The 72,089-nt window shown below is 38.4% G+C and overlaps 1 protein-coding gene across 2 annotated transcripts; it reads left to right on the plus strand.

Annotated features, from left to right (window-relative positions):
- Positions 1–11,246: 11,246 nt before the first annotated feature.
- Cxxc4 (CXXC finger protein 4) lies at positions 11,247–36,576 on the plus strand. 2 transcript variants are annotated; one of them, XM_057793438.1, is made up of 4 exons: positions 11,247–11,521; positions 11,646–11,721; positions 14,208–15,517; positions 32,708–36,576. In XM_057793438.1, exons 3-4 carry the CDS (start codon positions 14,465–14,467, stop codon positions 32,750–32,752), a joined length of 1,098 nt encoding a protein of 365 aa, XP_057649421.1. In that variant the 5' UTR covers positions 11,247–11,521; positions 11,646–11,721; positions 14,208–14,464; the 3' UTR covers positions 32,753–36,576. The 2 variants fall into 2 exon arrangements, with proteins under 2 accessions (XP_057649421.1, XP_057649420.1); XM_057793437.1 differs by lacking the exon at positions 11,646–11,721.
- Positions 36,577–72,089: the final 35,513 nt, after the last annotated feature.

Genomic DNA, 72,089 nt, shown 5'->3' on the forward strand with positions numbered 1-72,089 from the left:
AAAATTGTTGCAAATTATTTCTTATAATGAAGATGCAAGGAAGCAAGGGTGTGGAGAAAGTGTGAGAATGGTAAGTAAGAGGTGTGAAATGAATTGTACATTCTGAGGTGAGGTTTAGGGAATATCTGCAAATCAAATAGTTAAGGGAATTGATATGAAATTTCCCTCTGTATGCTGTGATTACCATTAATGAATAAAGAATCTGCTTTGGACCTATAGCAGGACAGAACTTAACTAGGTGGGGAAAACTAAACTGAATGCTGGGAGAAAGAAGGGCAGGGTCAGAGAGAAGCCATGGAGTAGCTGCAGGAGACAGATGCTGGGAACTTTGACTGGTAAACTACTGCCACATGGCGATACACAGATTAATGGAAACGGGTTAAATTAAAATGTAAGAGTTAGCCAATAGGAAGCTAGAGCTAATGCACCAAGCATTGATTTAATTAATACAGTTTCTGTGTGATTATTTTGGGGCTAAGCAGCCAAGACAAACAAGCGGCCCCCTCCTACAGGGAATGACCTAGAAAGATAGATGGTTGATCTAGAGTGTGACCATAAAATTTTGAAAGAATAATAAAAGATCATTGTATTGGAAACATTATATACCAAGGGCTTGCAAACCATCAGAATCTAAAATGGAATTGTGGCAGAGTAAGCCATGAGCTGAAGGGACATGTCACAATGACTTAAAAGGAGCTCCGAATTGTTTAGATGGCTTAAACGAAGTGGAGGTCAAGGTATGGCATGATGTTCATAATACTAAAGCAAGGGAGTGAAAACACACACAGCAAATAAGATACTCTGGAGTGTTGATGAGGACAAAGGCACAGATTTTCAGTTGACTCTTCAAGAGGAATATGCAACCTCCATAAATGAAATGCATTGTAGCCAATACAAGAAGATAAAGGGACTTCCACAGATCCTGAGGATCTCGGTGATAATGGATAGACAATCTCTGGAGCTAAGGGCACATGAATGGTTAGATATATAGAGCCATATGAAAACTACAATGTGGAAAATAAACAAGGTTCTGGGAATTGAGAGTTTCTGGTTGTCACAAAAACAATGAAAAGGTGCAGAAACATCGCTGATCACCGGTCAATAGCATAGGAGGAGAGTGTGGCAACGAATGTGCAAGAATTTTCAGCCTGTTCTTGACATCTTGACTTCTGGAGACCAGAAGAGAGATATTGTTGACTATGTAGCTATGCATGGAACCACAATGCCTTTGAAACCCTTTCTATGGGAGCAAAAGTCTACATTAACTGTACAATTATTGGCTTCTAATAATTTTTGGCAAGTTGAAATGGGCAGCAAGATCCTCTACATTATAATTTTCACATAAAATAGATAATAATTTTCTATAAATTATGAAACAATGATAGTTTGGGTATTTAATGAGAAAAAATGGATTATGGAGTCATAGCATAGGAAGACTAACATGAACTTAACAAAGTTGGACCTGCTAATACAACACAAGGTCTGAACCTCGGCTTCTTTGAGGACCGTGAAGCATCACTGTCTGTGGACCATTTATCCATGCAGGGATACCTTTCTTTGGGGGATTTCCTGTCACTTCAATAACTTTTCTGAATCACTTTCCTTGTGCCAGGAAGCTTCTGTGTACCATAGATCAACTCTAAGCACTCACTGCATTGCCTGTAGAGTCTCCTTCCTGTTTCTGCGGAATCTAAAACGTCCTTCAGGGACAGAACGCCTTTTCCATCCCAGCCTTTTCCATCCCAGCCATCGTCTCCAGATTAAGTCAGCAAGGTCCTTTTAGAGCAAACAAAGCAATCAAAAACTGCAACTGACTGCAGAGATCCTGAACACTTTAAACTCCCCTTTGTCGTGTGGCTTTAAAACTTATATATAGTGTAATGCTGTTCTGGTGCTTCAATCACCATCACTGTTTTGCTATTTGAAAGTCCTTATCACTGTAGTTATATTCAACAGCATGACCTTTGTGTGCTTGTGTTTGCTTAGCTTTCAATGACAGTTTCCTTTTTACCGTACTTCTTTTCCCTTCCTCTCTCGTCAGTCCTTCTACTTGAAGAAGACTTTATGAAGTCATCCTTGGAAAGTTACAATATGAAAGTTTCCTGAGTGTTCTCTTGTATATTTGACTTATTGTCATGTGAATACTTCCAACACTTCCCTTTACAAAGGAAGAGAGGTGATTGTTGCTAGATGTCTGTGTGTTTGTGTGAGTGTGTTTTAATGTTGTCTGAGTACTGTTTATTAAGCTAAGAGCAATTTCTCAGCACTTGACAGCATATCATGTATGTAGTAAATGTTCACGAAATATTTATTTGATGAAAATGTGCTAAAGAACAATCTTGTCTGGAAAGGAAAAGCAAGTGGCTATTAGCTGAGTGAAGAGACAACAGTAAATTAAAAATTCCATTGGAATAAGACTTTTAATTCATTGTATTTTTTTCAGAACATGGTAAAATTTTATTGAATGAAAAAGATTAAAGGTGAATAATTACACTTTTATTTAACACTTAATCTCAAGAGACCTTCAGGTGCTATATGTGTGTGGGGATACCTTACTATTCCAATTCAAATGCACTTTTGGTAAAACTACAACAGCAAAAACAGTGACTATTTTCTCAGAGTAAACCTTTAAAAAATCTGAATAGACAAATGTTTTCTGAAGTACAATATTATCCAAAAGCCATTTTTCTTTCCTCTTACCAAGCTGCTTAATTTTAAAAATGCTCATGTTACTGAAATCTATTCAATTTTTAAAAATCAATCACTCTCATGCTGACTATTTTAAGTGAGCATGACACTTTGCAGGATCCCATAAATAAATAAAACGTGCACAGCTTTGTTTATGTCGGGAACCTTCTGTTAAGCGCTGCTTCTATTTATTTACTTTTAAATTATGCCAGATTTTTGCAAATTTGAGTCAGTTTGGGGATCAACTTGAAAATTTAAAGACTGGCTATTTACTTTGCTTATGATACTTTGCAATTACGTTAGCGCAGTAGATTTGAGGGCCGGTAGAAGGCATTATGGGAAAATGTTCAAAATGGACCAAAGTGTTAAATTAGATATGATACGTTGCTAAAATTTTATGATTTCTCTTAACTTAATTTCCTTTAACTTTTTCTTTCTTTTTTTCTTTCTCTATACATTCAGAGAATTTTAGCTCCTATCCCTTATACTTCAGACTGTAGTCTAGTCAGTCTATGATTTGTATAGTCCAGTACAATAGGCCTTGTGATCAGGAACACAGATAGGACTCCATAAAGATGAGTAGAGAAGTCAAAAAGACCCAGAAAGCCATGCTATTCAAATTAAAGCCCACTGAATAGGAATTCATAAGTGATATTATGATTCACTAATTTGCTCACAATAAAAAACTAACTCCTATTACTTCAAGCTAACTGCCTCTTATACATAATTTGGCAAGATTCACGAAGCTTACTTAAATCTGAGTAGCCTTTCTAAGGTAGTAAAAGTCAAGTGATAGTCAGGGCAGGAAACAATGGTATTTCTAACCAACAGTAATGAATCTCTTAGAATCTCCTTGGACCTTAACAGTAACATGGTTTCTATCCTCAACACTGTCATGTTCTTCAAGGGAATGCCACCTTTAGTCCCATAAATGACACGTTGAGAAGTCTCATTGTCTTTGACAGTGGATGGTTTAATATGTGTACTTGTGGTCTAATTTTACCTCGGAAGAGTTAACAGTAGTGCTTCTAGGCAATATTTTCATGCTAAATATTTAGATACATAACAAATCCTTTCTCTTTCTTTGAATATCCTTTATGTCTGGATATGAGGCATGGATCTGATGCAGTGGTAACTTTGAGGAAAATATTCTGAAGGAGGTGCCAAGGTGAAGGGATGACTCCGTAAGACACAAGACACAATGTCACCCGTAACATTGATAAGCCACGGCTATTCCTTGCCTGGAGCCACTCTACTCATCCAGTCAGTGTAAGTGTCTCATCATGGGTTCAGTTTCATTCTGACAGATTTACTAAAATCTTTCACATCTGGGCTTCTCCATGAAGGGTACTGGACAGCAAAGCATATAGATACAGTTATTGTTGGCACTATTCAAATTTCAGGCTCTCGAAACTTGGTAAAGAAAGGTGGGTAAGTCAATCAGTGCTTCCCCCGGAAAGTAGAATTGCTTGCTCTTTGTTAACATAGTGTGGCACTGAGTTTGCAGGTATAAACATTTTGAAATATAGAAACATTCCAAAGGGAAAGCTATCTTGTCATCATGTAACTCAACTGAGGCACCTTACAAACAGGAAAAAAAAAACAGCTGTGTTTCAAACAAAGATACTGTTACAAAATTTTAGCAGTGGACACAGACTGGGCTGGGACCTTCCAATGGATTCTCTTTCAAAGAATGGTTATTTAAATAAAAAAATGCATTTATGTGACTATTCAATCTGTGTTCCAGTTTTAGGTATTATTTTTCACATTCCAAATTACAGATAGCCCCTATCCTAGCAGCAATAAATGAATACAACTGAGAATTTTATGCCGTTTAAATTCTATTTGAAGTTGGGATACACGATGGAACGTGTTTTAGGTGAAATGGGTAAAGATAAAGTAGCATATGATTTTAATCTTACCCTAGATATATTTCTATAGGATATTTAAAATATGAGATACTGTTTTTAACACTAGTAAGTGTGGGCATGATTACTTTCACACTACTAACTAACTTAGGTTACTAGCCAGACCATTTCTGGCCTCCATTAGTACCCTTGTGGAAAGAAGACCCACAAGAACATGGCATGACTAGTAGCACAAGGGAGTGGATCTCAGCCTCCACTGCTCCCTCTGGCCAGCACTGCTGTGCAGGGACCAGGCCGTGCAAATGTACACAGACCTTAAGTTGCAAATTCTAGGGCTTAGATGGATAGGTGTTAAAATAGTAAAGAGTACCAAAAATACTGATAAACTTGAGACTCCATTATTAGAAGTGGCCCCTGGCAGCATTTCCAGAAGGCAGCAAACAGATACCCCAGTCTTTCACTCCTTGGTTCCAAACAAAAGATGTTTTGAGAACAAAATTCAAATTGTTGGCGGGCAATGTATGATTCTGACTGAAGAGAGGAATGTGATGTCTCCTCGATAGAAAGAACTCTTATTGCCTAGCCTCCTGATTCAGGGATATTTTCATCCCAGGCAAATTCCAATAGGAAAAGACCACAATATGGAAGTGGACATTTTAAAAGGGGGCAAGTGCAATATCATGCTGAAGACACAAAGAAAAGGAGTGTAAAACTGAGAACTCTGAAAGGGGGGAGGCTGTATTTTCAGGTAGTTTGCTTCTATAGTGCTGTTCTACTAAATAGCTTTAACACTTTGCTAACATTAATTAAGCCTCACAAACCCTGTGAGATAGGTAATTACTATAATTAAAGCGATATTTCAGACTGGTAAAATGAGACTTAAAATACCCAAGGTCAGAGGAAAACCGTAAGGCCTAGTTTAGCAGCTCAGGTATACATTCTTTCATCAGATGACTATATCCTATAAGCCACCCTGTTTGTTTTATGTCTTTTCCTCTCTGTATGCTTAGATTAAGATACAATGATAGGATAAGAAAATTTGATTATTGAGACATTAGACTGCAAGTTGATTAAGGAAGCTTGAAGATGATATGAAACAATATCTAACAGAATGATCTATATTCCATATATATTATATATACCATGGCAAATCCATTTCAATTAATTGCATCTGTTTTTTTTTTTTTTTTTTAATCACTGAGTGCAGCAAAGAATCAAGAAATCAAACATGTAAACCTTTCTCCACATTACACCACAGCATATAAAGGCTGTCATTACTTTGGAAAGAGAACACAGCAGACAGACAGAAGGAAGTCTTCTGGTTGCTATAACTACAGAATAGCAAAGGTCATCGCTGGAGTGGAGTGGGGATCCTGCCTGGATTGAATTTTAACAATTCGGTGATAGTATCTAGAATTCTTCCTCTCAGTGGAGGGAAATGGAAATGTGCTGTTTATTTTTTTAAGGATAATTGGAAATAAACAATGGAAACATCCAGTTTTAGAAATAAAGTGTTAAGACGAAAATATTTACAGACTTGGATTTTTGCAAATGAGGCGATCTAGGTTATAATAGAAGTCTAAAACTTCAAATCTAGGAGAAAAAAATTAAATTCTATTACAAACATTTTTATTTAAAAAAATCTTCATTGGATTTAAAAATAGGGAAATCAAGATAAGGATGAAAAAGCCAGTCATAGTGGTACAGGCCATTCATCCCAGCACTGCGGGATGAGGCAGAGGCAGGAAGATCTCAGAACGCAAGGCCAGCCTGGGCTATAGAGCGAGTTCCAGATACAGAGACATTTGATGTCTGCACAGAAGTTACATAAAGCTCGCCCCTTTCTCCTCAGTCACACAGAGCACTAGGAGACACAGACTGCATTTGGAATTTGACTGAGAACCGCGCGGCATCTCAGAGGGGCTGTTTTCTTTCCAGTGTTCTGCCCACCCTGTCGGATAACAGCAAGACAGGATCTGAGGGCACAAACTGACTCTGCTCCAGTGTTCTGCACACCCTGTCGGACAACAGCAAGACAGGATCTGAGGGCACAAACTGACTCTGCTCCAGTGTTCTGCCCACCCTGTCGGACAACAGCAAGACAGGATCTGAGGGCACAAACTGACTCTGCTCCTGGGACCCAGGCTACTGTCACACTGTGTGCCTGCTGACAGAAGAGGGCAGGTGACAGATAAAATCAGTTAATCATTGCAAATCTCCCCACCGTATTTCCATACCTGATGCTGCTTTTTATTGTTGACCATTTGAAGAGATCACACAGCATCAAGTCTGAGGCCCATTTTCTGGGAAAAGGTTCGTGCCAGGGAGTCTTGATATCTTCAAGCAAAAAAAAAAAAAAAAAAAAAAAAAAGAGTGACCTCAATGGACTGCCAATTTCAAGGTTGTTCTCAGATCTGTCGTTTTAGAAGTTGCTCACCATCCTTGAGAGTTTTCACAACCAACTGGTTTTCTTCCTTTAAAACTAAATACATTGAAATAAACCTGAAAAGTTTTTCTATAACTCAGTGAGCAAAGCATCCCAAATATTCATGGCAAAGCACAAGGAAGAGCTCTTTTAATCCTCATCAAGCTAAGTGAGCCTGTGGTAAGATCAGCCTTCTGGAGACGTCCCCTTTTTAGGTTATTGTAGAAAGTATGCAGAGTTTTGTGCTTGGGGATAATTTCTCCTGTGTTGCTATAAGCATCTTATAATTTTGTAGAAACAGGTAATTATATGACAGGAAGAAATGCCATAATAACTAAGCATGGAGCAAGACCAAACTTGGTCCTGTGAAGAACAATTCAACAGATGTAAGTAAAGCCCAGGATAGCTCTTGCCATGTGTTTCTCTGGTGTACAAACTGTATATAAGAACAGGCAAGTGTGCTTAGCTTGCTAATGGCAAGGTGTCCTATGTGACCTGTGGAAAGTGGGTCTGAATAAGCAGCGTTCTCAGAGGGAGTAATGGAAGCTGACATCACCTAAAATGTATCTCTATGCCATTTTAATTCCGATTTATGACACTTCCATTAATTACAATTACTGCTTTCTTTGTTGTTTAGTTAACTTTCATTTGGGCAATCTAACTCTGCTTTATCTGTCCTTAGGTATTTAAGGAATCATAATTTGTTTTTTTTTTTTGTTAAAGATTTATTTATTTATATATTAAGCATACAATGTACTGCTGGCAAGGAAGGCATCAGGTCTCATTACAGATGGCTGTGAGCCACCATGTGGTTGCTGGGAATTGAATTCCGGACCTCTGGAAGAGCAGCCAGTGCTCTTACCCTCTGAGCCATCTCTCCAGCCCATAATTTGTTCTTAGTTGTCAAACTTTCCATAAAGCCACAGAGAAACTGTCTCTTACAGCGGTAACCTCAGAGGGCAGTAATTAGTAAAATAGCCCCCGGGTGGCAAAGGAATCTCACGGTGAGATTCAGAGCCGTATAATCCACAGCAACTTATTCTCCTCGCGATGCTGTGGGTTGGGGGCTGCCAGCTGTCCATCAAGATGTTTTTCCCTTCCCAGTATTAAAGTTGCATCCAGGAAGTAGCCATTCAGGGATCTTTGCAGTCACATGTGGCAAGTTCGCAGTGTTTGGCAAGTACATGGTAGCTTGCGTAGTGTATTAGACTTGAAGATCAGTCAATCTCGCCTCCTCTGTGCCCTTCTGCCAGCTCAGCACAGGAGAAACTGATGCCGGAGCCTCAGGACAGACAGAGATGGGGTTGTGAGTCCATCAGAGCTGAGCAGGCTTCTAACCTGGAATGACCCTCAGAAGGGCAAACAATGTGTGTCTATGGTTTCCCACGGATATATTTGCGGGTTTATTTGTTATTACAGTTGTAACCACCTTTTCATGGATTCCGCGATAATGACAGCGATATGGATCAAAGAAGCAAGCTAAAGGTATGACTTGCAACTAGTTGGAAGTTGGGGCAGACATCGTGTAGCACAGTCTTAAAGTTGTAGCATTTCACGTAATTATAGATCCTGATGAGAATCAACTGAAAATTAAAAGAGGCAAGTAGTTTTCCAAACTCTGGCTTTTTTTTTTTTCTTGGAAGCAACAATACAGGGCATAGACTAATGTTAAAGACTGTGGACATACAAGAACTAAGATCATATCAAAATAATGAGGTTAGAAACGAACAAGAAAGTTTCCTTGATTGCATCTGCTGAAACCTCCAGTCAGTCAGCTCCCTGGTAGAAAGGAGATGGACACCATATTGAGTGAGGAGTAGTGCTTATAATTTACCCTGTGTGTTCAGTTGATGTCATACTAGCCAAGGCCCTGCAATCATAATTAAATCTAAGATTCTAATATCTAGAGAGGGTCTACTGATCAATTAATTATTGATCATGAAGCTCAGGCAGATGTTATAATCAAAAGACTTGGGGAAGAGACAGGATTTGGGAGAAATTCTAGCTTCGTGAGTTAATGTAATTTCTTGACTTTCTCTAGGGCTCCATTTTCTTATTTTTAAAATGAAAATATGGGTATAAAATAAGACACTGCAAATTGCTTAACATGGTGCCTGGAACAGATAGGTCACCAATCTTAGATATCAATAGTAGCTTGAAACGTTAAACCGGTGCTTTAAGTATTTGAACCTTTGGAAGCTAGATGTGGTGGTACACACCTATATTATTAGTACTCATTAGGCAAAGGTACATTTAAGGCAACTCTGATATACATAGCAAGGCCTTGTCTCAACAGAAAGAAGCAAACCCTATCTATATATCCATATATTTGAAGAGATGCTTAGGAATCTTTGTAGATGTACTTACTCATTAAAGGTTGACTGTAGTTTGTTGACAGATTGCATATGATGCTCAGCTCAAAAACAAAAGAAACAAAAACAAACATTGAATGGAAAGTTCCCTCTCTTGACTATGTTAAGCATTTACACGAATGTGGTAATGTCTCATTAATTATCCAATTACTTTGTCTAAAGAGGATATAACTATTTATAAGCAAACTTAGCCTATGTCTTAAAACATGACAAACGTGCACAGAGTCACAAACATATCTGCCTCTACATCAGCCACTGCTGCCTTTTGAAAGGACCCCCTTGAGTGTGCACGTCAGCCTTCTCATTATCTTATCCGCTCTCCACAGCGTGCACACCACCAAATCTTGACAAGGTCAAGGTAAATCTTTTGAAAACTCAAATACAAAGTGGTCTGTGCTGTTCGCTAGCAATTTGTTCTCACAAATCAAGTAACTCGTCCTTTTCTTCTTTCCCTGAAGTCACACTACTACGTTATTCTACAATATAGTTTTGTGTTGTTGTTTCAGTGTGTAACTTTCTCTACCTTACAACAAGCTTAATCTGATTTTTTTTTCCTCTTTAAAAACTCATTAGGAGTCAGATGTTGTGGTGCACACCTTTAATCCTGGCACTCTGGAGACTTGAGCCAGGATGACTGCCAATGAGGGACCTAGGCGAGCCTGGGCAATATATAGTAAATATATATAGTAAATTCCAGAAACACCTGGTCAGTGTGAGGCCCTTTCTCAATGTCCCATCCAAGTGGGTATCGGGGAGGAGAAAGGAACATATTTTAAAGGACTCAAATTTTACATCCTTTTTTTTTTAATGCCTGTTTTTCCAGTGTGTATGTAGTTCAATAGACAGAGAGCGTGTGTCTAGGTTATGTCATTTTCTTTGAGGCAATAGTGAAGACGTTAATTCATAACTGTATTTCTATGAGTTTCGTTTATATGTGATGTGTGCTAAATATTTATCTTTCAGTTTGAAGTATTTTCCCCAGGTGATGAGAAGTAAAATGCTCATCTCATTAATATTAGTTAAAATAGATCATTTCGATATAAAATAAAGTTTGGAATTCAAATTAGGGAGGTGGGATAGACATTTGACTCCTTGGAACTACCAGATGAAATAGTAGTGGGGGAGGGGAAGCCTTATGGGGCAGGGAGACCCGACCCAGACGCAGTGGGAATGGAAGGCGGAGAGGGAGAAGAGAGAAAGGCAGCCTCAGACTGAGATCGGTCAAGCTTCACATCATTTCTTTTTTCTTTTTTCTTTATTTTTTAGCAATCTGGCAAAATAGCATTGCAAGGATTCGAACCACAAGAACATCCGTCCTTTTCTCCCTTCCTAAAAAAAAAAACCCAAAAAACGATAATGATTCTCTTTAAAGTCTCTCCCGGCCACTCCAGGAAGAGCATTTAAAAGCACGCGACCGGGGATGCGAAACTGAGCTTCCCTGCACCAGGCAGGACCTCCCCTCTGTGTCTGGCATGGCTCTACCCAGCTCAGCCAGGGAACCCAGACAAGTTTATTTACACACCCCCCCGCCCAGCGTGCACAAACACACCCGCAGAGAGCGAGGGCGCGAGGGGCGGGAACGCCCTCTTTTCCATCCCTTCCAAACAATTATCTGCCAGAGGAAAAAAAAAAAAAGCAAATCCTCCGCCGCGCCGGGTGCTGGCGGGCGGGCCGGGAAACGTGGCCGAGCCGGCGAGCTGGGGATTTGTGAAAAGGAGCGCTGGCCCGCGTGCGCCTCTTGTTCCCCGTGTAATTTGCAGCCAATCATCGGGAGGTGTCCGCGGCCTGCGTCCTGCTCACCTCGGCGCCGCGGCCCGCCCCCGCCCCCGGCTCCGCACCGCCTCCCTCGCCTTTCTCTGCGATCCCCTCCCCCAGCCACCGCACACACGCACACACACAAACACAGCGAGGGGGGGGGGAGGGTGAGAAAGAGAGAGAGAGGGAGAGAGACTCCCCGGCTCCCTCCCTCCCTCGCACACAGCGACTGGAGACGGACCCGGAGCAACGCGCTGGGAAGAGCAGAGACCACCGACAACAGCCCCGCGCTCTCCCACACACGCTCACACTCGGCGCTTTCCTCTCCACCCCCACCTCCTCCTCCTTCCACCCCCTCCACTAACACCATCTCCTCCTCCTCTCTGCAACAAGAAAAAAAAAGCCATTTACAGGTATTTTTTTTCATCCGCATATTTATTTACCCCACCCCCCCATTCCCAACAGTTTGTTTACAAGTATTAAAGTTGTAATTGGGAGCTGCCAAGACACATCTGGATTTGTGTTTCTTTGTGTTAGGGGGTGATGTGCAACTAATTAAAGGCAGACTGGCAGCGTCTGCAAATTCTAAGGCTCCCCAAATAAAAAGAGACTGGTAAGTGATCGTTCTTTCTCTTCCTCTGGTTTTTCCCCCCTCTCTCTTTCTCTCTTAAATGTTTGCTGTCCGGTGGGATTGTAAAAGTAGATTAATGCTGGACTTCAGCAATAAAAACCCGTGACTGTATTAATTAATTAATTAATTTGCACCCGCCCCTCCTCCTGAATGTTAAATATGACCTTTGATCTCCGTGTCTCTGGTAGACCAGACATACAATATTAGCCATGTACAGTCACATTGTTCAGAGGCAAAGCAGGATCATGAAGTATGGATGTTTAATTTAGCTTTAGTATTAGAACTATAGTTATTGGTGTGTGTTTTATTTTGTTGCTAAATAAAAGCCAAACAATAGCTGTGGCTTAGATACCCTTTTCATGCTCCAGGGATGCATTGATTAAACAATAATGACCTGGATACTAGGCACAATCATTTTCTACAGTTTCTGGTGGCATTGAACCTAGAGGTGGGCAGGGGGGAGGTGGTGGCAATCAGAGAAGCAAGGAGAGCTTGTTTGGAAACACCACACTAAGACTCTGAAAGGGGATATTAAATTCTTTCTTTATATGGAACAAGGTCAAAAGACTAAAATGTTAAATTTCCCCTCTGCTCAGTGTGAGGATGCCTATTGCATGGTTGGCATAACTAGTTTCTAGTGAGTGGCAGTTATTATGGTTTTGCATTTTCAATGTGATTCACAGAAACTGAAGTTGTATGCATATTCTTGCTGTGTCTTCCCCTGAACCCTTGCAAGTATCAAGAATATTTAGCCAGGAGGATTTGGAGGCACCTTTGTATTGTCATCAGACCTCTGAAGGAAGCAGTATTCCCTCTTGTGAAACCACAGAGGTGGTTCCTGAGTGATTAGGGACTTGCTGTGATTGAAGGATGCCTGCTAGCTTCTAATCCAGCCTGGGGGAGGTTCCTTATCTTGATTTACTTTGCCTAATAGGGATTTGTTTACAGGAACCCATTTTTTGGGGGTGCCTCATCCGTCGGTCTTGAAGTTTTCACACTTGAAGTTTGGACATACATGGTTCATTAATCTAATTATAAGCATAATTGCTATAATTGATATGCATTTGAAACTCTTAAAATTTCAGACAGACACTACTAGGCCTTCAGTTAAATTCCTGAACTCCACCTTCTAGCCCAATCTATAGGTTTCAGAAGATGCCAGAGAAAGGTACTCTGGCAAAAAAATAAAAAAAGGGGGGGGAACAAAGAAACTGGTGGTTTGTTTTCTTTTTTCAGGTGAATATACATTTTACATCTCTGCTTTAATTCTTAAATGGCTGTGGGATATCTCTCCTCCTTAATTAGCAACCAAAATACATCTTCCTAAAGCTTAATGATGGCCTGTAAGCAGAGAGAAATGCAAATACCCAGTTAACATTGAACTTTCCTCATAGAAAAAAAATAGCAAAAGGAGGGGAAAAAATCATCTTAATGGTTCTTTAGGTAAACACCACCTGAAGGGAATCTCCTTCCCTTTCACTCTATGCAAAAATCAGTGTTAGTGAAAGATATTTTTGTGTCCCTTGCCTTCCTCTTTTCTTGGGAAGAGACAGCAATCTCCGTTAGAAATGATTGGGGGTATTCTTACAGGGGCAGCAGACAGTTCTGAGCCTGTGACATTGCTTGCATTTGAGACCTCTCTCTATATATTCCATCTTTCTTTTTCTCCTTTCTTTTAAACAAGTAATACACCACCCTCTTGCCCCTGCCAAGCCCCACCACCAAATGGCTTGTACAATTGAGACCTGTCCTTGGTCCATTGAATTAAGACCCTAACAGAGCCAGCTGTGCTGGGATTCAAACTAATGACCACAGACACAGAAGGACACTGTGGCAGCTGGTAGTTCTTTTTCCCTCCCCTGCCTCTTTAGTTCAGATTGTATGTGGGCAGCCTTGTAGCTCTCAGTTGTATTGTGTTTGCTTACAGTTTATGCTGGGATGTATTGTAGAGTTTCTCAGTACTTCATTTGCTAATTTCCTGTGCGTTTTCCTCATAGGGCCATTGCTGTTTTCTACTTTACAGCATTTGCATGCCCAGGCAGCACTTGTTCACACATTTCATGTTTAAATGCCCTCTGCTTATAGGTAGTATCGCCCGCCCTCCCACCCCTGATTTGCATGTCTTTAGCACTCCAATTGCCCTTTTCCCTCGGCGTTTGTCACCCCCGTCTTTCCTCTTTCCTTGGGTACTCTAGCTATTAATACATTTTTTTCTCAGGAGGGTTACAAGAATAGGGGTTGGGGGGAGGAGCTGTATGGTGTGCTGTGGGGAGGGAGGGAACAGGGGTTGGGAGTGTTAGGGGGTGTGTGTGGGGGGGTCACGTCTTGGTGATTGTTATGCAAACGACCCGACTTGAGAACGTGGGAGCTTTCTGTGGTGTCTGCAGTGGGCTAGCGAGGGTGGCTGTTTATTTATATTTAATTTTTTCTCCTCGTGCAGCTCGTTGGAATGACTTTCTTTATTTTAGTTGTAACAGTTGGAGGATAATGCAAAGGAAGACGCTGCCTGGGAATTCACCGTCTGTGGACATGCGCCCCAGAGAGGACTAAAGCAGCCCTCACCTTGCTCTCCCCACCCGGATCCCCCTTTCCTGCCCGGCCCGGCCGGTACCCCGACCCCACCATCACCCGCTTCCCTCCCCCCCACCTCTCCCCCTTTCCCACCCAGGTGTCGGACCAGGCGGTCCCCACTTCCACCCTGCACCCCTTCTTCCCCCCCTGCACCATGAACACCAATGTCTGCGTGGAGCCCGGGCCGAGCCCGGAGGCCCCGGGCTTGCCCAAGGAAAGCCACCTGCCCGAGGGGGCCCTGAACAGCCTTGTGGATTACAACTCGGAGATGGAGCGTTACCGCTCCTTTGCCACCTCCTTCTACAAGACCAACGGGGGCGCCTTCCCGCAGGCTGCCAAGATCGCGCGCATCACCACCCCCATCTTCCCCAGCAGCGCCGCCGCCGCTGCGGCCGCCGCGCGCATCGGCATGTCCCCGTGGAACTGCGACAACGCGGCCACCGCCGCCGCCACCGCGATGCTCTGGGGCAGCGGAGGCAGCGGCGGGGGCGGCGGGGGCGGGGGTGGGGGCGGCGGGGCCGGCAGGAAATCCTCCTCGGCCGCCGCCTCCTCCTCCGCCTCCTCCTCGGCGATCCTCCCCACCGCCGGCGGTGGCGGCGGTGGTGGTGGTGGTGGTGGCGGCGGCGGTGGCGGCGGCGGCGGCGGCAGGACCAGCATGCACCACCGGAACGACTCCCAGCGGCTGGGGAAGGCTGGCTGTCCGCCAGAGCCGTCGTTGCAAATGGCAAATACTAATTTCCTCTCCACCTTATCCCCCGAACACTGCAGACCTTTGGCGGGGGAATGCATGAACAAGCTCAAATGCGGCGCTGCTGAAGCAGAGATAATGAATCTCCCCGAGCGGGTGGGGACTTTTTCCGCTATCCCGGCTTTAGGGGGCATCTCATTACCTCCAGGGGTCATCGTCATGACAGCCCTTCACTCCCCCGCAGCAGCCTCAGCAGCCGTCACAGACAGTGCGTTTCAAATTGCCAATCTGGCAGACTGCCCGCAGAATCATTCCTCCTCCTCCTCTACCTCCTCGGGGGGAGCTGGCGGAGCCAACCCGGCCAAGAAGAAGAGGAAAAGGTGTGGGGTCTGCGTGCCCTGCAAGAGGCTCATCAACTGTGGCGTCTGCAGCAGTTGCAGGAACCGCAAAACGGGACACCAGATCTGCAAATTTAGAAAATGTGAAGAGCTAAAGAAAAAACCTGGCACTTCGCTAGAGGTCAGAGGAGATGATTTCTTGTTTCCCAGTCTTGCCCCCTCCCTCCTCACCCCCTTCTCCTCTCCCCCACAGGGTTTCTTGTCTGGCTTCAAGACACAGCACGCCCTTTTCTGAAGCTTCTTGCAGGTTGTAACATACTGTCATAGGTGGTTTGCAGAGGGCATGGCCTCTACACCACCCTCCCAGCTGCACCTCACCCGGAACCACCTTTCTGCTAGAGGGTGCCCCTCCTTTCTTATCTCTGGAAAAAAAGCAATTGGTCTAGAAAACCGAAGTTTTACATTTGAGTATGGTTAATATTTTTCCCTTGCTGGTTTAAACTGTGCTCTCAGGAAAACCCACAACAAATAGCTCAGCCCCCAAAATTGAACATATCCATCATAAATATATATACGGCTAAAAAAAGACTCACCAGAGACCCAGTTCTAACACTACACATGTGGAACACAACCTACATTATACACATACATGTGTGCATATACCATCTATCATACATATGTGTGCGTGCTGCAATGTCTGGACTCAAAGGTTTTTTTTTTTAATTCTCTTCTAGAATAATTTTTCTCCTTAGCACGATAGAATGTTTTTGTTTATTTTTTGCCTTCTTGATATTTTTTTAAGCAAGCATAAATCTTATAGAGAGCTGATAGTCACCAGCCATTTCGAGATGTTACTTTGAGTAAAGCAGAAGTTATTTACTATTGTGTTTAATAGGTGTTTGATTTTTAAAATATTTTATGTAGTTCCAGAAAAACTCTGTTGTTTTTCCTTTTTTTTTTATCGTGGGTGTTATTGTTGTTTTGTTTTTTACATTTCCCTGGGGTTCTATATCTAACAAAGTAATCTATATTGTGGTTGCAAAATTTACTCTAAACATAGAGAGGTTTTGGTTGATACCATATATAGTAAAAAATAGTTTACTTTTCCTATAGGTTCTTAAAACAGACATCAATCGCTAAAGTAATGCTAAAGTTAGGCTTTTAATTACATTCCAAATTAGGATGGATGGATGTGATGAACATTTTGTTTGATGTCCTAATCAAAACACAAAACGAAGAAATACAGAGTTACAGGCATATTGTTTTGGTGCCATATTAAGGAGGAAATATGGACAGGCAGCCACAGTCTATGATGAAATAGAGTAAGGTTAGCTCCTTGTGCATGAGGGAGACTGGATGATCCATTTAGTGTTTGGGAAGGGACTGTGAACAGAGCACAGGTCGAGAGTCTCTGTCACATCTGTCCTGAGGAATACTTGCACATTCTTTTAAATATTAGGAACATGGTATAGGGATGTTTTCTTTGAATCATTGAGGATTGGAGTTCCAATGAATAAAGGAAAAAGTGAAAGATCTTGCTTCTGGTTTGACTACGAAGAAGATGGGTCATCTTGCTTTGCTGGGTACAAACCGAGGCCAAGGGACTGGAATTCCCAGAGTCAGAGAGAGCATCATGGCCTGCAGCTGCACCACAATACTGCGTGTATTTCCCTTTGGGAAGAAACCATGTTTTCTTGGGAACTTTAATTTCACCACAGCGTGTTTCATTGTTCTTCCTCTGGGTAACTCTGGTCAAGCAAAGATAACAGCAGCCACAGTGCAGGCTCATGCATTTTCTCAGATGGCAAAAATTAACTCTTTTCTGGGGGAGTTAATGTACGATGACTACCCTAGGTCTGTAAGACCATGGAAAATTACAATTGATCTTACATTGTGGTTTCCTGCAAATGCCAGTGAATAGGTCTGTATGGTTTCTGCTTTCTCTCTGAAAAGCAGTGTGCAGTGTTATAGTTCTGGCATTGGTAGGCCTCAGCCTTAGCTACAGTCACTGTACCATCCTGTACACCGCTGTAGGGAATGCAGTGGAGAGGACCACTGAATAAGTCTGACTTATTTAGTTAGTAACCACTCCAGAAGAGTTTGCTATGAGAACTAATAGGCTTTCAGACAAGTTTGTATGCTGGTTTGCTCATCTATTCATATATTCATATTCTCTCTCTCTCTCTCTCTCTCTCTCTCTCTCGTTTCCCACAAACTTCAATTTTTCCCCATGATTCCAAACATCATAGAATCATTTTTACCTTTGAAAATGAGCACGCACAGAAGTTGTATGGTCCCTCAGAAGGTGGGAAGAGCTCGAGAGAGAATGCCCACTTCCCTCTACAGATGTTTTCCTGACTGAGGGTTCCTTCCTACCAGAGCATGGGCTGTGGTTCAAGGCCATGTTCATTAATGGAATACTGGGCAGAACGAAAGAAAAAAGTTTTCAAAGTTACCCTGAGTGTTTACCCAGATCATAAGGCAATACAGTGTGATTGCCTCAAACCCACATGCAACCTCAAGCTACAGTTGTAGGAAGCTTCCAGGGCTGAGGCATAAAACAGCAGAACTTGAGTGGCTGAACCCAAAATGGAAAATCCCCTGCCGAACTGGTTTCCTGTCTCTAATCTGATCCATTATCATCTCAGGAGATGTTTTTGAGGAGGGATGGACTTCTGTTTGAAGTTCTGGACCTGGAACTTAGTCATAAACTTAGTAGCTAATGCTTGTGGCTTTAACTTATGGATACTTGCAGAGTTAAGATCTGCATACTGAACACATCTCAGCTTCTTACTCAGCACTCCAAGCCTGTGTGCTCTCCTTCTCTTTGAGCTGTTCTTGTCTCAGACACTGAAAGCATAGTCAGGTTGCTTTCAGGCTGTGTAAAACAAGTTGAAGAAAGATTCACATGGATGTGCTGGGATTTGAGCCCACATTTTCTTAAGCCTCCTTCCCTAGCTTTCCTTTAAACATGACCTATCCCTGCTTAGTCCCATTTTAAGAGCGACTTATGTTTATAAAACCACTGCTTGTTGACATTCAGGATGGTAGTACCCATTAAATAGTGAGTGCTGGATGTTTTGTGGCCTGCGTATTTGCATATGTCACTGTTCGTTCATCGATCATTATATTATCAAATAGCCACTAATTGTTGAAAGCAGTTGATACAAATGTGTTGTGCTCCTGTGGGACAAAATTTATTTTAAAAATGTATGTCCTTAATTAATATTAAGTCCTAGATGTATTTAAGATTTGACCATGTAGGCGATTACGATATTAAGTTAATTCTTTATCTTGCAAAGGTAATCCTTCAGACTGTACACAGACAACAGTTATTTTTCTGATACAAAGATTTAACTTTTTAAAAATATCCCAATCTAATGTAACTCAGGAGATAAAGTTGCCCCATGGGCAAACCAAGCCTCTTAGTCTCTGAACATTGTTCAGGTGACATGATTGATCTCTGTGGGACAGCATTAGAGACCACACAGATCTGGTTTCTCTCCCATTAGTTGATTTATGGAATTACATTAGTGAAGCTGTGCCTCTGGGGGTTGCCCTGCCCCCACTCCTGCTCCTCCTGCTTGCCACTTTATAGAGAAGAGGTTGAAACACTGGAAAATCAGGGGCAAGGGTGTTTGTTTATTTTCCTTTCTTTCTCTTTTCTCCCATTTAAAAAAAAAAAAGTGTGTTGGTGTACAGAACCACAAAAATGTTTCTAAAAGCTAGCTCAAGATTCTAAGGGATTTGATGACAAACACCCTGATATTATCAAGTAAAGCTAGATAACTTTATTTAGAACAGTGTTCCAGAAGGGGAGAGACATACTAGATACAATTTTAAGTTCCAAGGGCCTCAACCAATGGCAGTTGTGACATTCTGGATAAAACACGGCTGTAATTTGTGCAGAGTGATGGCACCTTCCTGCTAAGGAAATTCATTTGTAGCCCAAATCTAAAGTAGGTGTGTCACTCCAGTTGAAAGACGTAGAGCAGGGAAAATCAGCAAATCACATTTCATAAAGTTTTGAAGTTAAGTGGGTTTTTTAAATACATAGATATGCATAGATAAAACATTAACCCTTCATATTTTAAATTGAAACATATTTTAATTTGTGACCTCATGTAATAATTTCAAAATGAGGTTTCAGTTAAGAATTAAAACATGCTAGTAGGAAATATTTTTAATACAAAGATGCAATATACATTGGCTATAGGAGGGAAAATGAAAAAGTTTCAATGAAATCCAAATAAGATGTTTTTTGTCACATTAGAATGTAACAATCGGATATTCTATGGAGAAGATCCAGAATGGATGAATGATAGGACAATAGCTCAGAAAAGTTCGGTTTTGATCAAAGCCACAAGACACCTTTATCATGACGGCACTGGACTACCCAGTGGACTTCTCTGCCGATTACTAGATTCCGAAGAAGTTTCAGACTGTTTTTATGCTTTCGGTACAAAAGAGCTCTTTTTGTACATAGTAAATCCGTACAACTTTCTGTCGGTTAAAAATAGTTAGTTATGAAAATAGGATTTTATTGCTTCCTAAATGAAACTAATACTCTGATCCATCTAAACAGCATGGAGGAATCTAAGCAGTATTTTATGTGGTAATTAGAAGTAGTGACATAAGATGGGGAAAAAGCCATTTATAGACTGTGCTATACAGGGAATATATTTTGAAACTTAGACATCATCAAACAAAAAAATAAACATTCAGAAAAACAATGAGGAAAACCTTAAATAACATTGAACTTTAGGCTTCATCCTGACCACAGAAAGGTATTTGATGATGAAGGGGATGTTTATTAGTGAGGAAGGAGGCAAAGGTGACTTGACTTGGGAAGTTTCAATGACTTCGTTATTGAATCGCTCTTCTGTGCACCAGTCTGCCTTTATTTTGGATGATGTGGCGGGGATTCTCACAGTCCAGACTTACAGAGCAGGCTAGAACGATTTTGGGCAAGTGATCTGTGAGACTGAATGTTTAAAAATTCTGCAGAAAGTAGATGTCCGCCATGATTTCTCCGAGTGGAACATTGTTTACCTTTGGAAACCGGAGACAGGAGTTTTTGCTCTGAGCCCTGAAATCTTGTTGGGATGTTCATTTTGGATACAAAGTTAAAGATTTATGTATTTTAATATTTCCCAGGAATAGGTGCAAATGTGTTTTTTTCTTTTTCTTGATTTTTATTGAGCTCTACATATTTCTTTGCTCCCCTCCCTGCCTCTCCCATCCCCCTTAATCCTCTCCCAAGGTCCCCAAGCTTTTTAGTACTTGCAGGTTCTCTTAAAATCTATTACTCTGAATATATAGTTCACCTTTACCAGAAAATAATTCACTTTAATTTTGTATTGAAAAACTTTAATAGGATGGTGTCCTATTCAGGACATTTCACATAAGCAGGGTATGTTCCAATTTCTTATACTAAACAGAATACTAAATTTTTTTGATGTAGTCATACAGCAGTATCTAGATAAAGTAATAGGTTACAGTGAAGATTATTTAAATATATTTTCTTCAATGAATCGGTTAAATTATGAAAGCGGAAATGAGCTCAAAATACTTTGGTCGTGTGGTTTTCAGCCATGGGAGAGGATATTGCATGATTTGAAGGGAGGAAACAAATTTTTAAACATTCAGTCTGGAAATTAGTTTTTATAAAAACATCTTTTCAAGAGTATCTTTAGTGCTGTGGGTAAGTGTGTGCATAGTTTTGTTCCTTCAGTTCCGCTTCAGTGTTTATGACTATCTTAGGCTTATTATTTGACATGGCCCTGGTGTCCTTGGCAGTTTCAAGATACCTGTGGAGGGGAGCAGCGGTGATTTTATCCAGGTCATCTCTTGTTCCCTCACCTGCAGAGACACCTGTCTAGAAACTGAACTATCCTGCAGGGCAACTGAAAATCCTCCCTCCGTTCGGCATCGTGGTTTCTGTTTCCTCTTAAGTGATGCTGCATCATACTTCCGATGTGACCACCCTTTAATAATGCTGAGGACTCATCCTGCAGGTCTTGAGAGGATCCTAGCAGGCTTGTTAACTTCTTCTTTAAAGCATTATAAGGAATTTTTTTTTCCTCTGTGAAACTTATAGACTGTGTCTTAGTTTCTTTTAGGAACTTGAGAATACATAAATAGGTAGAAAATCAAGCCTGCTGGCTCTCCCCTCTCCATTTTTTTCCAGTATTCATCTCTACGGCTTCAGTGCAATTTTTTGCTAACAATAAAGTTTCTTTTTTCTAATCACTGTGTATTTTTATGTAAAATCAGATATAAATTATATTCAGGGAAATATAATACTAGTTTACTGGCTTTTCAATTTTTTTGTACTTAAAAAATATTGGGGCCACGTTGTCACATAGAGAAGCTGAAAAAAGTTCTTCTAGTCTCAAGCAACTTATGAAATGAACAATGATTAAGTACATTACACAGCTTCACTGAGGGAGTTATTCTAGATGTCTGTTAATGCAAGGGAATCAATGTAAGGAAAGGGTTAAATGCCGTCTATAAATGCCAGTTAGCTAAAGAACACATTTAGTGCTAAAAAATTGAGATGTATATATTAGTTACACTACTATAGGAACAAGGTACAGGCATGTATTTAGTATACATGTCAGAGAAGTAAATATACTTTGGAAATTAAGAAGTCAGGTGATCACATATACGTGGGGTTTTTGTTGTTGTTTGCTTTTTGGTAGTTGTCCCACACACCCCATAGAAGAGTTTCATGAGATGGTGAGATTGTGGCTTTTTTTAAGGACTGATATAGGAAAGCTAATGTTCTTACAAGGAAAAAGTGAGAGCCCCTAAAAGAAGTAGAATTCCAACCAATGATTTTTTTTTTGAAGAAATTTTAAAAAAATCAAAAGAGGATGCCAAGCAGTATGTAGAAGGACGTTTGTCAAGATGGAGTATTTATTCCTTCATTCTTCCAGAAGTTTGAAATTCTGCAGAGTGGAAAACAGGAGAAAAAGAAGGAACGAAGGCTTAAGATGTGACTAAGACATTTGACTTGAGAGTAAGGTTAAGTGGTGAATTCTCAAGATGGAGAGTTCTGTGTCACAGCTGATGTCATTTTGACTTACGCTTTTGAGTAAGTAGCTTCATCCCAGAGTAGAGCTAAAATTCTTCAGGTGTTAGCAGGATCGCATGTGACTCCCATCTTCACTTGTGTTTTAGCGGGCAGTCTAAAGTGTTGAGAAAAGTGTTGAACAGGGAGAAGACTCTGCTGAAATTGCTTTTCCTTGCTCAGCACACCAGACCTAACTGGATGATTGATAGAAGCATCCAAAGGGTAGAGATCAAATAGGAGAGAACATGATGCATGTCTGTAAAGCAGGAAGAGTGATGGGCATTTCTGTGGATTTCAGCAAATCTGCCAAGTTCCGAAAAAGACCTATTTTCTCTAAAACTTCATAAAGTAGAAACTGATGAAATAACTTTTTTTAAAAAAGAAAGAAAACCACTGAAGTGTAATTATCGGAAATGGGGGTAATTAGTGATGGTGGATCAGTGGTCAAAAAAATTATTGTTCTGGGAAATGACAGTTCTGCGGATATATTTCTGTAGGCGTCAATGAGGTACATAATGATTTTGGTGGAGTCAAGAATAAGAAAAGCTGCAGGACATAGATGGATGTAAAGTCAGTTGCAAAATCTTTTATTAAGTCTTAAATATCTCATATGCTACTTCTAATTCATCGAAAACAAAATAGAGAATACTGGCTCGTTCCCATACCCAAAGAAATATATTTGCTGCAGGGCTGCTTTGTGCAGCATTGGGGATCATTTTGAAGTGTGATCTTTCTCTGGGTTTGCCTCTTTCCATGAACGTGAATTTGTGTGATAATAGGAGTAAGTTGAGCTTGATGCCGACTCTTTCAGGCCACAGGTGACAGGATGTGAGACTAGTATGGGCGTAGTATATCAGGGGTCCAGGAGACCAAGGTGTTGGCTTCTCATTAGAAGTAGAATAAAGTAGAATGGGACAGAAAATATATGGATGTGCTGCAGCCAGTGAGAGTTGTTAAGTTGTACTTTCAGCTGCATTAGGCTGCCGTGTTGGCCACTTACAAATAAAAATGGGAAAACATAAGCAATGTCAATAATGCAACTGAACAAGTTTATAGCAAGGGAGGAAATTATCCTTTGAACATTTGTTAGCAAGATAAGGAGTAAAATATAAGTGTTTTAAAAAGTGGCATGCTTTGATTCTTCGAGGGAGGCCTCTGCTTGTGTTGTGCATTCATGATCCTGCTAAGAGTGTGGTTAAACCCTTGATAAACTACATTAGCTAAGCCTAGCTGTTGGCGGGGGCTGCTGCTTTCTAATGGCTCTCTGTAAGTTCTGTAGACGCACACACACGCATACATGTAGCTGCAGTGTGTGTCCCGGCTTAAAGAACCATTTCTTATTATTCCCAGCTGCCCCCTGTCTGTACCTTTATGATTCCCTAACTCTAGGGTGTAGCTTGTTTTTCCTTTTACTCTCACCCTACTCCCAAACAAACACACAGAGACTTATTCTTACTTATGAATGCCTGGCCTGGCCTTACCTTAGCCTGACTTCTTTTTTTCTTCTTTCTTTTTTCTCCTCCCTCCCTCCCTCCCTCCCTCCCTCCCTCCCTCCCTCCCTCCCTTCCTTCCTTTCTTTTTTTTTCAAGACAGGGTTTTTCTGTCCTGGTTTTCCTAGAACTTGCTCTATAGACCACACTGACCTCAAACTCATTGAGCTCTGCCTGCTTCTGCCTCTTGAGTGCTACGATTAAAGGCTTCTAAGCAGTTTTTCTTTACTTAAATTATATCATCTATTTCTATTCTATACTTTTCTTTCCTTCAGCTCCGTGGCTGGCTGAGTGGTTGTGTGGCTGGCCCTAGGCATCCTCTTCTCCTCTCTTTCTCCTTTTCTCCATTCTCCCTCTTCTTGTTCTTCTCCTATTTATTCTCTCTGCCTGGCAGCCGTGACTATTTCTCTCTCCTGCCTAGCTATTGGCCGTTGAGTTCTTTATTAGACCAATCAAAGTGTTTTAGGCAGGCAATGTAACATAGCTTCACAGTTTAACAAATGCAACACAAAAGAAAGCAATATATCTTTGCATCATTAAACAAATATTACACAGCATAAAAGAATATAGTGTATTGCAAATTAATAATTTTCTATAATGCTAAGTCTTAATCCAAGGTTCTTAGTTACTTATTCTTATGTTCAATTCCCATCTAGGAAATGAAGCAAGTGTAAATTGAACAGTTGAAATTTTAGATGACTCTAGCACACATGTGGGCGTGGCTCCCCTTGGCTGGATAAAGACACATGGGGATTCATGATGATAACAGTGCCACTCTGGATGGTACATATGTTATATTAAGATTTTTTGCTGTGTTTCAAGGTGTGTGGTTAGGTTCTGTATAAGAGCAAAGGAAATGTTGGAAGAAACAAAGAAAGGACAGGAAAAGCGAGGAATACACACAGGCTACAGGATTGCTGCAGACTGGGAAAGCATTGAGCTATTTTAGGTCACTCTTGAGTCTCCTTATATCAGACCAGAGAATGTTAATGTTTTACAGTCTATGAGAAGATGGATCCTGCATTTAGACCCACTAGAACCATTCAGAATTCTTTTTCTTCATTCACCACAATGGAAAAATTATTTCCAGGGAAATTAGCTCATCTTAGCTTTTCTTGCCTTTGCTGAATTCTCTCCAGCCCTCCCTTCCCTCTTCTCCTTTCTGATCTTTTCCTTTTTAAGGATAAAAATCAACTGTTCAGTTAGAAATATAGTAAGGCCATGGTGAGAAGACAAATCCTCCAAACTAATGATAGTGTTTAGGGAACTTAAGGACACTAATTTATAAACAACCAAGCACTCAAGCATGTTAGCATAATCTTAAAGGGGTTATAATGAAAGTTCCTGGGCAAATACTGAATTGAATACATAGAAAAGATTCCATAGTGATGGTGAAAAGATTATTGCTTACTAAATATTAACAAATCCCATACCTAAAAATGTAGGACTATTAATTTTCTCTAAGAGTTACTGTGTTTGCACAAAGATGTAGAAAAACCCACGAGTATTTTCTGAGGATGAAGTTAAACATATAGACTGGAGTGTTCTCTGATGTGTGATACTCTGTCAAGGTCATGGAATCCTTCCTGTGTGTATCCTCTTAGCATACGTGAACTCAAATATCTTACCAGTAATTGAGGACACATGTAAAAACTTGAACAATTTAATTAAATTAATTCTTGGCTTTATATTATTTATTTAAAAATATTAAGAAAAATGAAGACGTCAGAATAATTGTGAACATATTTTGTGTTGAGAGCCAAGAGGAGAGAGGAGGAGAAAATATTGGGAGAGCCAGGCTACCAAGTACTCATGGTATTCTTGGAAGCATGCTTCTAACCAAGTGAACTGTTTTGGTGATGACGTCTAATTGGTGGAACTACTTAGAATTAATGTTCTTTGAATTCCTCTGAGCAATTTAAGCTCATAATACCCTTGGGGGGTTCTGGGCTGGGTCTGTGTCAGTGGCTCAGTGTTACCTGAGGAGGTGTTGAACAACATGCAAGTGACCTCAGTCAAAACATTACTCATCTTTTATATAATATCAAGCAATAAATATTTCTCCAGAGCCCAGGTCAATAGGAATGAAAATACCATAAGTAAGATGGGCTATGGATGATGATTTTAACTATTGCATTTTATTCTAATAAAATTTAGAGACTATTCAAATCTAGCTTTGATAGCTTAAACATCTTAAGTTCTATAAGTGATCGACAGTTTTCTCATGGTTATACAAACATCTCTTCTTGTTTTCAGTAAAAGAATGGTGAGCTTGATAAAAATCCATGGTTGCAACAAAAATTTACCCCAAATTTCAAAATTCTTCAACAACTTCATCAGTTTTTAAAATAACTAATTTCACCTAGAGGCAATAGTTCAGACAGGAATGTGCAGAATAGCATCAGGGAGAGATTGAATTATTAAACTTCCAGTGTGTGTGTACCCAGAAATATACTCTAAGCCAATAGCCAGATGTATTGATATGGACCCATACTCTAATACAACTTGTGGATTTATAAATAAGATTCTGTACACTTAAACTATAAACCGTAGAGCTTAGATTTCATTAACCTAACTTTTACACATTTATTTGTGTGAGATAGTTTCATATAGCCCAGGTTGGCCTCTAACTATAGCCTGAGACCACCTTACATTCCAGCTCCTCCTGCCTACATTTCCAAAATGCTGAGGTGCACACCGCTATGGTCAGCTAAATTATGCAGTTAGATTGAAGTTATTATATGCAATCATTATTGAAAAATATTTTTTATGAAAAATACTTTTAAAAATCTGTGGGCCATTTAAAAAAATGACCTGTTTCTCTACAACATGATGCTGCTGTATCATGGTGGTTTCTTTCTTTCCAAGAACATTTTCATCACTGAAATACTCATTTGTGTCACAATAAGTAATTGTGGGCTGTTGTGGTTTTAACTATTTTTTAACCAAATTTAATTATATGTAGTATTTATCTAGAGTCACATCTAAAGAAGTTAGTTGTATTAGCTACAAGGGATAGAAAGTGTATTGCCCTTTGGGTTCATGGATTCCATGTGTCATTTTTCTTCCCCCTGACCCCATGGCTCCTGAAGTAAATGTCTCTGCACCCTGTTTCTCTAACAGACACTACCACCATATGCATTTAGCCTGGTTTGCCTTCTAACATCACCTCACCTTTGGTGGTGGTACTGAGGGTGGTGCTACCAATATAGGTAGGAAAACAAAGCAAGAAATTCATTCCCAAGGTAGGAAGAGTATAGGAGCAATACCCACGGGAACAGAGCCCGAGAACGCCAGTGCTAGTTCTTCCCCGGTTCTCAGTTTCAAATGTCAGATTGTCAAGTTAGAAGCCAGGAAAGGTGAATGCACCTTATAATCACCCGTTCTTTATTTAGTGCCTGTCCTTCTTTAGCTATTACCAGCTAGTGGTAATATTACAATAGTTTTTATTTACATCTAAATATTGACCAAAATAAGACTTCATTATGTCAAATAGGGATGTGTTAAATGAGTCAACTGTGAGAGAAATGAATCAGATTTGCTAGACATTATATACACACTGCAGGGGTATTGCCAGGCCTAAAGAAGAAAGGTGAGGTTCAGTTTAAAACTCGAGAGCTGGGAGAGGCGACTGAAGTCTGTAGTCGCAGTGCTACACAGGCTGTGGAAGGGGGGGTCTTGAGTTTTAGGCCAGACTGGGACCTGGTGAAACCTTACTTAAAAATACCAAATAAAATAAAAGAAGGAAAAATGATAGAAAGTAGCCGGGCGGTGGTGGCGCACACCTTTAATCCCAGCACTCGGGAGGCAGAGGCAGGCGGATCTCTGTGAGTTCGAGACCAGCCTGGTCTACAAGAGCTAGTTCCAGGACAGGCTCCAAAAAACCACAGAGAAACCCTGTCTCAAAACAAACAAACAAACAAACAACAACAAAAAAAAAATGATAGAAAGTGAAATCATATTCTAATTCGTATATTTTATAGGTTATTTTACTATGAAGTTATTTTTGTTTATCAACAGTGCATTTCAAGGCATCACACTGATCACCGATCATAAATTCATAGTTTTCTCATACAATGATCATGCTTTAACTATACTTCCTAGTGGCTCTATAGTAGTAGACTATGCTTTGTTATAGTATAATATTAAAATGAAAGCATAAAAGACATTTTTGTTGAAATCTGGAGAAATACTCAGCTTTGCTAGGTCTCACTTTACACCATAACTATTCAAAGATTTTTTATTTATATATAAACATATTTTCATATCGATAGTATTGTACATGCAATACAATGTCTCGTACCTCAAAGCAGATTTTGAAATTTGCTAGGAATAAGTTCAATGTATCTAGTGGTATTTTAATGTTATTTTATAGATCCAAGCAGAAAAAAGGGAAATTTTCATTACCAAGAACCCTTTTGCTTTTGTTTATCAAAAAAAAAAATCTAAAGTTGAGAAGTTTCATTTAAAGCTAGAAACACAAACACACATGCACACACACACACAGAGTCAAATGCAGAAAGACAGCAGTGGGAGTCTATTGCCTTTTGTCTTACTCATTTCTTACTCATTTATGTAATTTTTAATTCAGATTTTCAGGGATTCAATAAAATCTTTAAATTGTGGTGCTAATATGTAGGCTCAAATATAGCAAAAATTTCAAAATTCAAGGTCTAAGATGCCTCTGAGTCTAAGAATCTCGTGGTGGCTTTCACACCCCAGAAGATCTCAAAACAGGTATTATTGGCTCTGGTCAGCCTGAAATTCCTTTGACTTTGTCTGGAAAATATTCTTCATTCACAATATGGGAATCAAAAAATGATTTGGTGATGTGTGTTCTCTTAAGATTCACCAATAAGAACATGGATAATTATTTTTTAACCAATGCAAGAATAATGTTATTCTCAAATTCTAGCTCTGTAAAATCATGCGTAGACCTACCCTGATTCACAGTCAATCTGTGAAGGCCTAGGTGAATCGTGGGAATCTTTGTTTTAGAAAGTAATGCAAACAAACACTGGCAAATTATTTAACATTCTCAGCTGAAAATTGTAATGCCATGTCTGTTATCTCAATGTAGAACGTTATGCATTCTGAGGTGAATCTCAGTGCCAAAGCTCATCTTTAATTTGGTCTTTGAAACCTAAGATCTAATGTCATTAAGAAATTTTAAATATACCGTGATAAATACCACTGCATTCACATCTATCTGTGGCATCTAGATCTAAAATGACTAACCTCCACAGTCTCGCTTGCACAGTTTCGGGTGCTCCACTTGTCTCTTCCAAGGGATGAATTTTCCTTCATCTGCACATACTTCTAACAGGAATGTGCAGGTAAACACTTGACCTGAAGACACTAAGGTACCAGTGGTCACTTGACAGGTGCCAAAAAAAGAAACCTTCTTAAATTCTCAAAGCAGAACTTGGGGCGTTTGCATTATTCGAGGCTGGTTTGTTTGCTCTTCATTAGTCAGTTAGCAGAAATTTATACTGAAGTACATTTCACCATAGACCATATTTATTGTAGCTTTGTAGGTGAACGTAAACTGTATTTGGAGTTACATTCATCCTGTCATTCCATCGTTGAAGGACATTCCTTTGCTTTGAAGCATTACTTATGGGATAAACACACGCCCTTCTTTCTAGCTTGAAGGTCATTTTCTATCTGACCTCTGTCAGAAGAATTCTTTACAGCATGCTTTATAGCAATGCCAGGGAGAGGGACAGTGCCGTGGAGGTGGGGACATACAGACTTCTCCCCAGATCCCTTGGGAGCCAGGCTTCTCACACCTGCATAAGTAGTGAAGACTGCCTTAAAGAACATGATCAACACCATTCTGTTCGTTACCTCCCGCCCCATTTCCTTCCAGGGCAATCTGGTCCTCCTGTCAGGATAACTATCCCTTGCCAGCATCACCGAGATCGACAGTCATAGTAATCTTATCAGGAGTGCGATTCCCCAGCTGGGACCTTGAATTTATCTAACTTGGAGGTAGCTGGTGAGGGCATCTAATCCCCTGTGTTGATGTGCTGAGCTTCCAAACAATTCACAGTGGTCCTCTTACGAAGATGACCTCGTTAGTTGACAAAGTCAGGAAGACGTGTATCCAAATGCGACAGACTAATTAGAAACCTGTGATTTAGCTCAGTAGTGGTATGAAATAAGGGTTGCTTCTAGCTGCTTGTCGATAACTCAGCCTCATCCTCAAGTAAATTTCCAGTGAGCCAAATGAAAACTGGACAGAATGTTAGAGGTGACAGCCGCTGTAACCCCTAGACGCTAAAGAGTTTTGCTGTCTTTTTAATCCTAAAATAAAGCTGACGGGGAAATCGTAAGTTTCTAGTAAATATTTGATAATGTGTTTCAGTTACTGCACTGATGGTTTTCCCAATTTTTCTTATGTCTTTTAGATGATTCCTTAACCATTTTTTTTTTTTTTTTAAGTTTCATGACTTCAAAGATCTTAATGTGAAGAAAAGTCATTTTTAAAAACTTTGCTGCTTACCGTCCCCATCCCCCTGGCTGGGGCTGCCTTCTGACCTCCCCACAATGCACAGTGCTATAACAGAAGAGCATCGCTGGGGTGCTAGTTTATGGCAGAGACCATCACTATAGAAACCTCTGCTTCGCTTCTCTCATGTCTCCTCCTGTTTGATGAATTCTTAGTGCTGGCAAGCACTGAGAGAGGACCATCTTTTCCTTACAAAAGTGACCTTTGACTCTAGGTGGCGTTTTTAAAGCTTGCTTTCACTAAATAGTGCAAATAAAACTGAGTAGCAGGAAGGGCTAAAGGAAGTTAGAAAATAGATTTAAAAGCATATCTAAGGCATAAGGACTCAGCTCATTTAAAAATCGTCCTCTGTACTTTTTTCTGTTTATCTTCATAAACATATCTGTTTATCAAGATACAGGATTGTATAAGTATATATTTATAAACTTGTTTCCAGTTGGCATCTGAGAGTAAGTTGGCATTTCTGTCACACATATACACATAAATGTGCATATATATGAATATATATGCACATGTTTATTTTTCATATGAGAATCTGAGTGTAGATATATAATTGCATGGATACACTTGATTCTAATGTATCTTGTTAAAAATGACTACTTTTTTATAAATAAACTTACTTATATGGATTTTTTTCTTAGCTGGCATCAGAAAGCAAGGTGGCATCTGGTAGAACTTTTCAGTTTTCAATTCCTGCATATGTGTGTGTGTGTGTATTTGTGTGTGTGCCATGTGAGTGCCTATGCAAAGTATGAATGTTAGAATGGGTGTGCTGTGTTTCTTATTGCTTTGTGTATTTCCCTCAGTAATGACGAAGTAAAAGTAACTAGAATTATAATTATTACATTTAGTATTCAAAGGCTGAATTTAGAAAGCAGTTAAGGAGTTTTTCCACAAACAACCAAATGATGGAGGGCCAGTATTTACAGTGAGCTGGCGAGCACAAAACCAGTTAAACCATCAGTAGAGGAGTCAAGACCCAGTATAATAGGTGCTACTTTATTGGGTATAGTAGACCTTTTTGTGCTTTGAGAAGTTACAGTTTAGTGCTTTTTATATATGCATGCAAATTTGAATTATGTAATTTATAGTAAACTAATTTGCCTTAGTTGAAGTTTTGGTTGTTCTTGAGAGCAGTTTTTAAAAACAATTGCAAATGCCGACAGTACAAATGGAATTTGCCTTCCAAAACTTATTCGCTTAAACTTCTTTTTTAACAATATTTTAATATAGGCTTAAGCTCCAGATCTAAGACAAAAATAGTCCCTTGGAATAAAGTAAGATACACCCAAGAGCATACGTTTGGGATTCTCAAAGGAGAGTAGTCTAAAGTCTGACTGATAACGTACTAGGTTAATAAAGATTTTTATCTTCAGTTAACATTTTTATGAAAAGAGAACAACAACCAAATTTTTTATGTATGAGAAAGAAAGCCAAAGCCAACATCCATTATTAGAGCCTTGTGTACTATCACTTTTCATTGTATTCTATTAGGAAATTCAAGTACTATGAACATTCTCTTAAGATATATACAGCCACACGCATGCACACACACAGTGTGGATGGCTGGCTGGTAACATCCATTTAGCATTTCAGTTTGCCACAATAAAGAAATAATTCACTCAGTTCTGACGTTAATCTTGCATAGATTGAATATGTATGTATTTGCCGCAACTTTGTACATAAAACTTCAGGTTACTACCTGCTGACATACTTGTTAGTGTAATGGGTGGAATAATTTAGTCGTAGTCACTTTGGCTGTATAAAAGGCTTATATGTAGCGCACTGAAGATGGCATGCATAGCTAGCTGGTCATGAATTTTTGCGATAACTAAGATAATACAAATGAATATCATGAAAGATCTATTTCCTAGGCATGATGAGAATGTGCCATTTCTGTGTAGACACACAAGATGATCAACTGAAACGGATGTGGCTTTTCTATGAGGGAGCTACCGGGTTTACATACAGTTGCTCTTCCTAATGGGTAATAACCTTGAAACTTCCATTTATTCTGATTGCTACATATGTCACAGGATGCATTTCCTGTGGTTTAGTATATAATGTGTTTCAGTCATTTCAATCAGTATTAATTTAATTAGTATTAAATTGAATAGTATGATTTTTATATTTTAAGGTCGAAAGTTTCCTCTTTTACTATATGTTGCTGCAATGTTCTCATGTTGTGTATGGTTGACTAAAATTATTGCTGAAGTGTAAAGGAGAAAAATCTAATATTATATTGACATGAAAAGAAAGCTTAACCTGTTTTCTTGCTTTTTTTTATAGAGAACACCTGTTCCCAGCGCTGAAGCATTCCGGTGGTTCTTTTAAAGCAGTAGTGTATCTTATTTTCAAGGCATTTGGAAACGAAGGGCAAACTAATGTCTTGTTTTAAGAAACCACTTAGTCCACCATTGAAGAAAATATCCAGAAATTATTTTCATTTTATGTATAGGGATTTCTTCAAAAAACAAGAGGAAAAGAAAAGAAAAAAAGACATAAAATTAACAGGGAAGCTTGGGGAATTGGCCAGTCTATTTACTTTCAATACACTGATTCTTCCTTTGATGTAATTCAGCTATACTAGTGAAGTTGTTGTCTATTTTGAAAGTGGCTGTAAAAAGAAAAAAATAAGTTTGGGTAACCCCCGACTGTAAAATCATGTATCTTTGCAAAGTACATATCTATACTTCATTTTCAAATATATGTGATTCAGTACTGTAAACTGTACAGATAGCAGCTTGTATTTTGTGTGTTTAGACACAAGGAGACAATCATGTCTGAGCATCTATGGAGATTAACAGTTTGTACACAACAATATGGTTCTGCAAGTTAAATCTGGAGCAATAAATTTTAGCTTTAAATATATTTGCCAGTGGTTTGTAGAAGCAGTGGCAACACTGGTGGTAATTCATGCATCTTTCTGTAGAGACTCGGTGGCCGGTTTTACAAGACTAAGAGATAACGCTGCATCCAGCAGTTACCTTCAAATGTGTCAATGTAAGAGGGAAAGCTACTGTGAAGGTTTCAATGAATCTTTTGAGCACTATATTAGAGTAGTGGTTATGCACTTGCGTTGCTTACAAACGAGCTGTACAGAGGGTATACCCCCAAATACTTAGTGTAGTTGACTTGTTTGGGTTGCACTGCAAGGGGAGTACTCAGAATAGTTGGGAAATGCAGAATCAGTTGTATAAATTTTTTAATAAAAAAATTGTTTCCTAGGCCGAAACAGATCATAGAAAGAGACAGTCATGCCTGACAATTTTTTTTTTCCTAGCCACGCACAGGCTGTCCAAGCTTTTTGGTTATTTGTTTATTCTTTTGCTTTGGGGAGGGGTAGGAAAGATAAAAACAGAAGGGTCTTCAAATGTTTTAATTCCATGTATGGCATTGAATGGGCAGGTTGGAAACAATCCTTGAATGCATCAAAGCCTGCTTTAAGGCATGGCTGGGCATATTTTCAAGTTAAAATTAATTAAAGACATTCATTAAAGTGAGGTGGTTTTTTGTTTCTTTATCTTCCTTTCCATAGCCTCTCAGTTGGATGAGTGTTCTTCCCCGGCCTCTCTGAGGAACACCCATTGCTTCCATTCCCCTTCTTATCCCAGGATGCTTTCTTTCCATAAAGCAAGGCCACAGTGAGAGGAATTTCATAAAAGACGAGACAGTTGACCCCCAAGATGCTTAGAACCCAGGAGCCTCATCCTGTAAGATTGGATTTTCCTAGGACAGTTGTATTTCTTAAAGGATGCCTATCCCATTAAAACAAATACTTTAATTTTTTTTAAAAAAATTAGACTGTAAGGATCAGTTTCAGGAATAAAACATAGTTTAGTAAAACACACATAGAATAGCAAAGTTGCCATATTCTCACATCTTTGTTCTATCTGCCTGTCAAACTGGTGAGTGAGAAGGAAAACAGAAAGGTGGTGGTAGAGCAGCGAGGACTTCAAAGTGTAATGTGCTCCGAAATCTTTTAGTTTTGAATAGGAAATAAGATTACAATTTTTTTCTAAAGGCGGGTCAAGTACAGCGTCACTGGGGCACCTTGATGAGGGCAGAGTGGGTTTGTATGACGCCAGTGTGGGATGAATTACCTAGCTAGCGTACCAACGCCTAGTCTGCAGTATGGTCAAGCAATCTCTGTGAGGAAAATGCAGTATGTGTTATACCCGCCTGTGTTTGGAGAAAGGAATGGAATCATCAGAAGCTAAAATGGACTGTATATTTCTTTTGAGATAGCTTTCTACTCCATGTGTATTCCTTAGAGGGTTGGTGGTTATCATTTCTGCTTCTGCTGTAGGACCAATGAATGCTGTGTGAGTTCTTCATTGTCCCATTGTTTCTTTTCTTCTCTCTCTCTCTCCCTCGGTATTTACAATTTTTATTTTACTTTACTCTTATTTTTGCCAATGTGTTAACTATGAGTATGTGGAAACTTACTTTCACTCTTGAATGGGAAGCTTCCCTTGCATTTGTAAAAAAAAAAAAAATGATTACAAATGAAACAAAGTTCTTTTCAGATGTATTAGGCATACAATAGGGACCTCATAGCAACATATGGACAGTCAAAAACTCAAGATGGTATTGCATGTCTTGATGTATTCTGGTTTTTAGACTTTTGTGTTTTGTTTTTTTAAGACAGTGAATATGTGTATTGTGAATGCGTGTTTCATATGGCAGTTCATTTATTTTTAATGAAAGGAATGTGTTACTATAATGAGCAGTGTGGCCTTTTTCTTTAATTCTTACATTTTGTTATTTACGGTAATTTCTTTTATGCCACATACTTTTTATATTTCCCCTTAAGCTCAGTTTACAAAATGTAGGGTACATACACAGTTCTCACTGGTGATGGTAGAGGAAGTATTCTAGATTCCCTCTAGTTCTCTTTCTCAAGTGTCAGTGTACAGACAACTTGTAGCCTTAGGGCAGTGACTAAAAGGTATGCATCTTCCTTATTCCAAAATATAAATGAAACATAACCTTTAACAGTTGCTCACTCTATGTTTCATTCTTCATATCAAGGAAATTTAGAAATTAGCCATCAGATTGTAGGTTGTCTATATACAACTTAAAAATCACACCTCAGATATTGCTAAGGTTATTAGAGAAATTCACAAACACTTGAGTTCAGTCATCAGTGGATGTCTTGTCCTGGCAGCATTTGAGAGAAGCACAGGAGAATATATGGGCTATATATACCCACTGTACTAAATAAATGTTCCTCTTAGCTAGCCCTCAGCACTCTGGGAATATTGTAACACAGAGATGCCTTCTCTGACCTTCAGACTAAGGTGAGTTTCTTTCTAGTGGCCTCCATCTGTCCTCATACAAGCAGAGGCATGCTCACAAAGTAGAACCGAATCCATCCATGGGACACAAATAGAATCATCGTCCTCCTAAGACATGCAGATATAAGAAGTCTCCTGGTTGCTTAAGCCCCAACCTTCAGTTTCCTTCTGAGCGATCTCAGGGTGTGGAAGACAGTGGGCTTGCCATGACTTAATATTAAGTAATCACTAAAAGAAAGAAACGTTCCATCCCTTGTCAGAACCACTGGCATGGACGTTGTGCAATTAGTGCTAAAGCACAGAAAGCCTTGAAGCTGATAGTATCAGCAATCAAAGAATGAAAAGAGGGGCACAGTTAAATGAATGCATGATTCGGGGTCAAATATGTTGGGCAGAGAGCTGTAGTGGATCTTTGATCATGGTGAGGTTCACAGCAATAGCAAACAGTTGGTTCCATGTAGCAGATAAACGTTTCAGATTTTGCTTTTATTCCATTTGGCGTTTCACACTGAGATCTGTATTCCTAGTGAATGGAGCACAGCTACTGTGTTCCGAGGGATCCCATTTCACGATGGCCAAATAGATATTTCAGGACGTGGGTCTCAAAATGTACTCCTTTTCCGGTGTCCTCCCATTCCCAACTGTGCAGTTATCGGTTACATTTTCTAATAGATATTTGTGTAAAGGTGTATGTAAGCGTGTGCAGTTATTTAAAAAAGCAGTTTTGGAAAACAGTGTATTTATTGAAGAAAAAACCACTTATGGGGCATGTACAAAACTGTAAAAAAAAATTAAAAATCACTTCAATTTGCCCAGTAAAGTTGTTTTTGTGAAATTTCTGTGTTGTTAAATAAAGGACTTTAGTATTCAAAATATCTCCATTTTTCCATGATGAAAATTTTATTTGTGGGATTTAAATTAATGAACACTCAGTTATGAAAATCTAATACAGATTATATGTAAAAGTTTGTTATTCTACATGTGCTGTTATCTCAGTGGTATGATGCTATGTGCAAATCTTTCATAAAATATCTATTATTGTTCTTTTTGTTCATCCATATCTACCTTAAGTCTGTCTGTCTGTCTGTCTGTCTATCTATCTATCTATCTATCTATCTATCTATACATCCATCTATCCATCTGTCTATCCATCTATCCACCCATCCATCCATCTATCTTCTATCTGTCTGTCTGTCTGTCTGTCTATCTATCTATCTATCTTCTGATTGAGTGAAAATCTTTAGTGATTCAGACTCTTGAAGATGTTGTACATGAAGAACTATGGCACATGGTACGGTGTCTCTGGCTACTCCCTCTCATTTTGTTTGGGTTTTTGCATTGTGTTAGTTTTTCTTGTAATGAAATGCTGCTGTCCACCACTTTGCCTTACTATGTGCTGAAGCCCTGCTTCACCTCTTCTCAGTACAAGGGCTAATTTTATTTGATGCCTTTGAGACTACACACACACAAATTCCAACTAGAACATGGTATCAAACCTTGGAAATCCTTGATATAGGAGCACAACAGAACTTCATACTATTCAAAGACTTCATGTTCACAGACTACTACATGAAGATGGTTTATGTGTGTATTGACATCAGTGTGTGCACTGTTAGGATTTAACATTGTAAATGGAAAATATTTGGAATAAGGCAACAGGATGGGATTACATAGAGAAGAAAGAGGACTTTAGTAATTCTAATTACAAGAAACTCCCAAATAGGCAACAACTCAGGTAAGTCACTTTGACTTTTTTACATTTGGGTCCAAGAAACGAAAGTATGCTAAATATATTCAGTTAGAATTTGGCAAATAGTACTTTTCTTTACTTCAAACTGGCAAGAATATGAATGCCTAGAGGTTCCTATGTGATGATGAGGAGATGATTTTTCAAGAATTTGAAAAGTAGAATGCCTTATTAACTAATATTAAGCCAGATAATTTGTATGGTTTCTACACACAGCATGGTTTTTCCAAGTGTGTTGGTAAAAGTGTTTGGTTATGATATCATGCAGAACTGATTTCACCACTCTTTTGTGTGTGTGTGTGTGTGTGTGTGTGTGTGTGTAGAAAAATATTCAAATCTACCACTGTAGACAGTGCTAAGACCTATTTGCATGTGCTGTGTGAGTAGAACTTAGACAGGAAACTTGTTTATTTGAGAATTAGGCCTCCAATCTTTTGTTCTGCAATTTTGGCTTGAATTCTACTTTTGCATCCTTAACAATTCAGATTTATTTTATTTTACTTCATTTACTTCTTTTTTTTTTTGCCAGTTCTTAAGTAAATGTTTCTTAACTACTGTGTATTGTGAGCAACTAACCAAATTCCATTTTCATTCAGGTTGTCCTTTCTCGAGTTGTGAAAATGACTGTATCTTTTACAGGTGGAGGCGCTGGTTAGTCTTTCCAAGAGTGCTGCTGTTTAAACCCAGTAACACTTGAGTCTAACTTGAACAGAAAGTTTTTTTAATATGCAACTGAATTTCATTACTGTTTTCTCTGGGAATCAGAGAACAGGGGGGAAATTGTGTAGAATCTTTTGAGCTTTGTTAAGTGTTCTTTACTGAGGTCTGGCTTTGATTTATTGTGACCTACTTTCAAATACTTAAGGAGCCGTCCTGCAATTGTGCCTACATTTGCTCTCCCGATGTATTACTCACCTTCCCATCACCTGAATAATTGGTATATTTATGTTCTATTAAGGTATTTATTTTGAAGTTTAAATGCACTTCTAAATACTGATAGGTGACTTGATTTGTAGCTTTAAAGAATGAAAAGTTAATACCAGGTAGAAGGAGAAGAGTCTAGGCATTAAAAACAGTGTGAATACATTGTCCTGTGCTGAGAAGGAAAACCTACCTTGTAAATACTAAGATCATGAGAATGTCTAAGTGTCTGGGCCTTAGAAGAGACAGGGGATGGGGTCTCAGGCAACAGATTACAGGGACCTTGTAGATCACACTGAGGATTTGCGGAAAGGACTAATGGAAAGCCACTGATGATAAGGAGGAATCCCAAGAACTATCCGTGAGTTTTACACTATAGATGGTCAAAGTAGTAGGGAGGGTAGCAGCTTAAAGCCATTGTAATGCTGATTTAATGTGGAATCAGGATAGGGATAGTGAAGATCGTAAAATCAGACTAGTTCAGTTTATAACACAGAATAAAGGCAACAGGGCCTGTAGACGTGCAAAGATTTAAATAGGTTAAAAAGAGAAGAATGAGTAATGACTTCCGGATTTTAACATAAATAGCTAGAAAAGTGAAGTCAACATTAGCTGACATGAGGGAAGTTATAGTTTTTTTTTTAACATACTAATTTTGATAATATGGCTGAAAGGTCAAGGTAGATTCATAGGTTGGAGGTAGAAATTGTATTTACAAAGAAGAGCCTGCCTGGCTATTGAAGGGGTGAGTGTGAGTGATCTGGAACAGGTGGCTTAGGGGTAGGTCTGGGACTCTCCTATGATAATTGCATCTTTACCTTAATTCTACCCAGCTTTTTAACTGGGGATCCAGACCCTTGATTGACAAGGCTAGAGAACAAATGGAAATCCAAGGGACGAATGGCAGTAAATAGTTTGGGATAACCTCCCTTCTCTGGGACTCATCTTTTGACCTTTCGTTATCCCAAACAACTCTCTATCATATGCTAAATTTGTACACCTATCAATAAATATTTATCCACAATAATTCTAATTAATTACATATGCAAATCTTTTCTCTTACGCATAGGTACATTGTGTACAAGTTGAATGTCATAACTGCTGCTTTTAAAAAATAAGCACAATTGTACTGAATTTGACTTCACAGTTCATCTTTCTGTGTTTATAGTCCTTGTCGGCTGTCCCTTAAAATGATATTCTTATCATTTATTTGATATCTCTGGGGACTGAAGTGCTGGAAGAGAAAGTGGGTAGATACTGAAAATTGAAATTAGTCCTTTTTTACTTCCAGTCCCCAAAAAAGGATTTGCCCAAATGATCCATTACAAGGAAAAAGTTGTCTCATAATGATACAAATACTGCAGTATACATTTTTCATTAATTTTTACTCTAGTTTCTATGATGTCATTCTCTGTAGAGTTAATTGTAAACATTTTTACCAGGAGTTGAAATTCATTCCAGGGAGTATGATGAAAACATAAGAACTTGTATTTTGTATTTGAAGAGAAAGCGGTCTCACCTCTTTAGGTTCTGAAGCCACCATTTTAAAGAAGTTTCCATAGGATCCAAGTACATCCTTGTCACTGTAGTTCTGAAGACCAAATTCCTCCAAATCTGAAGAAATAGAGGACCATTTGTCTTAGCCCACTGTAATCCCAAGAACCTCTACATCCAGAACAAGAAAACAACTATGACAATCACAGAAATACGTGGTTCCCTGATTGCTCAACAAAAAGTCAAGAATATGAAGTTGTTAAGGATTTTAAAGAAAATACACAGTTAGGAGGCCTATAAAACAGCTATGCTTACCGACAGGTTCCATCGTTAAGAAAAACATCACATAAATAAATGTTCAGAGAAACATGTAAAGGTAGTTTATACACCGAATTATGTGGTTTATTCCCACAATGTAACAAAAATTCTGAGCCTGAGAAGTCAGAGTACACATGAAACCAAGCTCTTAAAATGGTGTTAAAGGAACTGGGCATGAGATCGACGCAAGTGCTTGAAGTCAAAGCAGGCAATAGGCTTTTGCTTTTTTGACCTTTTACAAAGATTCTGTGTCTGTCTACTCTGTTTTGTCTATTCTGACTGCTCTGTGCATAGAAGGAAGAGTGTTGATTAATTCTTGTCAGTAATCATTATATACATTGCCAATATTGTACATTTATAGCCTTTAAACCACAGTCTATGTATACTTCCCTTGTGTTCTTAGTTGAAATTAATACAAAATAGGCAAATAAACCTTCTGATTGAGACTTTTGAAAACCCTTTGATCCTCTTATGTCTTTAATAGACAGAAATTACATTAAGTTGTACGAGCTTCTGTAGTTGTCATGTACACCAAGTAGTTTTAAATTAGCATGCGGTAGTTGTCTCTACAGTGGCTGCCCGAAAGTAAACTCTAAGGTGTCAATTGGAATTGAAAAATGAGTTTGTATTTCGTTCATGGCATGAGCTCTATATATTTCACTTCATAAACCTTAAGGGGGAACTATCAGGGCCTTTCTTCCAGCGATGCCACAATAGTGTTCCTCGAACAATTGCTCTTCATAGGTTTGAAACTTATATGCTTATGACTATGTCATCTGATTACTTTATTTAAAAAAAAGTAACAAATAGGCTTAACATAGTATATTACTTACTAATTTCTTTAGAGACTCGTGGGGAGATGGGTTTTGACAGGACAATCTGCTATTTGAAAGGGCATTTCAATAGAAGTGAAGTAACCAGAACACAAACCACCTCTGTGAATGCATATGGACAAATGGTAATTTATAATGAAGTTATACATCAAAAGCAAAAAAAATTAATATCATTCTAAAAATTAATATATGTGTATCGCCACAGTCGTGGTTCCTACTTTGCCAGTCTCTGTGTGAGCTGTAGAATCCAAAGATATGATTACATTTCATATACCCATCCTCCCTAACTTATTAAAGATGAAATGGTTCCTATAAGAACAGGAAGTCCAGAATACTTTATTTCATAGTAACTGTGAAAAGAAGAGAAGAAGTGCATCCCAGACAAGAGGTTAAACTGACAGAGGGGAGGCTATTTCTGAGGTGGAAGGGGTTGCAGAAAGGCTAAAGCAGGATCCACACACTTGCTCTCATTCTTCCAGTCTTTACAGTCTTATTTTTAATCCTCACTTGTTCACACTGTGGCTTCTAAAAATCTCTGAGGTTAATTTTCCATTTTTAGGAATTCCCAAATATTGATAATTTGCATCCTTTTCATTTTCAGTAGCAATTCTTTTTTGGTGGATCCCCACGGCCTGAGTGGGGTCATGTGCCCAGCATTTAAACAGCGACAAAGGAAGCTAAAGATGTTATGCTTAATCAGTGCACGCCATCAAGGTGGTGCCATGCCTTTCTCCGTGTGCTCATCACATTGAGAATGAATGGAGAGCTTATCAGAGAAAATTAGGATCAGAGGATAGGAGAAGTAGGATAAGATAAGCAGCAAAGGGAACTAGCAGAAGATATAAATGAAAGGGGGAAAAATCAGTGAAGCACTAACAGTGGATAAAAAAAAAATAAGGGAAATGGAGTGAAGGCAATAGGGGAGAAGGAAGGAGACTTCTTCAGCATGAGTGCTTCATTGAAGGGTTAATGGATAAGAAAGCAGCGGCAGGAGGAGCCAGAGAAACCGAGACCTTGGTTGGAATCCTAATAGAGTCATTAATTCCTGTATAATTGATAACTCAATTTGGTTAACTCAGAAGATTCATTTTTATTAATTAGTCATGTATATGCATATACACACACAACAAACAGGCATGTGCAAAGCCTTCTACCTATGACTAGGACTCAGGGAACACACAGTTTCTGAGATGAAGATTATTATTTGCAATCAATTTGATTAGCTTTCCAGCAATATTCTGTTATAGTCAACCTACTTCCTTATAGAAATCTGTACTGATGTTGTTTATATAGAACACAAGCAAATGAATTTTTTTCTTTTTTACAGAAAATGAGTTGCTTTCAGAAAACTAACAGAAGACCACCAAAGTCACAAACTAGGCCTTAATAATATTTTTAAATAGATTCTTTCATTATATTTGTTTTTTTTTTTTTTTTTTGGTTTTTCGAGACAGGGTTTCTCTGTGGTTTTGGAGCCTGTCCTGGAACTAGCTCTTGTAGACCAGGCTGGTCTCGAACTCACAGAGATCCGCCTGCCTCTGCCTCCCGAATGCTGGGATTAAAGGAGTGCACCACCACCGCCCGGCATATTTGTTGTTTTATCATTGAACCAGAGTATGATGAAACCAAAGGTTTCCCGGTTTCACTGTATTTACATCTTGAACTTAATTACCCCGTGCTTAAGAAAAAAATCTTATTTTAGAAACAAAAATAGTCCCTTTCCAATTTTATGCTATTATTCAATAATAATAAAAGCATAGATCACAATATCAAGTGTGTTCCACTAATCCTGCTTTAAGACAAAGTTGGAAAAAATGACAAAGTTGAAATATGACTGTTAGTACCACCCGGTTTAATGTATGCTCTTCACTGAGAAGGTAAAAATCTAAATCCTACCAAGAAAACTTAATAGTTTTCATTTGGGAATGCAAAGCACCAGAATGATATAATTGTCGAGTTTACAAGAAAAAGAACCCTGACAAATGGCTACATTCTTGAACCTCCAGAGACATCTAACAAAACCTAACAAGTCACTAACTCAGAAAGATGAGGGTCACCCTTACCATGATGAAAGGGAGCTCAGCATGAGCTGTTGAAAAGGTGGGCAGCACCCAATGCTTAATTAGTGATGTCAGCAGAGATCAGGACTGCGTGAGAGAATCAGGTGGACCTTAGTGATGTCAGCAGAGATCAGGACTACATGAGAGAATCGGGTGGACCTTAGTGATGTCAGCAGAGATCAGGGCTATGCGAGAGAATCAGGTGGACCCTCCAGAAACAAAGCCCATGGTGAAGATGAAGTGTGCCTGCACTGACCACGTCAGTCAGTTTGATACAGATGAGAAAAGAAGTACTCGTGGCAGTGAAGACAGATCTGTAGGTAGAAATCACACAAACAGACAAGACCAGGGACAAATGCTGTATATAAGAAGTGCTTTGGGACAACAGTACCTACTTGATTGGCACAAGTGCACGAGGCCAACTTCATGTCAGATGGAAGGTCATTTGTAAGTATTTTAAAGGTAGTACTAACTTAAAAGGCTTATCTTGGAATCTCTTTAGAAAATAAAGATACCAATTTCTTTTTCAATTCAAGTCCCTTTTACTTATGTTTAGCCATCCTGGCATGTGTGGCTTGTTTGAATGACAGTTGTCAATTAAGCTATGAAGACACGACGAAAGCATTTGATTTCATGGTACTTTACAGTATGAACAAACTCTTGATGGATGGGGCTTTGCAGACATGGCTGTGGTTCCTCTAAAATTTGTGTCAGTATTATTTCAGTGTCTTCTCTCATTCAGCGTAGATTAGCCTAAATAGTTGTGCTCAGTGAGTGACAAACTACAAACCTCCATCAATCGAGATAGACATCTCCTGTAATACTACTTTGACTACTCAGCACCAAGAAAGGGTATCATTTTCCAGTGATTTCATAGAGTGGGACAGAAATACCCTGGTTTGGCTTAGCATGTGTGGCACTTGTCCTTGTCCTTGCATTACTGATTCAAGGGAATGGACCTCCCTTGTTAACCAGACTGGTGAAAGAGGAGCATCAATGTTCAGAGATGCATGAAGATTCCTTAACTTAGGAAGAGGTGTAGACACACACACACACACACACACACACACAAAAAAAAAAAAATCAAGGTTCCTGCCTCTTACATGGAGAAATGGAAACCCACAAGGTCTCACTCAGCATACACATCTGTTAGGTAAAGGAAGAAGTAAGGGTACAGTGAGTGAGGCCTGTGATGTTATAGATATAGAGAACAGTGTCCCCAGTTGTTGGAACCCCTGTTCCTTCTGTTGCCTCATGTACAGACATTCAACTGGAAAAATTTAACTAATAGTGTGTATTTGCCCCATAGAGATAAGTTTTCTATCCAGCACTTCTGGACTTACAGACGCCTTTTCTCGTCCTTTAATTTAGAAGGAAAACTATAAAAGTAAATGTAATCCAGTCTTTTTAATTAAAATAGACAAGTAGAGGAATTAAAATGTATATATTCAAAATGAAATTCCTAAGTAAACAATGCTAAGAAATAATGATTTATAAAAATTTGAGTTAGGTTTCTCTTTAAATTTGAATGATAAGAAACAATTTGAGTGACTAAATCAGATAGAGCCTTATTACGGGTGTTGGTGTGAAAAAACCTGACACAGAGACTTTGCTGTGAAACCTACACGTGGTTTTTTCTTCACTTTTATTTATTTATTTTTAATTATTGTTTCAAATGACCTATAAATAAACATATTTGTAGAAAACTTTGTCATTTGTATATTGGAGTGGCCATAAAACTGTGCTACCTCTTAAGATAAATCCTTAGACTTAATACTGTGATTACTGTGTCTGTATCCATATTTACATATATATATGTGTGTGTGTATATATATTCCAGTCTGGCTATATTCTGTTAAGACATTGGTCAAAAGCAGCTTCTTTATTAACCAATAAAAGCAACACATATACATATGGTCTTCCCACACCATTTCCCCTTTTCTGTTTAAATAAAAAGGAAGGTTTTAACTTTAACACAGTAAAATTACATATAACAAAACAGGTATCAATTACAGTTACAATATTTATATCTACTTTATCTTTTATCATAACTAAGGAAAACTTTAACTATAACTGCCTCTTCTTCAAATCCATCAAAGACTCCAGAAGGATATAATATTACCTAAGTAAACAGGAAGTGCATTGTAAGCAACTTCCAAAACTCTAGAATTGGCAGAGACATCTCACTGCCTAGACAGTCACCCAAAGTTCTTCTGTAATGCTGTGGGCGCCCATCTTCAGCCTGATGGCAGACCTTTCCATGAAACAAGGAGTTTCACAGACAGCTCCACCTACATTGACAATTCGTCAGTCACTTTCTTCTGTGTCCTGCAAAATGTCTGGCAGACTTTTTCATGAAGAACCCCAAAGGATTGTCTCACCTTTTTTAGGCAACTTCAGCAGTCATTTTCCTGTGGGTCATGCAAGTCCAATCAAGCAGTTCAGGAAAGAGCAGTTTCTTGTCCAAATGGCTAACAAACTCTATGAGGATCCTTTTCAATGCCCATCATCCTCTTGAAGTAGATGGCTCCTGCCAGGAGCAGATGTGTCTCACTGTCATGAAAAGTCCTAAGTTCTTAAAACATTTAAAATGCCATATTATGTAGTATTTGAAAGATTCAAAGAATATCTATCCATCTGAAATATATCTTTGTATAACTAGAAAACCTAACTAACATGACTACAAGTTTGTCCATTATAAATGATTATCTATTAATCTGAATTTCTTAACTATGCATTACACTATAAAGATTTGTCACTCGTATTGGCTTAATAAAATGCTGATTGGCTAGTAGCAGGCAGGAAGCATACACAGGACAATCAGACTAGGAGAATTCATGGAAGGGGAAAGGCAGGGATGCAGTCATAAGCCAGATGCAGAGGAAGCAAGATGAGAATACCTTACTGAAAAAAGATACTAAGCCATGTGGCTAAACATAGATAAGAATTATGGATTAATTTAAGTTGTAAGAGCTAGTTAGTAATAAACCTGTGCAATAGGCCAAATAGTTTATAATTAATATATGCCTCTATGTGTTTACTTGGGACTGAATGACTGTAGGGCCAGGAGGGACAGAAACTTTCATCTAGAGAGGTGTGTATAGAAGGACAGTAGTTAGGAAGTCAATAAAACAGGATATATAAGCTATAGTTGTTGTCACTTACTAAGTATATTAGTTATATAATAATTAGGAACACATATGGTTCAAGGATTATGAGCAGAGGTCTAGAAACAAATAGCATGGTAACATGTAGTTACTGTTTGATCATTTTTATCTATGGACTTTTTAGCAAGTTTGATCTATGAACAGTACTTACTCCTATCAAAAAACTCTTCAACTGGATTTTAAAAAATCCCCCACATTAATGCTCTTCTTTCCGTAATTGTGTCTACAGGATACTCATTCCAAAAAAAAAAAAAAAAAAAGCCTGTAGTCTACTCTAGTTTCTATTCAGATGGTATAAAATCTTCTGCTTAAAAGATAATTTGCTTTCCTTTTCTGCAACTAACCTTTTCTTTCCCTGCTGATCCCTGATCCTAACTTGTATTAGAAGAAATATCTTTGACAATTCTGGTATCCCTTAGCACAATGCTTATGGGCTCGGTCTATGATAATATTCAAACACCAACTCTGCCATTTTTCAACTGAATGATTCAGCTCACATAATTTCTCTGTGACCTAGTGTTAATATCTATAAAATAGGGATGCTTTGATAAGTCTCTTATAACTGGATAATTATTCAAATAAAATTTGATATTAATAATAATGCTTGGTATTTTGTTAAGGCTAGCTCTTACCTCCCTTTTTCTTATCTATTACTGTGTATCACTGATACTGCTATAACTAGGTGCAATGTATTACTCTTTTGGACTTTACACACCAGCTACACTGTGCCACCCTTTCCACCAAACTCAGAAGACAGACATTTGAGTGGAGGGTCACCATCAAGACCAGAGACTGTTAAAGCAGTGGGATTTAAAGAGTGTGTGTTATTTCTGGCAACTTTCTGGAAAGGAGTGGATAAAGAACCCTGGAGTTGTGATGTTTCTATTAATCTGAAAGTGCAGGACAGATATCTTTTGTTTCTTGCAGAAGCCTTGATGGGCATTGTTGGTCAGGTAGGTCCTAGACAGTGGGCAGAGGATAAGCAAGGAAAGAACACTTAGATTTTCAGCCTTGGTAGCATAAACAAGAGTTTAGTGGCATAAGACCAAAGAATTATATATTCTATGTTTAAAAACAGACATTTTATATAAAATGTATTTTGTTGCAACATACCATGATTTTAGATTCTCCAGCCAGATAGTTTATATTTACACTGTGCTTCTCCCAGTAACTTCATCTCCAGTCATAATCACTCATTTCATCTCCTTCTTGCCTAGAATTTCATCCCTAGAGTTCTGTTATCTTGGTATGCTTAAAATGTCAAGTAAGGTAGTACATTAAAAATTCAAAATATTGTACAATATAGTAGGTCACCAATAAAATTTTAGCTTACAGATATTAAAAATAGTCATTTCTCATTTCCTCACCTTTTATTCACTCCTTCTCTCCCTCTCTTTTTTCTCTCTTCCTTTCTTCTTTCTTTCATTGTTTCTTTTCTGTTTTACTCTTCACAATCAATTAGTAAGAAGAAAGTATGAAAAGATATGTTCTACTAGGAAGAAGGTATGATTATTACTCTATCTATCTATCTATCTATCTATCTATCTATCATCTATCTATTCTATCATTCTTAATGTCCATCTCCTAAAATAATATGTATATTTGGCTTTCCCCTTACACCTTTCTCTTAGAAGCCAATTAGGGCTATGATGAACAGTGTTGGAGGAGGGAAAGAGCCTTATGCCATTTTATTCAGGGATTATGGATAGCAGAATAGCTTTGATTTTAATTTTATAAATGTTCTAGACAGAGGACAGAGAGATCTCACTTCTGGATACTAAGAACTCAAATATTCAACGTCAGATGTTTTTGCTTTACAAGCTTGTGTTGTAGAGAATAGAAGAAGCATCTGGGGAGGGGCATGTTTTCCCTGGGCCACCGCAGCTTTTCAGACTTCAAGTTTGCTGCTCTAGAATGCTTTTAGTTATCTGGTTTCCTAGTAACACAGTGATACTTCCCAAACATTTTTTATACAGGTCTAGTGAAAATGGAAATAAAGAATAGAAAAAGTACAATGTTTTTACTCAAAAAAATCAGACATTTTAAAGTTAAGAAAAATGCATTACGTTATGTAATAATTGGTATTGCTTGCTTTTTCATTTGTTGGGGATGAGGTAGCTGGGAAGTGGTAGATGATGAGAATAGGAAAGGCAGTTTGTATGGTTTTTGCTCCAACTCATTAATACAGTTCTTAAAATCTATTGATTTTCAGTGAGGGACATCAATTATATATAAAGAATTTTTTATCAGGCTAAAATTACCAATCACTAAGGGTTTAATTTCTTGTGCTTGATTCTTAAGATACTATTATTGTGACCAAAGCAAGTCACCTATTCACTCTGACATTTTTAAGAATTAATATGTGTTTAAAACTTTAAAACATTTTTTAAATGGAAAAACTCTCAAAGCACAACATGATTAGGATGTCATAAGCGTGGTCCTTCATAATTTATTTCTAAAACACTGTATGACTCAAAAAAACAAAATTTGAAAATATGAGACCTAGCCATTTTGGTTTTCAAATATATTTGTCCGTGGAATTAGAGGAGGTTGACACTGAGCATAAGCTGTGACTCCAGGTTTCCTGTTCACTCCTGTCTTATTTTCTCTTTCACAAGACGGATCCTAAGAACTCTCATAGCACACGCCTGACACACCCTCCTTTCACTCAGAGTCTGCTTCCTAGAGATCCAACTTCCAGTATGAATGGATACTTGCTTATTTCAGAAGTCACTATCTATGATTCATCTGATTGCAATAAGGGGTGAGAGAAAAAGTGTGCTGGGGTTGGTACTTGGTGTCCTCTTTTGCTACCAGGATAGATGTCATGCTGTACAGCAGTGTTGAGCCCTGCCTACCCCAGAACCAGCCAGGCTGCACAGCCCTTCCCCCACCACAGCTTTTCTGGAAAAAAACACCATCAACTCAGAGGAAAAAGTATCAGTAATAAAACGATTAATGGTTGATTTATACAGTATATTCTGATAAATACACGTTATTAATGTATTTTAAAAATTAGCACAATGGTAAGCATTTTTGAAAATGAAATCACTACTTGGTGTCTTTATTTCATACTGTTAGAGTTCAATACACAGTTGCTGTTTGCCCTGCTGGTCGCTGTCCCTTCTTATCAGCAACAGTGGTGGTAGTGCCACCCTTCCTCGGTACTTTGCAAGGTTGTAATAAGGTTCTAAAAGAGACAGCAACTGTGGAAAACATTATAGTAAATATAAATATTAATTGATATACTGATAAAATGGTGTCCTTAACTTAATTTGAATACTTTTAACATTTCACACACACACTACATATGTGTATATATATATATATATACATACATATACATGGCATATATATATATATATAATATCTAGTGTCACAAATCATTAAAATTTATTGATTATTTTCTTTCCTATAATTTTAAAACCCTATATTTGGTGTATACAGTTTTATTTTATTTTGAAATTAAATAGTAATGTGTAATTAAGTATATACTTTGTCTTAATTATTCTATATTTGATAATAAAGCAAGCAGGAGACCTTAGAGAAAAGAAAAGATGATTTAAAATAGCTGATACTTCATGGCACTACAGATTACTTACTAATGTATAACTAATTTGTGAAATAATGGCCTGTATTTATCTACTGCTATAACTATAAAGTTTTGAACTTCTATGGCATGCCAGCATACACGTGTAAATCCTTGATGCTCTAAAAACTGTCATTGTCAACCACTTTACAAAATCAACCCTACATATCATAATATAAATAATATTATATCTTATCATAAATAATTAGAAATAATGATAGGAACTTAAAACTGTGGAATAGTTTATAATCTGTATGATATTAACATTTCATGTTTCCTTTTCACCTCAAGGAAATCAAAATAGTTTATAATCTGTATGATATTAACATTTCATGTTTCCTTTTCACCTCAAGAAAATCAAGTAAACTGTAAGTTCTAGTGTAATTCACAGTTTAAGACATGCATACACATGTGTGCCAGACACTGTGTTAGCTCACATTAGCTATCTATGTTTTTTTCTTTATTTTATTAACTTTTATTAAGCTCTACATTTTACTATGCTTTCCTCCCTGCCTCCTTCCTTCTTTTCAACCCTCTCCCATGGTCCCCATGCTCCCAATTTACTCAGGAGATCTTGTCTTTTTCTACTTCCCATGTAGATTAGATCCATGTATGTCTCTCTTAGGATCCTCATTGTTGTCTAGGTTCTGAGATTGTAATTTTAGGCTGGTTTTCTTTGCTTTATGTTTCAAAACCACCTATGAGTGAGTACATGTAATAATTGTCTTTCTGAGTCTGGATTACCTCACTCAAAATGATGTTTTCTAGCTCCATCCATTTGCCTGCAAATTTCAAGATGCCGTTATTTTTTTCTGCTTTGCAGTACTCCATTGTGTAAATGTACCACATTTTCCTTATCCATTCTTTGGTTGAGGGGCATTTAGGTTGTTTTCAGGTTCGGACAAACAATGCTGTAATGAACATAGTTGGGCACAATGTCCTTGTGGCAAGGTTGAACATCATTTGGATATATACCCAAAAGTGGTATTGCTGGGTCTTGAGGAAGGTTGTTTCCTAATTTTCTGAGAAATAGCCATACAGATGTCCAAAGTAGCTGTACCAGTTTGCAGTACCACCAGCAATGCAGGAGTGTTCCCTTTACCCCACATTCTCTCCAGCATAAATTGTCATCAGTGTTTTTGATCTTGGCCATTCTTATAGGTGTAAGAAGGAATCTCAGAGTTGTTTTGATTTGCATTTCTCCCATGACTAAGGATGTTAAGTGTCTTTCAGCCCTTTTCAATTCCTCTGTTGAGAGTTCTCTGTTTAGGTCTATAATCCATTTTTTAATTGGATTATTTGTTCTTTTGATGAAGCACATTTAACAAATGGTGCTGGCACAACTGGATATCAACATGTAGAAGAATGAAAATAGATCCATATCTATTACCATGCACAAAACTCAAGTCCAAATGGATCAAAGACCTCAGTATAAAACCAGCCACACTGAACTTCATACAAGGGAAAGTGGGAAGTACACTTGAACACATTAGCACAGGAGACTGCTTCCTAAATATAACCCCAGTAGCACAGACACAGAAATAAGCAATTAATAAATGTAACCTCCTGAAACTGAGAAGCTTCTGTAAAGCAAAGAACATGGTCAACAAGACAAAACGGCAGACTACAGAGTGGGAAAAGATCTTCACCAACCCAACATCAGACAGAGGGCGGATCTCCAAAATATACAAAAGACTCAAGTCATCTGTGTTTCAAAGGGGTTCCAGTGAAGCCTCTGAAGGTGAACCAGCATTTTCCTCAAGTTAAAACTGACACCATGTTTACATAACTATTGGGCACTAGAGCAGAAATTAATATAATGGTTTGTCTGACACTGAAGTTCATATTCCTGACTCTGTGTCACATGGCTTCACATAATTTTTTTTTGCATCTATGAAGTCATGAATTCCTCCCTTTGACAATACCTGGCTATAATATTTTGAGCTACCCATGATTAGGAGCTTAATCAACTATTTGATTTATCTGAAACTACTTCTGTATACACAGAATGTTAAAATGATAATCAGTTTAGTGAAGAATTAACTTATACATGTGTGGTTAATGAAAGTCATTTGGAAACAGTTGTTTGGAGTGCATCATCTTGATTTGGCTGGAACAAGTTGCAAACTGTGCCTTCTCATCTTCCCGTGTTATCTCCTTGTTTTCCTTTCGCACCTACATTGTCCTCTGCACACTCTGCTCTATGAGCAGGCTGTCCTTTCCAGGAGGGTCTTTCCACTTTGAAAAACATGCTGTTCCAGGGCTTTCGCAGTTGTTCTGAGTTTAGTTGGAGACCTACAGATTGCCTCTGCAGACACCCCATTTTCCGGCCGATGCCACTGCCTGCCTCCTTTCCAATAAATTCTTATTAGCTCACTTTAGTTCTGTTTCCTTGTTCCCTCTTTGTCATGCTGCCTCCCTTCTGCACAGATTCTCACTTACCTCTCTGTGCTGTTGGCGTTTCTTACTTAGCATCATTACTCTTGGGGTGTCTACTTGTTTATTTGCATCTATATGCAGGCTTTCCTAATTTTCTTTGCATCCATCCCCTCTCGTCCTCACCATTTTGTTGGAAAGGACCGCCTTCTGGATAACACCACCAGGAATACATCTCTCCCCTGGGAAACACGACAGAACCTTTCCTCCCAGTGTTTCTTGCACTTTCCCTTTAAAGCATGTCTCTGCTGAAGCAGCTAAGTGGCTGCACCGCATAATCCTGGAGGAAGCCAGCAGAAATGCTATCTTAGAGCTTTTGTGTTTAACTCTTTACTATCCATTTTGTGCAGATTTTGATGGCCCACAAATAATCCTTGAGTCAGTTTTCATTTGATGCATATCAGGTAAGCAATTAGCATCTATGAGAACCTTTGAATTTTGCACTATATATTTTCTTGATTTTTCTACTGTGCTCTGGGTCTCCAGCCCCCTCTTCCAGCTACTGGGTTGGGTTGAGAATATGGAAACACTGCCAAGGAGGGGCTGTTTATTCATATTTCCAAGAGGGGTTTGCTTTGGACTCTCAGCATCTCTGTAAATAGGAACACCGTTTCTCATTCAGTGCTACTATCCTGCTTGGGTCTGGAATGGCATCCTTCTTCTGTATTATTTTCCAAATTCAGGATAATTCTTTTCTGACCTCTCAGAATTCTGCTTGTGTGCCTTGACATGTTTATTCAATTATTAAATCATATATTTAGCAACACTGGAGCTTGAATGCTGGGCAGTCACTTCACTGATGAGATGCATTTTTAACCCCTTTCATTTATTTATTTCTCAGTTTTAAAACGGGGTCTTGTTAAGTTAGTTACCCAGGAGACCTTTGAATTCACAAACAGGCCTCGAACTTGTGAGCCTGCTCCCTCAGGCTCTTGAGAAGTAAATCTCATCACTAAAGTCTCCTTAGACCACAAAGTGATTATGGCACCAGTTCCCATTGACTGGTGTCTACATCAACAACAGCATGAACAATTAGATACAGTGCCTTTAAGGTACTGAGACCAAGAGTTAAAACTACCATCTAAAGGCTGGAAGGAATTGTTAGCTATAAGAGTTGTTACAGAAGCAGGTGTAAAGATCAGAGAAGTCAGACTAAAAGAGCAATTGGTTTTATAAAGAAAAGGTGAGTAGAGAGGGTCTCACGGAGCGATGCTAAGCTGATGCATTTAAAGATGAATTGTTTTGCCCATGGATTGACCTAAGAAAGGATGGGGGTGTGGCCGCCCAGAAGAGACATCCTGAAGAGCCATTATTTCATCCATAGGCTGAGTGTAGATTCTTGGTAGCCCAAGCTTACAGGAGGAGGATAATGTCCTGGTTAATTTATCATCAACTTGTTAACAAAGTGGGCCAATTGGGGAGAAGGAAACTCAGTTGAGAAGACACCACCATCAGAATTGTCCCATAGGCAAATTTGTCAGTATTTTCTTGGTTAATGATTGATGTGGGGGTATCCGGTCCACTGTGGGCAGTGATATCCTTGGATGGATAGGCCTGAGATGTATAACAGGGGTAGCTGAACATTGGAAAGCAAGCCAGTAAGCAGTGTTCTTCAATGGTCTTTCCTTCGGTTCATGCCTCCTTGAGTTCTTACCCTGACTTCCTTTTGTGATGAACCATAAGCTGTAAGCCAAATAAATCTTGTACTATAATCCTGGTCATGTTATCTATCATAGCAATAGAAAGCAAACTATGGTAACTAATTAGCATGCATCAAATCTGAAGATCTTAGTGAGTCATTCTATATGGTGCTGGGATCCCAGAAGATCATACTCTGAGAAGTAGAAAAATTAGTTTTCTTTTTAGATAAATCGCTTCAGATACTGTGACCTCACTTAAAAGACAGAATATGCAGATAACAAAGGTGCAGGGGGAATTAGAAGCATGTAGCAATAGTGATGCTTTAAGGTAGGACAGATTGGAACTTTCCTCAGTGTTGGAAATAGCAATGAAAGAAAAGACAGCCCTGGAGATCTGCAGGCTGCTTGTTTGTCAAATGTATCAAAGTAAAGAATAGTTCTGAGGTGAAACAGGAGAGTGGGATAGTTAGTTCACTCACATTGGGTTTGAGTTTCTTTAATACATGCAAGAACTACAGAAGCAAGCTCTGGACCAAGAACATGGATTGGAGCATCACCACAAAGCAGGTCTCACCGATGCCATGGACATGGTTCAGGATGCTTTGTAGTTGCTGATGAGGAAGACAGGAACAGTAGAGCAAAGTCTAAGACGTGATTTGCAAACAGTTATTTAGTATAACGGACATGGTAGTCCTTTCAATAGTCACTGTCATAGGCCTTACCAGGTCTTGACATGTACTAAGGTTAGAGACATTTTATATTCTTGATTTCACAAGTGAAGACACTCGAACTCATAGAGGTAAGCTTACATTGATCACTTCCACCCAGTAAAAATGAGAATAATGTGAGATATCTTTGATTCTTTGCCTATCACATAGTTTCCCCACTGTCCTCATTTTAGCAAACATTTTGGATATAGGACTAGGTTAATATGCAGGAAAATATAGACAAAGTACTCTCGGAACCCATAAGGAATATATCACATTATAGAAATGGTTGTCTACTTTCAATTATGTGTCAACGTGTGGAAAATTTTATTTTCAGGAATGTAGCCTTATTTTGTTTGCTTGTACAGTGTGTTTCAGTTCTAAAGGTTTAGCTTTTATTTTACAGTTTTCATTAAGATCCAGATGTTTTTATTTTAAAGTAAGAAATTATATGTCATATAAATTATAAAATTTAATATATTATATAAATTATAATATATATTTATTGAATACATATGGGATGTTTTGATAAACTGATTCATCTTTTATACTTATGAATATTGTCCTAGCCCTTTTTTTAAACTATTGTTGAATTGTTTTGCATTTGTAACCCATTATCAATGAATTAAAAGGACCATGATCTTAAAGACTTCTACCTCCTCCTTGAAGAATTGACACAATTTTCACTTTCAGTTTAGTATTACATTGAGACACAGATGGTGAAGCCAATTTGAAAATAGATAGACTTTATATCCGGTTTCTCTTCATGTATCTATGGTGGTTATCTGAATCACAAGCTAAGACTATGGGCTGGAAAGTCCCTTTGAAGAAAAACGCAAAGATAAGGATAATTAGATTAGTGTTACTGCTATACATTATACAACATGACCCATAAACTAGAATATCCTTGTTAGATATATGAAGTCACCATATAATAATTTACGACTGAATTTTACAGAACCACTAGGTAGATTCATGACTTATTAAAAGAGTTTATCAGAAAAATCCTTACACATACTCTAATGTCAGTTTCTGAGTAACTTGCCAAAACACTAATGCCCACTTTACAAAAAAAAAAAAAAACAAAAAAACAAAACAGAGTGAATGAAAGGGGACTTACCACAGAACATATATCGTCCATCAGAAGACAAGAAAAGAAATCAAAGAGAGAACTTCTCCCATCAAATTAGATACAGGCTTAGCAGGTTTTCCCAATAACTTTCATTTTCTAAATGAACGAGACAGCAAAGTCATGGCCTGCATTGGAATAAGGGAAAGGTGTTGCTGGTTGGAAGAGAAAATCAATGGAGGTAAGGTCAAGTTTAGGGGAACAGAAATGTGCTATTGTGTCATCTGTACTCATCTTCAACTGGGGTGTGAAGTCCTGGGACATGTAAGGTCCTTCTTAAAATGTTGCATCTCTCAACATGGCCGAGAACTTTCTCCCAGTCATGTTCATCACTAGTGGTGTAAACTCATGTAAGTAGAAATTTAGGCTTAAGGGGAAAGAGCTGTGGGAAGGCAGAGGGGCCAAGTGGCTGTTCCCAACACATGGTGACTGTGGTGAAGTACTAGGTTCTCAACCAGCTAAGAGGAGAGACACGACAGGGAATAGAAACAGAAAAGAATACTGGATTATACTGATGAATTCAGAAAATGGTTAATGTAGGACTCTCCCAGGGAATGAGACAGATTATAAAAATATTGTAGCTTTAAAGCAACAGACTAAAATGATCACCAGGAAAAATCAGAAGCACAGACAGTCTCAAGAATAATAGTTTGCCTGAGGATATTATGGCAAAAGTATAGGAGGTCATCTAAAAGAGACATTTCTCTCCTTTTTCTAGATAACTGGTAAAACTGATTAAAGTAACTGATTAATTAATAGATTAAACTGATCTATTTGATTGGTATTCCTGCCATTGTCTGCTAAACAAATTGACTTTGTTTCATGTATATAAATACAAGAACATCGTTCTCTTAGCTTCAGATTGATTTGTGTATAGTAAATCTACCACATAAAGAAGTGGTTGGACATGTGAAGTGTCTTTTGTTATCTTCTTTAAAGGATGCTAAGATGTTAATTTAGTCATATAACCCCACTAGTATGACTTTCTTAGCACAGTTTTGGAAACATTGCCTTATATTTTATTTGATTTCTTGGGGAAAAATTCTGTGACGACCAGCTGGATGTCTGCAAATATTCTAAGTTTGGAATGTTTTTGAAGGTTCTGGTAAATTTTATAATAATGATTTCAAGATGTTTTATACTTCATAACCTAACAGTGACTCTGTTCAATCAATTGTCATCTCATTATTGGATTTTGTTATTTTGTTATTCACTAATTTTATAAGAAAACAACACTTTGTAGACATTTTAATTGACATATGTCTATTAGAATGATTAAATTGATTAAATTCCTCCCATGTTTTCAGTAGCTCATGTCTAGTTTGTTGCATTGTTAGATTTATGTGTATGGAATTCTACAATTTCTTGTTCTGTTCTGTTTCTCATTTTGTTTTTCACAATCAAAGCTTAAGCAACTTACAACTTTAAGTGAATGAGGACATGGACCTTCTCTGGGAAGATGCAGCCCTGAGTACAAGCCACCATAAGCCCAAGGAAACTAGAAAGGCAAAGGCACTGCTCCCCCTGATACAGGGAGCCCTAATACCAGTGCTCAAACTCCAAGTAAGGAAGAACAGACCCCTTTAAGCTATGTGTTTCCTTTCCTGTATGTCTCTGTGTAACACACAATTCACCTAGCTGTTTATGATGGCCCTGCTCAAGTAGTGATGACAATGGAAGCTTTTGGTTGTTTACAACTTGATCTCCGGAAAGTTCAGTACTTTAGTAAGGCCAAAGGGATATTAACTGAGAGAGACGAATGTAAATAGATTAAGTGGATCATCTCTACAGGAAGATTGTAAGTCTTTCCATAAAGTCTGTCCCTTTCCAGGGATGTCCTTCAGACTGCATTGAGTCTGTACAGATATTATAGGTTATAATGATCTGTGTTCCCACAGCATTCATAGTAAGGCAAGATTTTCTCACATTTTAATAATTTCATGACCTACAATGTTTTCATGTAATTGCTAAAGAAAAAGCTTACCAGAGAAATGGAATGTATTTAGCAGTCAGTAGCTAGTGCTTTCTCCCTTTTTTTCCCTCTTTCCTCTCTCTCTTATTAAAATAATGGGTAAAATTGTGCATATTTCTTATGTATTGTATGATTCTGTGAAATATATATGTATATGTGTGTGTGTGTGTATTGTGGAATGAGAAAATCTTGCCTATATATGTATCACCCTGCATAATTATCATTTATATATTGGAACGAGTTCATAGCCCTTCTCTTACACGTTTGGGTAGGTGGGCTGGCTCAGTAAATAGAGGCTCTTGGTCAGGGTTTGGATGAATTGAGTGCAATCCTTAAATTCCAATAGGTGACTGGAGAGAACCTACCCCCAAGAGTTGTCCTCTGACTCCCAAACACCCATCATGGTGTGTATAGTCACATATGTACTCAGATATATGCACACACAATCATAACGATGAATAATAAATACTTCTTGCAATAATACATATTTTTTTTGTTGTTTGTTTGTTTTTCGAGACAGGGTTTCTCTGTGGTTTTGGAGCCTGTCCTGGAACTAGCTCTTGTAGACGAGGCTGGTCTCGAACTCACAGAGATCTGCCTGCCTCTGCCTCCCGAGTGCTGGGATTAAAGGTGCACGCCACCACCACCCGGCCGCAATAATACATAATTAATGAAAACAATGATTTAAAATTTATTTTCATTATTATGCTACAGTCACCAAATTGTATCTAGAGCTCATAAATAGATTTGTTCCTCCTAACTGAACTTTTGAATTCTTTCATCAACACCTTGCCCATCTCATGGTTCCATTCAATGACCTGAGCCCTGTTACTCATTGATTTTTTTCCCCATTTACTTCTATGAAGTCAAAATGATTCCACCTGTAAGCAATGACACTGTTGCATTTCTGTGCTTTGTTTCTTCCCTTAAGATTATTTCCTCTAGCTGGGCGGTGGTGCTGCACGCCTTTAATCCCAGCACTCAGGAGGCAGAGGCAGGTGGATCTCTGTGAGGCCAGCCTGGTCAACAAGAGCTAGTTCCGGGACAGGAACCAAAAGCTACGGAGAAACCCTGTCTCGAAAAAATCCAAAAAAAGAAAAAAAAAAAAAAGATTATTTCCTCTAGATTCATTCATCGTATTAATGGCGGAAATTGCTTCTGCGTGTGGCTGAGTAGACCTCTACTGTTCACGTGTGCCGCATTTCTTTACCAGTCCATTCACACGTGAAGACTGGTTGCTGTGTATGTTTGCTAAGGTGGATAATGCTGTAGAACACAGGGAACACAGATACCTTCTCCACTACCAATTACATTTCCTTTGATGATAGACAGTGAAAGATTAATCATATGATAGTTCTAGATTTTAGAAATATACCCCTTGATCACGTGTTTGCTTATTTTGAGAAATGTCTATTTTTTAATTTACTTAGTTTTAGTAAATTATATACATTTTGTTATAGAATTGAGTTCCTTATATATTTTTATACTAACTCTATCTAACTTGTGCATTACAGTGGTATAATTTTTTCAACTAGCTTTTAAATTTATTTCTCATATGCCAGAAATTTTTATTTACAGCATTAATATTTGGGTTTCAAAAATATTTATTCAATAGATTATTTTGAATTTTATTATTTGAACATTGAGATATAGTTTTCAAGTATATGTTATTATCCAAAATCAAAACAACTGAGCATATAAACATTATTTTTAACTAATTATATATTAAAAATAGAGATTCAAATATGTTGAATAATCTCTTCTAGGGTTCACAAAGTAAAAATATTAGTGCAAGCTTTTCTGATAAATACATTCATTTCCCATGTGACAATATCATTGGACACACAACATTTGGAGATGAAAATATTTTAACATGATCCATATACAGTCACAAGCTGAAAGCACAGTGAAGAAGGGACAAATCCAGGAAGGATGAGGACAGTTATTCTGAGTGCTGAAGACAGTAGATCTAAAACAAAGGCCAGTGAGGAGTTGACAATTATTCTCCAATCTCCTCCATGGCTGGCTGCTGATATAATGGCATCACCCAGTGTGACAAAGACACCAGGCACAGGGCTTTGTCACACCAAGATGATAAGTGAATTGTCTTCTCCACATTTCATGTTTGTTAGTGACACTATATACAGTTTAGAAAGCTTGGCACATAAAATTCCAAGTTGAGTGGTGAGGCTAGGTTCAGTTAGACAAGTAGGTTTCGACAGAATTTCTGTGCACTGATGGAACCATGTGACATGATAGGTGTTTTGTATTTAAAAGGAAGAGCGGGCCACCCATTAATATCCAGAAGAAGCTCTATGGAAGGAGTGTTATAAAAGGAAGAGAGAGGCTAATAACGCAAAACAATATCACTACAACACAGACCGCTGCTTGACTCCTCATTCCATGAAATGCACAGAACAGAGACTATAATGGGTAGATTTCAGGAAGACCACTTAAATGTTTCATAGTTTCATGTCTCTCTAAGATTTTGAAAGCTTATAATCAATGAATGAACAAAAGTCAATAACGATATTAAAATGCAAAAATAGTTTACAAGAGGTAAGTTTTGTCTACAATGATAAATACAGGACATTTAATATTTAAAAATAAACGAAGGTAGTTTCATGGCAAAATTAAAAAACTTTGTTTGTGTTGCTTACTGTGAACCAGTTCTTGTTTAAGCTGCTGAACATACAACCTGATTAAATGAAAGGAATACTTGTTGACGGGCTTGTTAGTTATGGTTTGGAAATCACAAAGACATATGTGTATGTGTGTATGTGTGTGCATGCGCACATGTGCACATGAGTGAGAGAGAGACAGACAGAGACAGAGACAGAGAGACAAACAGAGAGAGAAAGACAGAGACAGAGAGAGAGAGTATGGGTTTCCATGGGAGGGGGCATATAGATCAGGGCATGGGAAAGGTTAGGGCATCCTAATGGCTTTCAGAAAGAGTGAGGCTTATGTCAGCCTGAAATCTGGCAGATAAGTGTGTGTAAGAGAAATGAGAGCAAATGTGAGAGTCAACAGTAGTTGCTGTACCTAGAGTGCAGTGGACACTAACAAAACAGTAGCAAGGTAATTGGGATAAAGATTGTGAATAACCTAAGGGCAAAGTACTTGTATTAAAAAGAAGGAACAAATTATAAGGCACTGCCAATATTCCTGTGCATATCCATTCCACATAATGATGCAGAGATTCAGCCTGCTTTTTCTTCTATCTCTTTGCTTACTTTGCTTGTCTAGGGGATACAACTTAGGGCTAGGGGACTAGGAAAGTGTTTTACTACAGAGCACCTTTTCCGTCCTTTCCTTGTTCCTTAAAATCTTCTCTTGTGGTAGGTAGATAGAAAAAGACAGCCAGAAAAAGACACACCCCTTTCTTAAATACTCTTTCACAGAAATGACACACCCCTTCTTTTTCCTCTCCCCTGGTATGGTAATTTGAGTGAGAATGGCCCTATTGACTCCCATGTTTAAATGCTTGGAACTGTTTAGTCATTGGGGGTGGGCTTTCAGGTTTCAAAAGCCTATGCCAGGCCAGTGTCTTTCTGTCTCTTTCTCTACATGTCGTCTGTGGATTAACTCCAAGTTCTCGCTATTCTTCAGCACAATGTCATTCTGCCTGCTGCTATACTGCCCACAATGATGGTCATAGATTGACTCTGAAATTGTAAGCAAGCCCCCAATTAAATAATTTCTTTTATAAGTAGTCTTAGCCATGGTGTCTCTTCATAGCCACAAAACACAATTAAGACACCTTGTCAGCATTTTGTTATACACACATTCTTCTGGCAAGTGATGCTTGGAACAGTAGTTTAGTTATAAGAGCAATTTAAAATTGCAGGGGCAGGGGTTTGACAAATCTATAACTTTCTCAATTACGCTAGCATAGTTAATGATGGAATTAGAAATGATAAGTCGAGGAGTCAAAGCAGGCAGGGTTTGTAAGGGATATTTTATTCCAAGATATGACTTTACCTAGAGGAACATTTTAAGTTAACTCTTGAAAACCATATTTAGAGTTTTCTAATTCTCTGTCCCTATTAAGAATAGATAGAATAGAGACTGGCAGGAAGGCTCAGCTTCATGCGTAAGCTTGTGGACTTAAGTTCATTATTCAGAACCCACATCAAAATGGAAGGGAAGAACTGACTCCACAAATTTGTCCTCTGACCTCCGCACACATGCCATAGCACAGGTATGTTCACACATGTATATGAAACACACAATCAATGAGGAAATAAATAGATACTTCTAAACAACGTGGCCAGGAACAGACTACAGATACGGTTCAGTTGATTGAGTGTTTGCCTGGTATGCACAAAACTCTGATATAATGAAACTAGGCATTTCGGTTCACGCTCATAGTCCCAGCACTGAGGAGGTAGAGGCAGGATAATCAGAAGTTCAAGGTCATCTTCAATTACATAAATGAGTTTGAGAACAGTTTGGACTACATGACACCCTGTCTCAATCAAACAATCAAAAATCACTCAATCAAACAATCAAAAGTAATGGGTAGAACACAAAGGAGGATGGTGGAATTCTGCATACCACAATCCTGAAGGTTATTTGCAATAAATACTTGTTGGTGTTTCAGCATAAGAAGGAATATATTGGATAGAGGTAAGCTTAGAACTGGGAAATAATTCAGACTGTCTTACACAATAATGGCCTAGGCATCGAAAGTGGCTACCCAATCAAAACCAGAACTGATAAAGAGGCTTTCTAAATAGGACTTCCTCAGGTATATAAAGGAAAATGAAAAGTCTTTAACTTTTAACCTAAGTTGTCTGGTCCCACAATGGTTATAGCATCTCTTTAGATAGGGAGAGAACAGAGACACACGAGAGGCTGGAACATAATCAAGAGCTTCAAGGAGAATTGGAATTCACATCATTTTCAGCTTTATAGTCTGACACTTGTTGTTCTTATGTTGACTGTGTTCGAGTTCAACTGATGCATATTTGTAATGGGGTCAGTCACGTGTTCAGAATAGGTTTGGTTATTTGAAATTAATTTTTTCAGTATTAGAAATAAAAGAAGTGTATTTGAGAGCATTGTGGATAAGTTTGCCACAAGATATTAATCTAAGTCCTGCACGAATTAAGTTGGACCTATGCTTTCATTGTGAAATTTTGTTATATTTCATGTTCTAATAATATAGCTTGTAACCTTAGAAATGAATCTCAGAAATATGGTACCTCTCTTGGAAGGACAGCCTAGAATTATTCCTTCTGGTAAGTTCTGTATTTGTGCAGAACAACTGGAAATACACATCTTTGCAGTCAGTTCTTTGAGTATTATTCTCAAAGATTTGTTATCAAGTTATTCCTTAAATTTTTATTATTATTTTGCCTGTGTGTGTGATGTGGGGGTTGCACACATATCTCAGAGCAACCCAGGAGCTCAGAGCACAACTTTATGGGATCCATTCTCTTCTACTTTTCCATGGATTCTGTGACTCTAACTCAGGTTACCAAGTTTATGTGGCACGCATTTTACTTTCTGAGCTCAGACCTTAATATTAAGCTTAACTAAAGAGGCAAAAAGACTCTCTCAGGTATAAAGTTTTATCACAAGTAGATAAATGCCTTCTAAAGTTATTTGTATCAAAACAAACCTCCCAGTGATCCAGTAAATCTGTGCACATATGTAACCAATTTACATAAGTTGCTGTTGATAATCTTACGAGTTTTTTTTTTTTTTTTTTCGTTTTTGGTGCAGAGTCGTCTGCAGTAGTTCATACAGGTTGTGTTTTACCTGATTATTCTGATTGGCGATCTATACACTGAACATCATCCCTAGAATTAATCCCTTGTTGCTTGCCACATTTATGTGAAGACCCATGAATAGAAAAGAGACAAAGAAATGAGCTGAAATCCTGGCTTGGGCACTCAGAGGTGTGTGTGCATCAGGTATGCCTGAGCATCTGCTGAGCCACCTGCTTCTTGGTGACTGGTTCCGGGGCCTTGCGCCGGGTTACTTGTCTTCCTTCAGCTTACACAGCATTTGTGGAGTTAATGAGGTGTTGTGTATAAAGGTCTGTGAGCCAAAATGGAAAAGGGATTATCTAGCTACACCGTGATATGACAGAGGAACCAGGTATGATGAAGGGGAGTTTGATAGAAGGCTCCTGGCTAGATTCATCTTGGTACTTTAACCACCATCAGATTCATTATTTTTATGGAAGAAAAGTTGTAAGAGAAATAGGCTCTTCCACACTTTCTGTGTTGATTGGCTTCTTCCAGGTATTGTAGGAGAAGACTGGAAAGATGATTAAATGAAATATTTTTTCTTCTGTTTCTGAAGGGAGTTGTGCCATTTTCAGTCCACATGGAAGATGGTATTTTAGTTACATTGTCACTGATCTTTTGTGGCTCCCACAAAAGTGGTGACATTCCTATTGCAAACCTGCATGGTGGCTTTTTGTTTGGTGATAATGGTGATTGGACCATTCACACCCAGTCTTATATTCTGTTTCTGTGAGCACAGACGCTAAGGGTCCTATAATTCTATCTTGCCTTACTAATCATAGTATTTAGTTGCAGGCTCACTTGATGAAGGCTTATTCTACTATGACATTTAAAAGAACTGATCATATCATTTTGCAATAGAGGATAAAATATTTGTGACTCGGAGACAGAGGGGAAAAGTTTGACTGTCTGTGCCTGCTTTATTTTAGGCGAATAGAATTATATCTAAAAAAAAATTGTATTAACCCGGAGGAAGAGGGAGGAGCATTAGAACTGCTTATAACCAGTTGACTGAGTATGCTCTGCAGACACCAAGCATCTAGTAAAGTGAATGTGTTTTATGACAACTGTTTCCAGGTTCTCAGGAGTATACTGAGTGGGTGGGCACATTGTAGAAATGAATCAGGATGCCCTAGAACTCTAGCTCTCTGCTTCCACATACATTTTATCACATTAGGTAAATATTAATTACCAATTATGTGGTAAGATGTGTGTAGACAAAGGATCTACATTCTCTTCCTACTATCATATGAATTATAGTCCAACCAATGGAACAAAATATTGAAAAAACATTAAATATTAAGTGACAATAATAATTACTATATTTGAAAGACTCAGTAGATGGTACATGACTATCTCTGAATCTGTTCTCAGTGATGCATAACTCTATGCTCAGGGTACTGTGTTAATCAGGGTATGTAAGCAGAGACTGCTTGTTCGTTCCCAGTTGCCCAGACCCAAATAATCACACAGAAACTATATTGATTATAATACTACTTGGCCAATGGCTTATGCATATTCCTAGTTAGTGCTTACATCTTAAAATAACCCATTTCTATTATTCTGTGTATCTCCACGAGGCTGTGGCTTACTGGGTGAAGTTCTGGCATCTGTCTCCTTAGGCAGTTGCCTGGTGTCTTTCTGACTCCACCTATTCCTTATATCTCTGTTGTGATTTTCCACCTGGCTTTCTTCTGCTAAACCATTGGCTGAAACAGTTTTATTAACCAATGGCAATAAAATATAATCATAGCATACAGAGGGTAATCCCATATCATAGAAAACTTAGTTCAGTTGACTTTTGATGCCTGCCTCTGGATGACAGACAGCTAGGTGGAAGCCTGTCAGGGTATGTTACAACATTTTCAAACATCTGTAACTCTTTATTTTTATTTTATCAATTAGGTAAATATTGAATACCAAGTTTTATAGTTTGTTGTAATTATTTCCATGGGTTTGTCACATTTTAGAGCTTTTATTTCTATTGTTTTTTTTTTTTTTTTTTGGTTTTTCGAGACAGGGTTTCTCTGTAGCTTTGGTGCCTCTCCCGGAACTAGCTCTTGTAGACCAGGCTGGCCTCGAACTCACAGAGATCCGCCTGCCTCTGCCTCCCGAGTGCTGGGATTAAAGGCGTGCGCCACCATCGCCCGGCTTATTTCTATTGTTTTTAAAGTTGACTTGAAATTGAATTTTGATAGCGTTCTCAAATTCAGCCCATCTTTCTTCAGTATGAACACCATAGGCACACACACACACATGCACCTGCACACAGTATGCACACTCAAATACACATAGGTTATTGACTATCACAAAGGCAACTGTAGTACATGAAGGTATTGATACCTGAAGAATCTTCTGGAGTAGAATAAAAGAAATAATGTGATAAACAGGATGGCTTGACTAAAGGTGAAAGGGTAGAAAAATACATAATACACAGAGAGCCTTGAGTTCAAGTAAATGCATCTTGGACAAAAATCTTGAGGGATGTAACTGGAAGATTAGTTACAATTCAATTAGAAAGCATTGGATTCTTGGCTGATGGGAACCTTTTGTTTTAGCTTATAGAGAAATATTGAAATTATCTTGGCAGAGGATTGCTCTGGTAAAACCAGACTGTCTTGTCAGGTCCATAAAGCAAGATAGAACATCCTAAATGTTGTTGATAAGTATAGTTTGGGGGCTAATATAGGATCGGACTTTTTTGCTACATATGTTGATAGACCTAATTTTGTCTAGGTATATGTAAGTCTCTGTTAGAATGACTTGTATTAAAAATAAGAGTTACTTTATTAAAACAGTATAGCTATGGGCATCCTGACTTGTGTGATAATTTGGGAGTAATTCTCAAATGCATCATTTTATTAGAACAGAAAAGTGTAAATGCTCTTTGAGCCCCTCTGACATACAAAGGTTCTTTATCAGGACATATTTCACATTTCACTGGAATTTTCTGGAACCCCAATGCACATGTCAGCAGAATTCTTAAAGCCAAATGGTTGTCAGGACTGCTTTATTTATTTTCAATAATTCCAGATTAATTTGTAGCATGTATTATAATATATTTTCACTCATAATATAAGTGGCTGCTCTTTCCCCATGGTATACATTGATATTTCTTGTTAAAATTTTATTTGAATAAAAATGGGTTTTGTTGCCTATTAGGAAATGACTGAATTTTAGCTTGTGGCTCTGAGTGGAGCCAGTGATCCTTTCTCGGGTAGGTTAATGTGTTCTGTAGTTCATTTAGCACACGGTATTTGAAACGTTATTGTCCTGTACATTCGCCTCTTGTCTCCCAGCTTCATTTTCACCCTCGTGTTATGCTGTGTAACCAGTAAGCTGAGAGCACACAAGCTCTTTTCTTTGACTCACTGTCAGATGGTTTCTAGGGGGTTCCCACCAATGGTCTATATAGTGGAATTCTGGGAGACAAAAGGAAGAAAAGAGGCCTGTTCCTGCGTGGTCCAAGCCTCAGAACCTGCTTCCCTCAGAAGGGGATCCTGCTTCCCTCTCAGGTGTACTCCCAGTGGGATCAAGGCTCTGAAACTCAATTGCCCTTTGCTTCCCAGTGGCTTATCAACACAGTTGCCACAGACACTCCCAGGGTCCATACCTCAGCCCAGGGCAGGGGCAACTTGCTTGGCTCCTAGTTGCTCTCTTTTCAATACTGTCTCACTGACTGCTCTGCTCTTCCTATAGCTCCAGGCTTCTTCCAAGACCTTTGCAATCCGTTTCTCCTGCTAAACCACCTCTCCTAGGAATACCCTGAGTGGCTTTTCCCCCATTTGGACACTGAAATCAATAACTCTTCTGTGTAGGCATGGCAGTGCATTTCAGTGACCATCATAGTCAACAGACTAGAACTCTGCTCTCATGGTGCTTACAGGATTCTAGTAAATACTTTATTATGTACCAGTCATTGCTTAAATGTGAACTCTTTGTGGGCTTTAAGCCCCAGTGATGTGGGATGTCCTTCTGTATATATGTTGCTTTTACTGGTTGATGAATAAAGCTGTTTTGACTAAGTAAAGCCAGGCAGGAAGTATAGGTAGAGCAACCAGACTAGGAGAATTCTGGGAAGAGGAAACTCACCAGTCAGATGCAGAGGAAGCAAGATGAGAATGCTTCACTGATAAAAGGTACCAAGCCACGTGGCTAACATAGAAAGAATTATGGGTGAATTTAAGTTGTAAAAGCTAGTTAATAAGAAGCTGAAAGTAATAGGGAAGTTTCTAATTAATATAAGCCTCAGTGTGTTTCTTTGGGAGTGAATAGCTGCGGGCCAGGCTGGACAGGAACTTCTGTCTGTACTCCAGTGTTTAGCTTGTTATTATACCGAAGGAAACATTAAAATGATTGATAAAATCTTCCTATGTATCCAGAAAACATAAGGTGGAATTAAGAACTGAAATGGGCTCTTCATTCCCAGGGGCCATAACATTTTTATCTTATACTCTTTTTTCTTGTATTTCCTTTAGTTTTTTATCTCTTTAGTCACAGATTGTATTTTTGTTGAATAAAATGTTCACTGAAAAGTTCAGAGGCACAAACAGAACCATAGGAAGAAAATTTCCTCCAACTGAAATTAGTAAACTCATTTTCAATCTCCTTGGAGGAAATTCCTGTCTCATTGGAAGGCCACAGAACCTATGGGATGAAGCCGCTTTCTTATAGATCTGCATAAAATGTCAAGATATGAATTTCCCTTTAATCTAAGATGAGACTGCCTTCCTATTCAGTAGTTTGATGCTCTATTTGAAAATCTTTAATCCTAGGTATGCAGAAATAATTGAATATGCATTCTTTTTATTTGGTTAGATGGTGAAATCTATTTTTGTGATTGAGAAGGTAAAATGAAGATTTGAATATTTTGGATTAATATGTTGGAAAAATGTGCCAAAGCAAAAGTAAAGGTTCTTGGGACACAACACATTTTAAAGACTACAGTCGCACAGAATACTTTTTTATGCACGACAGATCTTGTAACACAGCCCAATAATTTTTTTTAGAAAAAGAAAGAAAAGGGAAAAAATAAGAAAAGCATAAACTCATTAATATACTTTCCAATTGCAAAAGTAAAGACATTAAACTGAAATGTTATTTTTGTTTTTGTAAACATCTTATGCTTACTAACCACATATTTTGTTAGTTATTTTTTTTTTTATTTCATGGTCTATGTGCTTAGGCTTGGACACCAATAGACTAAAATAAATTACCTTAAAAATTATTCTTGGTGCTAGAGAGATAGATTAGCAGTTAAGAGCATTTCCTGTTGTTGCAGAGGATCCAACTTCAGTTTCTAGTACTCAAGAGGAGTAGCTCACATCTGGCTCATAGCTACTTACAACTCCAGCTCCCTGAGGATCCAGTGCCTCTGGTTTCTGAGAGTGCCTGCGTCTACTGTCACATATTCACACACACACACACACACAAACACACACACACACACACTAAATATGTCTGTCTTCCTCTCTCTGTGCATGTGTGTGTATGTATGTATACATACATGTATATGTAATGTATGTGCATATGTATATACATACATATTTTGGGGGTTTAACTAGACAGCTTAGCAGATAAAAGTGCTTGCTGCTAAGCCTTTTAATTGATTGCTGGGATCTACATAATGGAAGGAAAAAATGTTATTCACTCACACAGTATACATATATACATGCACACCATATATTTTTATTTGAAAATATTATCTTGATTTTATCATTTATGAAATTTAATAAATTCACTCTGAGTAAAAGCAAACATTTGGCATGAATGAGTAGGTGTTTTCTCCTCCTCCATTTCTAAGTGTTACATTCATTTAAGCATTTATAAAACTTAATAATAAAACTATCAAAATTCTCCTTCCTACTACTAAAGCGTATTCATATGACCTCAAACATTACATGGTAGACACATAAAACATATAAAATTGTTTGTCTTCAGTACTCTCTAATTGAAGAGTTAAAAAAGGGAGTTGGAAATAAAGACTGTGAAAAAAAAATTGAATCACTTGAGATCTCTCAGGTTAAATCATGACTGATTGTGCCCAGTCAAAATTGAACCTTTTTTTTTCCTTTCCTTCATTATAGTGAAGAAGAGGGGCACTTAATGGTATATAACTTTTAAACATTTATGGTTTTTATTCATGGGGCCTACTGACAGTCTGAGTACAGTGAGGAAATGGAATTCCATTTCTTCCACAAAGGAACCAAAGAGTAGTTGGTTGTTTTCTGGTGCTTTTAGTATTTTCTTCTAATAGTTCTCCAGTGCAGTTTCATCCCTTCCAAGACAAGCTCAGAGAAAAGCTTTCTTATGTGGTATCTATTCTTGTGTTGGGTGACAGTGGTCATGCCTCTGTCAGGTTCATGTCAGATATCTCTTTTTATTTAATAAGTAAGTAGAAAAATTAATATATAAATATGCATTTTGATCAATTAATATTATAAAGACAAATACATTGAGGCAGTTTATTAATAAACTCATGGCTTCTTATGATTTCTTTGGGATATTTTCAACTTAGAGTCCTACCTCAGTAACTCAATGCTGAATCCTCAGACACGGTGAAGAGAAGACCAGGCAGAAGCCAGGGTCACTTGTTGAAATCTGTCAGGCAGATTGTGTTGTGTGGAAGAAGTGTGCAGAAAAGGGAGAAAGAGTTATATTTGATTTCTTCATCAGAGGATGAAGGTGGGGCTGACGAGTTCACACTCAAACAGATTCCAACCTTTCTTGGGTGAGAGCTCTCTGTGCCTTACTTTGTGCTAAACTGAACCCAGCTCCAGTGTATGAAAAGTTGGTTGCATGTATGCGTGGATTTCAGACCTGCCCCCAGCTTCTCCATTTATACCAGTATTGATACCACCACTGCTGACAATGATAAAACATTGTTGTGGCCAGTTTTGGGTGCCGCATGCCATGTATTAAATTGAACCAGAAGCGTCATTAAAACAAAGAAGGAAACAATGAGAAGAGGCTGGTTCCACAGTCCTGGTACACAACTCAGACCTATAGATCTTTGCACAGGGCTTTGATGATTGGCTGCTGAAGGGAAGACATTCATGGGTAAGGGTAGGTAGCACAACTCCAATGAACCACTTTTCACTCCCTCTTCTGCAAATGACTGTTCATATATATGCTCAAAAATTACATAGCACAATTGCTTAGGGTGATGAAATTAGTTTATATGCTATCTATCAAATTCACTTGTGCAATAATTTCAGTGTGAACAAATTATATAAAAACAGAAATATGCAGAGGCATCTTCATCTAGTATGGTGGAGGAAATGCTTTCTTTGCAATCCCTGTATATGGCTCCTTTATTTTTCTTTTACGTAAGAGGACCAAATAAGCATTTTTAGGTGAGAGAACTCTGAGTCTTCTAAATTTCATTTCTGATCTGATACCCTTCCCCCAAATACATCATTAGCCTGAAAATGCAAAATCTTTCTCTGAACTCTAAATAGAAGTTAAAAATAGCATTTCATTCCCCAAAGCTTTAAATCCCACCTTGTTTTTAATCAGCTTTCCAGAGTGACTATGCAAGGTTACACAGGACCGACTGACTGATTTATGAATATAATTTTTGTTTTAATTGAAACAGCAACATTTAGGTTCCACCTTAACAGTGCACCTTAAAAGATTATCTCGGTTATTTCACAGGCACCGAGCCGGCACTAATAGTCCAAGGCAGATATTGAAAAGCAGCACAGGGCCAGGCAGATCTATTAGAAATTCCCATCCACGCGCCTCATACATATTGATTTCTGACACCAAGCAGCAGTGAAAGCCCCCGTGGGAATAATATATTTAGCAGGGTTCGCTGCGAGGAGGTCACAGGGTGCATACAGATTAGCTTCAGAGGACCAAGGCGCTAGTATTGGAGCCAAATGCTAGATTTTATATCATTTTAATCTGAACTTTTATAATCCTTTTAGTTCTTCTTTCTCTGCATGGCAGAGAGAAGGCTGCTTCACATGTATCATGCATCTTCTCCTTTATTCTTCCTATAAATGTGCAAATGCCGCTGTAATGGGGAAGAATGTTCCTTCCGCACAGGCAGCCCAGCCCAAGCCAGATTTGCTGTTATAAACGGTGGTCAATGCAGATGAAGACATCTTTATTTAAAGATTCCTTTCCGTGGGGGAGGGAAAAAGCACAAACCGGGATCTCAAGGGTTGAGACAAGCACAGAACTTGCTCTCCTATTAAAAGACCCGTCGCTCCCCTCCCCCTCTCGCTGACACTGGCGCTTAATTGAGCAGAAGTTGCATTTATAACTGTTACAGCTATGAAAACAAAAATCTAAACATTTTATTAATTACCTTTCTGCTGGGGAAGGGAACGCCTGCTTATTATGCAAAGAAGTGTTGTGACTATATCAGATAAGGTGTCAGATGAGAGCAAAACACACGTTTTGGAGACTGGAGAGAAGCCAGCAGTGCCAGAGGAGAGGTTAGAGTGGCCGCAGTTTGACAGAAGGGTGAAATACGTTCAGACAACAAAGAGGAATGGGAGGTTTCGCTCAACACACACAAAGGTTCATTGTCTCCTGGAGGCGGCATTTGAATTTTAGGTGCTCTATAAAAAGTTCCCATGATTAC

The sequence above is a fragment of the Chionomys nivalis genome, chromosome 18 (genome assembly GCF_950005125.1).
Source record: "Chionomys nivalis chromosome 18, mChiNiv1.1, whole genome shotgun sequence".
NCBI classification, from domain to species: Eukaryota; Metazoa; Chordata; class Mammalia; order Rodentia; family Cricetidae; genus Chionomys; species Chionomys nivalis.

What these genes read in the sequence shown, in the direction of transcription:
- Cxxc4 (XM_057793438.1), top strand. Translation starts at nt 14,465, where the DNA reads ATGAACACCAATGTCTGCGTGGAGCCCGGGCCGAGCCCGGAGGCCCCG. An exon ending in AACCTGGCACTTCGCTAGAG is followed by an intron (nt 15,518 to 32,707) that starts GTCAGAGGAGAT and finishes TTTTTTTTATAG; the next exon opens with AGAACACCTGTTCCCAGCGC.